General features: G+C 40.5%; 2 protein-coding genes across 2 annotated transcripts; both read left to right on the top strand.

The window, feature by feature from the left end:
• The first annotated feature begins 27,268 nt into the window (after positions 1-27,268).
• LOC138893757 (uncharacterized) lies at positions 27,269-49,188 on the top strand. The gene is made up of 4 exons (XM_070178416.1): positions 27,269-27,468; positions 47,978-48,314; positions 48,517-48,804; positions 48,889-49,188. Exons 1-4 carry the CDS (start codon positions 27,269-27,271, stop codon positions 49,186-49,188), a joined length of 1,125 nt encoding a protein of 374 aa, XP_070034517.1.
• A 2,247-nt stretch (positions 49,189-51,435) lies between these two features.
• LOC138893756 (uncharacterized) lies at positions 51,436-51,837 on the top strand. The gene has a single exon (XM_070178415.1). The coding sequence runs from the start codon at positions 51,436-51,438 to the stop codon at positions 51,835-51,837; it is 402 nt and encodes a 133-aa protein (XP_070034516.1).
• The last annotated feature ends 20,252 nt before the right edge of the window (positions 51,838-72,089 follow it).

Raw genomic sequence — 72,089 nt, 5'->3', positions numbered from 1 at the left:
TTTGAAAAGAAAATTCTAATTTCGGAAGCTTTAAGTTGGAAGAATTGACTAAGGTTTAACTTTTGAGTAATCGACCTTAGAATCAGGATTTGAAAGTTCCAAATAGGTTCGTATGATGATTTCGGACTTGGGCGTATGTTCGGATTGAGTATCGGATCACCCGGGAGCATTTCAGCATTTATTATAGAAAATTAACATTTTAAAAGTTTAAGGATTTTTTAAGTTTGGTTTGGAGTGGGCTTTGGTATTATCGATCTTCGTTTGGGGTTCCGAGCCTTGGAATGGGTTCATATCATGATTCATTACTTGTGCGCAAAGTTTGACATCATTCCGGAATGTTTTGGTATGGTTCGGACGCGTTCGTCGAAGTTTGAAAGTTTAAGAAGGATTTCGATCGTCGATTCGTAGTTTCGATATTTTTTGTCGTGATTTGAGGCCTCGACTTAGTTAGTAATATATTTTGGGACGCGTTGGTATATTTGGTCAAGGTCTTGGGGGCCTCGGGTAGATTCCGGATGGTTAACAGATCGGATTTTGGACTTAAGGAAAAGCTGGAGAATTCTGGTTTTTGGTGCAACTGCTTCTGCGGAAACTTCATCATATAAGTGGCATCACAAAAGCGAGGCAGTGGACCGCAGAATCGGCTAGAAGGGAGCTGGGAAGAGGCCGCAGGTGCGAAGAAATTTCCGCACCTGCGTGGCCGCAGAAGCATCCCAAGGGTCGCAGAAGCGGTAGGGAGTGAGGCAAGCTGGAGGTGCAAGTGCGAGGTTTGTGCCACACCAACGAGACCGCAGAAGCGGATCCTTTGTCGCAGGTGCCACTCCGCAGAAGTGGAGTCTTGTCCATAAATGCGAAGGTAGGGGCACTGAAGGAGGACCGCAGAAGTGGTATTTTGGTCGCACCTGCAGAGCCGCAGAAATGGCTAAAGGACCTCAGGTGCGAGAGGTCGTTGGGCAGTGTGTTCTTTAAAGAACGAGATTTGGCCCATTGTCTTCCATTTTCACTTAGTTGGGGAGATTTTGGAGAGCTTCAAGGGGAGATTTCATCAAGCAATACAAGGTAAGTGACTCCTACCTATTAAAAGTTAAATAGATGGTTTGTATATGGATTTAAAGATGAAAATTTGTAGAAACTTGGGATTTTGGTAGAAAATCTAGAATTTGGTATTTTTGAATTTTGACCACAAAATTGGATATGGAATTTGGGATAAGTTATATATTTTAGTTCGTGGTGTTATGGGTAAAGTTTATCTTCAAACATTTTCGGAATCCGAGCACGTGGGCCCGAGGGTTGTCATTGTTGGCTTTTGAGTGGAGTTGGGAATCATTTGAAATCGTTAGATTATACTTATTGGGGTATATTTTGATTTGTTTGCACGTGTTTTGCCTAGTTTTGAAGATACGGACATTTGGTTGAGGTGTTTAAGTGGCGTTGGAGCCAGTTATGGAACTTCGGAGCGAGGTAAGTCTCCTGTCTAACCTTGTTAGGGGGATACTACCCCTATGTGATATTTATTGTTACGTGCAACTAGTTGTGGGTGCTACGTACGCACGAGGTGATGAGAGTCTGTACGTAACTATAACAAGTTTATGTCCGGGTAGACTTAGGATCTTATCATGTAATATTTGAATTATTTGAACTCATTTTGCCGGCTTAATTAATAGAAGTTATAAATGAAATTGATTTAGAAATTAATACATGTATACTAGGCCAAGCCTTAACACATTGAGTTGTAGGCGAGTTATTTGAGAAACAGTAAAGATTATATCCATTTTGTACTCATGTACAGTATTGTAAACATGTGTATCGTAATTTGATAACTTCCTTCCTTTTCTTGTGGAGTGGGCCGAACGCCTCAACAGTATATAGATGCATCTATGGTTCGTGCCGCTCGACCCTTGACAGTGCACACATTATTCTGGATCGGGCCGAACGACCTCGGCAGAATCGTGTGTTATATCAGTAGTAGTCCGAATATTCACAAGCTAATCCCTCCACTGATGCCGGCATTTTATATGGCATTCCATATTTATTTGATAATGACACTTGATATTTTTCTGAGTTGTTAAGGTAGAATACAATATTTAGAAATTCATGCTTTGAAAGAAGAAATTGGAAGATTCTGTAACTTACAGATTTACCCCATCATTGTCATATGCCTTATATCTGCTTATGTTTTATTACATTGTTATATTGGACCTTTAGTAAGTGTTGATGTCGACCCCTCGTTACTACTTCTCCGGGGTTAGGCTAGATACTTACTGGGTACGCGTTGATTTACGTATTCATGCTGCACTTCTGTACTAAATGTGCAGGATCTGACAAGTTCATTTGATGATCACCTTGGCTCGTAGGTGCACCTGTTGAGGAAAATTTAGGTGAGTTGAATTCTAGGATACGCATCGCAGTCCACCGGATCTCCATTGTACTGTTTATTTTATTCTATCCTACTACATTCGGGACATGTGTCATATTATTATTGTACTCCGTAGAAAATATTCATGCACTTGCGACAGCGGGTTTTGGGGCCTCCTACTGGTTGTTCGTTATTGTAGTTCACGTAGTTATTATCTTTTTACCCTGTAAATTCCATTTTATACTATTTAAGTAATGGAGATTATGATCTCTAAAGTAATAAAATGAGTAAATAAATTGATAAATTAACGTTAGTTTGCCTGACAGCGGCATTAGGCGCCATCACGACCTATATTGGATTTTGGATCGTGACAAGAACCCTCATTGAAGCTCAAAGAAATTATGCCACAACTGAGAAGGAGCTACTGGCAGTTGTATTTGCATTTGACAAATTTCATTCATATTTGATAGGAATGAAGGTTAGAGTATTTACTGATCATGCTACTTTAAAGTACCTCTTAGCAAAGAAAGATGCTAGACCTAGATTACTAAAATGGATAATTCTTTTGCAAGAATTTGATCTTGAAATAAAAGATAGGAAAGGTTCAGAAAATCCGGTAGCTGACCATTTGTCACGATTAGAAAATTCTCCAACTGAGACAACATATATCAAGGAGGAATTCCCTGATGAGCATATTTATACAATTACCACAGTTACAAATCAGCCACCTTGGTTTGCTGACGTTGCCAACTACTTAGTTGGAGGATGTATGCCAAAAGATTTTTATTATGAATAAAGAAAAAACTCAAAAAAGAAATAAGATGTTATTTTTTGGAAGATCCTTACTTATTTAAATTTTGTGCAGAAGGCATGATCCGGAAATGTGTACCAGAAATATAAATAAACAACATCCTAAGCCACTATCATGATGGAGCTATAGGAGGACACTATGGAGGAAGAAAAACAGCCGCAAAAGTAGTTGAAACGGGTTTTTTCTGGCCCACTCTGTTCAAAGATGGGAAAAATTACGTCACCACTTGAGGTTTGTATTTTCTGCGGTTGGGAATTCAGTTGCGTATTGCAATGGTTTTTCTAAAATGATTTAAGTGAAAGGTTTCTAGCCAATGAAGTATTTATTCTACTAGTAGTTCAGGGTTTATAATGAATTCTTGTGCTCTCGTGTAGCGGCATGATAGGTGCAGTGAGCGGTATGGAAATTGGAGGTTGAGGATCAAGGTTGCGGTTCATCTTGATGAGAATGTCCCAAGCTCGAAGTTGCAGGGGAAAGGATCCAAAAGTTCAGAGTAAGCTGGCGTTATCTTAATGTCACCTGAGAACGGGAAGATGGTATAAGTGCAATATGTTAGTCACTTGATTGTTAAGTATTGAAAGCAAGTATGGAGATTCTGGTACTATCGCTAATGTGAGAGTTTAGTTGTGGACTGTAGGAGTTTGTTCATGATTGGACGGCTGCTCGTGTGTATCATGAATAGGGCCATTGTAGATCCTTGAAAGTTCGTTGGCCCAGTATGGGATGATCGGAATTGGCTTTGGGTCCGTTGGTGGGTCTAATGTGAATGTGTGCTCTACATCAGGTCGGATGTGTTTGTTAGGCATAGTAAAGCTTGCGGAGGAGTCTTCGAGCGTTGGATGTTATTCCCATCGTCAGCTATTCCGTGTAATACTTTATTGTGCCATGTGGGTTATGAGACGGCTTGATTATTCGCACATGCATTGTGATCCCGTGTAGCTTATGGTGTTATATGAGCAGGGTGGCTCTCAAGATGCAGGTCATTTATCGCACCTTAGTTGTGCTTGGGTTTTGTAGCGTATGGCGCTATCCGTCTCCCCAGAGTTTTATTTTTGCACTTGGCGTGCTTGTGGTCGATATTCGGTATTTCGTAGGTATAAGCATTTGGCTTGATGGGTATTTTTTTTATTTATTATCATGTGTGAATCGGGTGGCACGCCGCCACGGGTATGTTGTTTGGATCAGGTTGCACACCGCAGCGATATCATGTTTGGATCGGGTTGCATACCGCAACTGTATCATGTGTTGATCGGGTTGCACGCCGCAACAGTGAGATGATGAGTATGGTGCCCTATATCTATTCTTGTGTATTTTGTTTCTCATTCTCTAAGAAGGGCTCATAGCGTATGTTTGACTGTTCTTATCGTTAGGCGGGCTAGGTAGTTCTTTTCTAGAGTTCGTTCCTCCTTATGTGTCATATTCAAGTTGTGGCTTGTCGGTGCATTGATGGCGTCATATGAGATCTTGGTCAGTGTTTGAGGTGGCTTATTGCCTCAGCAGCTTGTAATGGGTGAGACGAGGTTGGGGGACCTAGGATCAGTGCGATCAGAGTATGTAGGGTGTATTAAAGAGCAAATATCGTTATTCAGTTTAGAATGGCGTTTACTTAAAAGTCAAACCTTAGTCAATTTTTCCAACTTAAAGCTTCCGAATTTAGAATTTTCTTTCCAAATCAATTCTGAACTTCCCAAAATTCAATTCTGCCCACACGTACAAGTCATAGAACATGAAGTGAAGCTACTCAAGGCCTCAAACCGCCGAACGACACGCTAGATCTCAAAACAACCGGTCGGGTCGTTACATTCTCCCCCACTTAAACATACGTTCGTCCTCGAACGTGCCAAGAACTACTCCGGAATTGTCCAAAATTACTATTAACACCCCGTGCACCTACCCGTGCCACTATAACTTAGTTGGGCATATTAGCTGGAGCCAGACTGAAAATCCTCCCTAAAACCTTAGCTAACAAGCTTTAGAACCAAATTCCAACATCCGGAATTTTCCACAAGACCGATTCTAACATACGAACACCGCATCGATTACCAGACATTGTACCCAGCATGACCATGCTCCTCCGCTGAAATCACACCATGCGCCACATAAATTAGCTTGATCAAAATAACATCCTCCGACCACAATAGCTGTAATTCCACGAATCTGGTGCCCACAATACACCTCATAACACATAAGCATGACCCAACTCTCACAATACTGCCACAACGGAAGAGATGTGTAAAAACTAATAACCACCTGCCGAATCAACAAATCATGGAGTCTCTCCTCCTGACAAGAACCTCGGAATCGGAATTTAAAGTTTCTAATAGTTTTGTATGATGATTTCGGACTTGGGCGTATGTTCGGGTTGAGTATCGGGTGGCTCGGGAGCATTTCGGCGCTTATTATGGAAAGTTAACATTTTGAAAGTTTAAGAATTTCTTAAGTTTAATTTGAAGTTGACTTTAGTGTTATCGATGTCTGTTTGAGGTTCCAAGCCTTGGAATAGGTTCTTATCGTGATTTGTGACTTGCACGCAAAGTTTGACGTCATTCCGGAATATTTAATTCTAATTCGGATGCGTTCGGCGAAGTTTGAAGGTTGAAAGTTGAAAGAAAGATTTTAGCCGTCGATTCGCAATTTTGATGTTGTTTGACGTGATTTGAGGCTTCGACTAAGTCCGTATCATGTTTTGGGATCTGTCGGTATGTTTGGACGGGGTCCTGGGGGCCTTGGGTGCGAATCAGATTGAAAACGGTTCGAGTTTGGACTTGGGAGAGGTGCTGAGGTAGCAGGGATCTAGTGCAATCGCACCTGCGTGGAAAGGGCCACAGGTGTGAGCCCGCAGGTGCGGCCTTGTGGCCGCAGAAGCGACATTTGGACTGAGCTGGGAGGGCTGCAGATGCGAGGATATTTCTGCATCTGCGAGCCCTCAGATGCGAAAGGTGCTCCGCGGAAGCAGAAAATGAGATGGGCAGCTAGGGTCATAGAAACGGAAGGTTTCCGAACATGCGGGAGCATAGGAGCATGGGGTGGACCGCAGAAATGATCGTGCAGGAGGGAAAATTGGTCCGCATAAGCGGGTTTGCCTGGCTTGGAGGGAACCACTTCTATGATGGATTTTTCCGTAGATGCGGCTGGTGGTCCGCAGGTGCGATGATCATTGGGTAGAGGGCTTGGTTTTATAAGGGATTTGGCCCATTTTCTTTCATTTTTACTTGGTTGGGGCGATTTTTGGAGATCTTCAAGGGGGATTTTCATCATCTATTGCAAGGTAAGTAATTCCCACGTATTGTAATTTAAATACACGGATTCTATAAGGATTTAATGTAACGACCCGATCGGTCGTTTTGAGCTCTAGCGTGTCGTTCAGTGGTTTGAGGCCTTGAGTAGTTTCTCTTCAGGTATTGCGACTTGTACGTGTGGTCGGAATTAAATTTCGGGAAGTTCAGGATTGATTTTGAAAGAAATTCTAATTTCGAAAGCTTTAAGTTTGAAGAATTGACTAAGGTTTGATTTGTGAGAAAACGACCTCGGAATCGGGATTTGAAGATTCCAACATTTTCGTATGATGAGTTTGGGCTTAGGAGCATATCCGGATACTGATTTGGAGGTCTGTAGCTTATTTCTGCAACTATTGGCGAAAGTTGGAAATTTGGATGATTTTGGGAAGTTTGGTCGGGAGTGGACTTTTGATATCGAGGTCGTATTCCGATTCCGAAAGTGGGAGTAGGTATGTAATGTCAATTATGACTTGTGTGCAAAATTCGAGGTCAATCGGACTTAATTGGATAGGTTTCAGCGTCGAATGTACAAGTTAGAAGTTCTAAAGTTTATTAAGCTTGAATTGTGGTGTGATTCGTGATTTTAGCGTTGTTTGATGTGATTTGAAGGCCTGACTAAGTTCGTATGATATTTTAGGACTTGTTGGTATATTTGGTCGAGGTCCCGGACGAGCTGGGCCAAGGGCCGCAGATGCGGAGTTGGGGCGCTGGACCGAAGGAGAGGTCAAGGCTCCGCAGAAGCGATACCACAAGAGTGGTGAGGGCGCCGTAGGAGTGGGTTTTTGTCAACAGAAGCGAACTTGGTTGGGCTGATGGAAAGCCGCACCTGTGATGGAAATGTCCGCAGGTGCGGAGCCGCGGAAGCGGCTAGTGGACCGCAGATGCGAAAAGTCGTCTGGGAAGAGGGTTCTTGTAAAAACGGGATTTGGCCCAGTTTCTCTCATTTTTACTTGGTTGGGGCGATTTTGGAGAGCTTCAAGGGGATATTTTAATCAAGCATCACAAGGTAAGTGATTCCCACATATTACAAGTTAAATACATCGTTTGTATAAGGATTTAAACATGGAAATTAGTAGAAATTGTGGGGGGGTTTAGTAGAAAACCTAAAATTTGATATTTTTGGAATTTGACCACGAAATTGGACATGGAATTTGGAATAAGTTATATATTTTAGTTTGTGATGTTATGGGTAAAGTTTATCTTCAAATAATTTTGGAATACGGGCACGTGGGCCCAAGGGTTGATGTTATGAACTTTTCGAGTAGAGTTGAGAATTGTTTAAATTGGTTAATTATGGGTATTAGAGTATCTTTTGAATGGTTTTCACATTTTATTAATAGTTTTGGATTGACGAGCTTTGGATTGAGGTGTTAGAGAGGCCTTGGAGTTGGTTTTGAAACTTCGGAGCGAGGTAAGTCTCATGTCTAACCTTGTGAGGGGGAAACCACCCCTAGGTATTATTGTTTGTTATGTGCAACTAGTTGTGGGTGCTACGTACGCACGAGGTGACGAGAGTCCGTACGTAGCTAAAGCATGTTGATGTCCGGGTAGACTTAGGATCTTATCCTATAATATATGAATTATTTGAACTCATGTTGCTGACATTAATTAAATCGAAGTTATAAATGAAATTTATTTAGAAATAACTATATGTATACTAGGCCAAGCCTTAACACTTGAGTTGTGGGCAAGTTATTTGAGGAAATGTAAAGATTATATCCATTGTGTACCCGTGTACAGTGTTGTAAACATGTGTCTCGTAACTCAGTAACTTCCTTCATTTTCTTGTGGATCGGGCCGAAAACCTCGGCAGTATATGGATGCATCTATGGTTCGTGCCGCTCGACCCTCGGCAATGTATATATTATTCCGGATCAGGCCGAACGACATCGGCAGAATCGTGCGTTATATCGCTTGTAGCCCGAATATTCATGAGTTAACCTCTTTACTGATGCCCGACATTTTTATATGTTACTCTGGGTTTATTTGATGATGACACTTGACAAATTTTAGAGATATTAAGGTAGAATACAAGATTGAGAACTTATACTTTAAAGGAAATAATTGGAAACCTTCTTTTGAGATTTACAGATTTACTTCACTGTCGTTGTGCACTTCATATATGTTATGGATTTTTATATTATCTGCTTGGACTTCTAGTAAGTGTCGATGTCGATCCCTCATCACTACTTTTTCGGGGTTAGTCTAGATACTTACTAGGTATGCGTTGATTTACGTACTCATGCTGCACTTATGCACTAAATGTGCAGGATCTGACAGGTTCATTGATGATCACCTTGGCGCATAGGCGCACCAGTTGAGGAGACTTTATGTGAGTTGCATTCCAAGCTACGCATCGCAGTGCACCGAGTATCCATTGTACTATTTATTTTATTCTATCTTATTACATTCAGGACAGATGTTGTATTATCATTATATTCCTTAGAAAATGCTCATGCACTTGTGACACTGGATTTTGGGGGGTTCCTACGGGTTGTTCGTCATTGTTGCTCGTGTGAATATTATTATCCTCCCTGTAAATTCTATTTTAGACTATTTAATTAATGGAAATTATGAATTCAAAATACTAAATTGAGTAACTAAGTGATCAATCACCGTTGGCTTTCCTGAAGGCGGTGTTAAGCACCATCACGTCCTTTAGTAGATTTTTGGGTCCTGACAGCTTGGTATCAGAGCATTAGGTTCACTTAGGTCTCCCGAGTCATGAGCAAGTCTAGTAGAGTCTTGCGGATCGGTACGGAGACGTCTGTACTTATCTTCGAGAGGCTATAAGGTTGTTAGGAGCACTTCCCTTCTTGATTTCCTCATCGTGCGGTTTGATTTCATTGAGGCTTGTGCCTTTATTTCCTTCCTACTCAATCTCATGTAGCACAAAGAGCTTGTTATCAATTGGGCGTCGAAGAGTTGTAGTGGTACTACAGACGTGGTGTCGAATGTTTCTCCTTGCGTGTTCGGACAGGCTATTATCGTCACCTTGTGGAGGGATGTTCTTATGTTCCAATTCAGTATCTGTATCTTCTATGGTTTTGAGACCGTTCACGGATTGCTACGATGTATATGCGTTGTTATCATACAATGTTGATGAAATGGTAGAGTGCTTATGTATGGAACGCAATAGTGAATGACTTGAAAGGAGGATTTCTCAGTGCATGATTTAGAGGTTTAGCATTTAATTTCAGCGAGGGAAAGGAAATCGGACTATAGATGTCCATGTTTGGTTAATGAAGTAACAAGACTTGATATTTTCGAGCGTGATGGGATTTTCAATGTGATGTGGTGCCGTTGTTCTTGTTTGAACGCATTATGGTTCGCTGGTGTTACGGTCTTCTTGGATTTTGCCTTCGGGGCAGGATGTTGCGAAATGGTGCCTGAGGGCCGGTTGCCAGAGATAGCTGTGTGCAGCAGTTCGGAATTGAATTGGTATTTCTAATGTCGATGAATCGAGGGAGATGATCTTCTAGAAGGCTTAGAGACGGTAATAATTTATTAGTTCAGGTGCTACAAAGATGGATTTTGATTTAATGCAACACTTGCCAGCAAAGTATGAGGGAGGACATGGCCGGAAGTATTTTGCAGTGGTTGAAGTACTGGCAGGTCAAGTATGAGAAGCAAAGGTTGAGAAGTTGCATAAAGGAGATGGTTTAACCGAAGTAAGAGTGGTTGATTAGCATATGGATTCTGTGGTAGGATAGTCTCCTGCCTTGGGAAAGTGTAGAACGGTTTGGGAATCGTGATGGAAAGTGATTTGGCCTACGGATTGTATTTGGACTGATAGTTACTGTACGAAGAAAGATCGAATATGGAAGAAAGGAGTTTGTTTGAAATGATGAGGGGTGTGAAGATTTGATTATCGTTCAGGTGCAGTATGACTTGAGTTCGGAAAGTATTGTTGAACTTTCAGTTGATGTCAATAGGGAAGGAACAGACTTATACAGCTGGTGGGTGAACATGAGCTCAGGAGAATTTACTGATTACGTGGTAGTTGTACCTAGTGCAGCATCATTGGAAGATGTCGGTAAGGAATTCCACAGGTGGGTTATCTCCTGTGAGCAGGTTAGCGGTGGTGTGATGTTGATGAAGCTTCTGTAAGGAATATTACTTTCTACCCGGTAAGAGGTCGAGTGTGTGACTGTGACTGATGATTCGGAATGTTCATGAAAATATTAACAAAAGACTTCGAGAAATTTGGCGGGTTAACAGTGCGGGATCATGGTAAATAAAAAAGAGGAATCATCGTGGGCTCCACATCATGCGATGGTAGCTTAAAGCTAAGTAGGAGAGCCCCATCATCTACGATTGGATCGCGTAGCTGTGGGCTTGTGCAACTTCTGGTTATCGGTGCATTGGTGGATTATTTGTAACCAAGAAAGGGAAACATCAAGGGTAATTCAAACAGAGAAATTGATAAATGTGTGCTATATTCCGCCCTATTGATTCATGTGCAGGTTTTGGGAAGACTCAGAGTGTATGCTTTGTGGATATGATATACAAAAAAAGAATTTAGTCAGTTACTCCTTTAATAGGATGTTTATGTGCTCGCAGAGCGTTAAAGTTGGTTAGATTCGGGATCAGGTCAGAGTGGGTGACTCTCAACAACGGTTCAAGTGAGTTTAAGAATTTAAGGTGCAGTGCCTAAGGATTTCGGGCTTGTTGCGTGGTTAAGGATCGAGTTTTCACAGTGGATTACGAATGGAACTTGGAATGTTCTACATTATCATCGGGTATACAGTGCAGTATTGGAGGAAGGGAATAGATAACTTTGAATTTGCAAAAGGCCTTGCAAAATGGGTGTACCAGTTGGAGATGCGATTGTGCGCTTGAAAGGGGTATGATATGATTCATGAGTATTGAGAAGATGTGGCCTCGCGATTCAGGTCACTCGAGATGAGTGCGGATTGAGTTCATTAAGTTGTGAATGGAGCTATTATTATTTCCAAGACAGGTCAAGAGTACATTGAAAGAAGTTGGGTCGGTTAGTAATGGTTGAATCGGCATGGCTGTGGCAATGATCAATTCCTTCAGTGTGTGACGTTATACATGTGGTTCGTGGTTGTACGTGCAGGCATGACAACCACCATGACCTGGTTGGTTTGGGAGGTATTTGATTCACATGGCTTTGTTGTGTAAATGGATTCCGGAAGAGTCATGACGGTTTAGATCACGACTTAAGGTTTGTGTTTTTTGCGGTTTGGGAATTCAGTTGCGCGTTGCATTGGTTCCTCTGGAATGCGTTAAGTGAAAGGTTTCTAGCCAACAAAGTGTTTATTTTACTGGTAGTTCAGGGGTTATGATGAATTCGCGTATTCTCGTGTAGCGGCATGATAGGTGCAGTGAGCAGCATGGGAATTGGAAGTCAAGGATCAAGGTTGCAGTTCAGTGTTAATAAGAATGTCACGAGCTCGGACGAGCAGGAAAGAATTCAGATGTTTAGAGTGAGCTGGCGTTGTCTTAGTGTCGCCTGAGAATGGTGTTCTGTGGAAGAGGCATTATGTATTGATTTGCGGATTGTGATTTGCCTTACAAAATTAGTATGGTCGGTGGTATGGATGCGCGGACTTTGCTACCTGAGCAGAAGGTCATGGGAGCGTACCCCACGGGAAGATTTGTATAAGTGTGGCATGTTAGCCACCTAATTGTTAAGGATTTAAACAATGTTTGGAGGTTATGGTAATATCGCAAATGCGAGAGTTTATGCCTGAGAGGCATCCTATTCCTTGGGTTGTGGACCGTGTAAGTTTGTTTCGGATTTGACGGCTTGATTATTCGCACACGTGTTGAGGTCCCATGTAGCTTGTGGTGTTATGTGAGCAAGATGGCTCTCAAGTTGCAGGTCATTTATTGCACCTTAGTGGTGCTTGGGTTTCGTAGCGTATGGCGCTACCTGTCTCCCCAGGATTGGTATTATGCACTTGGCGTGCTTGTGGTCGATATTCGGGCATTTCGTAAATATAAGCATTACGGCTTGAGGTCTGTGTTTTCTTCTTGATTGTTATATGCATATTAGGTGGCACATCGCCACGGGTACATCGTTTGGATCGGGTTGCATGCCGCAACAGCGAGATGTTGAGCATAGTTTCTTACCCTCATTTTGTGTGTCTTATTTTCATCCTTGAGGTAAGTTCATAGCATTTATTCGGCCGTTTTAATTGTTACGCGGACTGGGTAGTCCTTCTCCAGAGATCATTCTTCATTATGTATCACATTTGAGTTGTAGCTTGTTGGCGCGTTGTGGATGTCATATAAGATTTTTGGGCAGTGTCTGAGATGGCTTATTGCCTGAGCAGCTTGTACTAGGTGCGACGAGGTTAATGGACCTGAAATTTGTACAATCAGATTTATATAAGGTACCTTAGTGAGAAAATATCGTTATTCAGTTCAGAATGAGGTAATGCAACTAGTTGTGGGTGCTATGTACGCACGAGGTGAAGAGAGTCCGTATGTAGCTAAAGCATGTTGATGTCCGGATAGACTTAAGATCTTATCCTGTAATATATGAATTATTTGAACTCATGTTGTTGTCATTAATTAAATCGAAGTTATAAATGAAATTTATTTAAAAATAACTATATGTATACTAGGCCAAGCCTTAACACTTGAGTTGTGGGCAAGTTATTTGAGGAAAGGTAAAAATTATATCCATTGTGTACCCATGTGCGGTGTTGTAAACACGTATCTCGTAACTCGGTAACTTCCTTTCTTTTCTTGTGGATCGGGTCGAATACCTCGGCAGTATATGGATGCATATATGGTTCGTACCGCTGGACCCTCGACAGTGTACACATTATTCTGGATCGGGCCGAACGACCTCGGCAGAATCGTGCGTTATATCGCTTGTAGCCCTAATATTCACGAGTTAACCTCTCTACCGATGCCCGGTATTTTTATATGTTACTCTGGGTTTATTTGATGATGACACTTGACAAATTTTCAGAGATATTAAGGTAGAATACAAGATTGAGAACTTATAATTTAAAGGAAATAATTGGAAACCTTCTTTTGAGATTTACATATTTACTTCACTGTCGCTGTGCACTTCATATCTGTTATGGATTATTATATTATCTACTTGGACATCTAGTAAGTGTCGATTTCGACCTCTCGTCACTACCTTTCCGGGGTTAGGCTAGATACTTACTGAGTACGCATTGATTTACATACTCATGCTGCACTTCTGCACTAAATGTGCAGGATCTGACAGGTTCATTGATGATCACCTTGGCGCGTAGGCGCACCAGTTGAGGAGACATTATGTGAGCTATATTCCGGGCTACATATCGCAGTGCACCGAGTCTCCATTGTACTATTTATTTTATTCTGTCTTATTACATTCGGGACAGATGTTTTATTATCATTATATTCCTTAAAAAATGCTCATGCACTTGTGACACCGAGTTTTGGGAGGTTCCTATGGGTTGTTCGTCATTGTAGCTCGTGTGAATATTATTATGCTCCCTGTAAATTCTATTTCATGCTGTATAATTAATGTAAATTATGAATTCAAAATACTAAATTGAGTAACTAAGTGATCAATCATTGTTGACTTTCCTGACGGCGGTGTCAGGCGCTATCACGACCTTTTTGTGGATTTTTGAGTCGTGACATTTAACATGGAAATTTATGGAGAATTTGGGATTTTTGGTAGAAAACCTAGAATTTTGTATTCTTGGATTTTGACCATGAAATTGGACGTGAAACTTGGAATAAATTATACATTTGAGTTCGTGGTGTTATAGGTAAAGTTTATTTTCAAAACAATTTGGGATCCGGGCACGTGGGCCCGAGGGCTAGCTTTATTGACTTTTCGAGCGGAGTTAGGAATTATTATGAATTGATTTATTATGGGTATTAGAGTATATTTTGATTGGTTTGCACATTGTTTGAATAGTTTAGGAGTGATGGCCATCGGTTCGAGGTGTTAGAGAGACGTTAGAGCCAGTTATGGAGTTTCGGAGCGAGGTAAGTCTCCCGTCTAACCCTGTGAGGGGGGGAACTACCCCTAGGTGATGTATTTGATATGTGCTACTTGTTGCGGGAGCTACGTACACATGAGGTGACGAGAGTCCATATGTAGCTAGATTCATGTTATGTCCGTGTAGACTTAGGTTCCCGCCATGCTATAACTGTACTATTTGAGTTGTCCCTTGCCTGTTAAATTTTTTTATTTTACATTACGATCTGTGACTAGACTTGCTATAGTGGAGATTTGATGGGCTTCATGATTAGCCACGGAATAATTGTGCTCCTCTTATGAATTTCTCCCGCGCTATGCGTGTGGGTAAAGGTCCCGTTAAAGCTTCTTATTCTAATGGAATCGGGTCGTTCGCCTTGGCAGGATTATGTATCACACTCTCATGGGAGCGGGCTGTTCACCTCGACAGTATAATAGATACATCTATGGTTCATGTCATTCGACCCTCGGCAGCGCACACAGTATGATGGGATCGGGTCGTACGCATCGGCATTTCTATAAAATACTCTTATGGAATCGTGCGTAATATTTGACAAGAAACCATTGTATTTGCAAGTTTTCCGAATTTTGATTGTAATGACCTATCTGGTGAGGTCCATTATATATATATATATATGCTCCGGTTGAGGAGATAACTGCTAACTGAGAGCTTGGGTTTATTGTCGAGAGGAGGGTTGTACCACGTATTTATACTTATTTGTTTCGTTTATTTACTCTGCCTCACATCTGTTTACTTCTTACTGCACATGATTTATTGGACCACTAGTAAGTGTCGATGTCGACCCCTCGTCACTACTTCTCCGAGGTTAGGCTAGATACTTACTGAGTACGCGTTGATTTACGTACTCATACTCCACTTGCTGCACTTATTATGCATGTACATATATGTCTGGTGGTCTTTTGGGCGCAAAGGCGCGTCCATTGCGGGAACTTTACAGTGAGCTGCATTCCATGTTACGATCCGCAGCATGCAGAGTTTCCATCAGAGTCATTTATATTCTCCTGTCTAATTTGTATTCTAGACAGATGTTGTATTTTATTATATTTCCCAGTTGATGCTCATACACCTGTGACACCGGGTTTTGGCGACTTCTTCTGGATGTTTGCTATGGTAGTGCATGTAATTATTATCATTTTACCCTGTAAATTATATTTCATACTATATATAATTAATGAAAATTATGATTTTAAAATACTAAAATGAGTAATTAAGTTGATCAATCACTGTTGGCTTACCTGACAGCGGTGTTAGGCGCCATCACGACCTTTAGTGGTGTTTGGGCCGTGACAAAAATCATGCTCATGTTGTTTGATTTTCTCAAGAAAAATATTTTTTTCTCGATTTGGAACTCCGCGTGTTATCATAAGTGATCAGGGAACTTATTTTATAAACAAACAGTTTGCAAATTTGTTATCAAAATATGGAGTAACTCATAAAACAGGCACTCCATATCATGCTCAAACGAGCGGGCAAGTAGAAGTTTCCAACAGAAAATTAAAAAGAATTTTAGAAAAATATGTTGGATCTTCTCCAAAAGATTGGTCTTTAAAGTTAGATGATGCTTTATGGGCATACCGAACTCCTTTCAAAACTCCAATAGGCACATCCCTTATAGATTAGTTTTTGAAAAATTTTGTCATTTACCTATGGAATTAGAACATAAAGCATATTGGGCTATAAAATTGTTGAATCTAAATTTGTCAGATGCAGGTAAAAATCGTCTACGTCAGCTAGATGAATTAGAGGAATTCTGACTTGAAACATATGAAAATGCTAAATTGTACAAAGAAAAGACGAAAAGATGGCAAGATAACCTCATTCGCCATATATATATATATATATATATATATATATATATATATAATATATATATATATATATATATATATATATATATATATATATATATATATAAGTTGAGCTAACGACATTAAACTCGGAACTATCTCTTTTTTTATAAAATAAATAATAATAATTATATAAAATATTTGCTTTTCAGTAATCATATGCTCAAGTCATACGAATAATTAAAATATATATATGTGTGTGTGTGTGTGTTAATTTTTTTTTACTTAAAAGAAGTATTCCTCTCTAAGCTTTAATAAGCCAACTAAGGGGGAAAAAAATTTTAGTAGTGTGAATTTGTATGTTCTAACGACGTGGAGGCCTAAGAGCCTTTACTTCTTAAAAATAAAGTTATAGTTATGTATTGTATTCTATTTTATAATACGTATAATATGATGTGATATAGTAAGTTTAAATGATGAAATTTATAGTTATCATTAATAATATATTTTTATTAAATTGATAAGTTGCAAATATGGATATGTTTTAGACCTTTGGAGGATGAACCTGCAAATCTATTTATTTTTTAACAAGGCATTAACTATACCTTACGTCCATTTACAACATATTGCACTGCATGTTACCTATTTTATATAATTTTATATTACAGTATATATATATATATATATATATATATATAAGGAAAACTTTTGCTAGTAACTAAAAATAAACAATCTCTAACCTTTATTTCTGAAGCCCTAATCATTATGTTTCTGATCTTTAGGAATGAAAAGGAGGCTACACTTGAGAGACGGTGCTATAGCTTTGGAAGGAGATTATCATCCCAAAACATGTGTGCACGCCAGTTACACCATTTACATTGTTCAAGAAAAACCAAAACCCCTATAACTAATACTAGTATGTAATAGGTCATGGTAAAATCTTTTCACAACCAATTTGCTACAACAAAATAGAAGGTATGACAGAAGACGATTTATCTCTTTTGAAGCTGATGCATGGGAGAAAGCAGCAGTAAACCGTCATCTCATTGAAGAACGCGGACTTCATTTTACTGAAGCAGATGGAGAACATATCCTACCTATTCTTGCTTTGATTGAACCATTAGGATGGACCAAGCTTGTTCGAAATCCTGGAAAAGTAGTATTTGCGGGGGAAAACTACCCCTAGGTGATGTATTTGAAATGTGCTACTTGTTGCGGGAGCTACGTACACATGAGGTGACGAGAGTCCATACGTAGCTAGATTCAGATTATGTCCGCGTAGACTTAGGTTCCTGCCATACTATAATTGTACTATTTGAGTTATCCCTTGCCTGTTAAATTCCTTTATTTTACGTTACGATCTGTGACTAGACTTGCTATAGTAGAGATTTGACGGGCTTCATGATTAGCCACAGAATAATTGTGCTCCTCTTATGAATTTCTCCCGCGCTATGCGTGTTCAACACGTTATTCGTGAGCGGGGTAAAGGTCCCGTTAAAGCTTCTTATTCTAATGGAATCGGGACGTTCGCCTCGGTAGGATTATATATCACACTTTCATGGGAGCGGGTTGTTCGCCTCGGCAGTATAATAGATACATCTATGGTTCATGTCATTCGACCCTCGGCAGCGCACACAGTATAATGGAATCGGGTCGTACGCCTCGGCATTTCTATAAAATACTCTTACGGAATCGTGCGTAAAATTTGACAAGAAACCAGTGTATTTGCGAGTTTTTCGAATTTGGATTGTGACGACCTATCTAGTGAGGTCCATTATATATATATGCTCAGGTTGAAGAGGTAACTACTAACTGAGAGCTTGAGTTTATTGTCGAGAAGAGGGTTGTACTACGTATTTATACTTGTTTATTTCATTTATTTACTCTGCCTCACATCTGTTTACTTCTTACTGTACATGATTTATTGGACCACTAGTAAGTGTCGATGTCGACCCCTCGTCACTACTTCTCCGGAGTTAGGCTAGATACTTACTAGGTATGCGTTGATTTACGTACTCATACCCCACTTGCTGCACTTATTATGCATGTACATATATGTCTGGTGGTCTTTTGGGCGCAAAGGCGCGGACTTTACCGTGAGCTGCATTCCATGTTACGATCCGCAGCATGCAGAGTCTCCATCAGAGTCATTTATATTCTCCTATCTAATTTGTATTCTAGACAGCTGTTGTATTTTATTATATTTCCTAGTTGATGCTCATACACCTGTGACACCGGATTTTGGCGGCTTCTTCTGGATGTTTGGTATGGTAGTGCATGTAATTATTATCATTTTACCCTGTAAATTGTATTTCATACTATATAGAATTAATGAAAATTATGATTTCAAAATACTAAAATGAGTAATTAAGTCGATCAATCACCGTTGGCTTATCTGACGGCGGTGTTAGGCGCCATCACGACCTTTAGTGGTGTTTGGATCGTGACAAAAATCATGCTCATGTTGTTTGATTTTCTCAAGAAAAATATTTTTTTTTCTCGATTTGGAACTCCGCGTGTTATCATAAGTGATCAGGGAACTCATTTTATAAACAAACAGTTTGCAAATTTGTTATCAAAATATGGAGTAACTCATAAAACAGGCACTCCATATCATGCTCAAACGAGCGGGCAAGTAGAAGTTTCCAACAGAGAATTGAAAAGAATTTTAGAAAAATATATTGGATCTTCTCGAAAAGATTGGTCTTTAAAGTTAGATGATACTTTATGGGCATACCGAACTCCTTTCAAAACTCTAATAGGCACAACCCTTATAGATTAGTTTTTGAAAAAATTTGTCATTTACCTATGGAATTAAAACATAAAGCATATTGGGCTATAAAATTGTTGAATCTAAATTTGTCAGATGCAGGTAAAAATCGTCTACTTCAGCTAGATGAATTAGAGGAATTCAGACTTGAAACATATGAAAATGCTAAATTGTACAAAGAAAAGATAAAAAGATGGCATGATAACCTCATTCGCCAGATATATATATATATATGTGTGTGTGTTTGTTTTTTTTACTTAAAAGAAGTATTCCTCTCTAAGCTTTAATAAGCCAACTAAGGGGGAAAAAAATTTTAGTAGTGTGAATTTGTATGTTCTAACGACGTGGAGGCCTAAGAGCCTTTACTTCTTAAAAATAAAGTTATAGTTATGTATTGTATTCTATTTAATAATACGTATAATATGATGTGATATGGTAAGTTTAAATGATGAAATTTATAGTTATCATTAATAATATATTTTTATTAAATTGATAAGTTGCAAATATGGATATATTTTAGACCTTTGAAGGATGAACTGCAAATCTATTTTTTTTAACAAGGCATTAACTATACCTTACGTGCATTTACAACATATTGCACTACATGTTACCTATTTTATATACTTTTATATTACAGTATAATCTTACTATATATATATATATATATATATATATATATATATATATATATGAAAAAGGAAAACTTTTGCTAGTAACTAAAAATAAACAATCTCTTACCTTTATTTCTGAAGCCCTAATCATTATGTTTCTAATCTTTAGGAATGAAAAGGAGGCTACACTTGAGAGACGGTGCTATAGCTTTGGAAGGAGATTATCATCCCAAAACCTGCGTACACGCCAGTTACACCATTTACATTGTTCAAGAAAAAACCAAAACCCCTATAACTAATACTAGTATGTAATAGGTCATGGTAAAATCTTTTCACAACCAATTTGCTCGTCATTTTCTCCTATATAACAACATTCTTCACCCTCAGTTAAAAAGAAAACAGAGTCAGAACAGTTCATCTCTTTCACTCTATTCGCCTCACATTATTTTTTTCTCCTATGTTTTACTTCTGAAAAATGGCACAACAAAATAGAAGGTATGACAGAAGACGATTTATCTCTTTTGAAGCTGATGCATGGGAGAAAGCAGCAGTAAACCGTCATCTCATTCAGTAACGTGCACTTGATTTTACTGAAGCAGATGGAGAACATATCCTACATGTTCTTGCTTTGATTGAACCATTTGGATGAACCAAGCTTGTTCGAAATCCTGGGACAGTAGTTTAATTGCTTGTTCATCAATATGTTGTATGAAACTCCTGATTTGGAAGATGCACCTTTGCAAGCAATAATTCGCAACCCAATTATGAGTGAGATTGGTCCAGCACTCTGCCCTCTTGGAATCGAATGGCATGTTGATACTTATGGTCAGAGAGATTGGTTTCCAACTAGAAATCTCAGTACAACAGCAAAGGCATGGATGCTATTCTTGAGTTCTAGATTAGAACCAAATAAAAATACATATGAAATACGACGTTGCTTGGTTATATGCAATTATGCAACGTTATTCCATTAATATTGGCAGAGTCATATGTAAACTATGAAGTGTTGTCGAACAAAAAAAATCAGTGAGATCGTTGTATTTTGGTCACCCAGTTGATCAATATGTTTGGAAACCCACCAACTCCGGACTTTGGATTTATTCCAACATCCAACATTGGAATAGCGACACTACGTGCACTCGGCCCATGTGTTGGACCAATTGGTGCACCAGGAAGACGACAACAAGGGAGAGGTGAATTTGATGCATACTTCGACAGATTGGAGGAGAAAATTGATAGGCTCTACACCTATCAGCAACAATTTCGGGAAGAATTGGCTATGGTTCGAGCAGTGCAAATAGATCATCTCTTTTGTACTGCCACCATATTGAACTTTTGTGGATATGATACAAACAATGTAATAAAAGCACTGAATTTGGCTAACATCCCTACAATCCCTCCGTTTACTTTCCAGAACATGAATTTCAACTTCTCTGCAGGACATGAGAATGTACAACCACCACCATTGGGATATCAAGTTTTTAACGGAGAAGTCGCAGCTGAAATAGCACCATTACCAGGTGCTCATTAAGAATATGCAGTTGCACCTGGATTTGTTGATCCAGGATTTGCTGGTGGAGTGGATTTGGAAATGGCATTTGAGCAGCTTGTTTGGATGGTTGATACATGTCGTTTCATAATGTATCGTATTGCATTGTATTGTATTGTATTATATTGTATTGTATTGTTTAATGAATACAACGTTTGGATGGATTGTATTGTTTAATGAATACAATGTTTGGATGGATTGTATCGTTTACCATCGTTTCATGATGTCACGCACCAACAATATATAGAATAATTGCAACATTACCAAGAAAAAATAGGATACAAAGTAGAATTATTGTATAAAAATCAGGATAAAGAATAAAATATGATTATTTAATAATAAGAAAGGGCAAGATAAGAGAAAAACATAAGATAACGACGTCACCACACCAAATCCGTCGTTTCATAAAGTGACACTTTTGTGAAATTCGTTTGGCAAACCCCTTATCTCTCAAAGTCTTCTCCTCCTTCTTCATCTATCAAACACCATTGAAGAGCACAACAGATATACATGAACTCTTTTTCTATCATTAAAACCCAAGTTTTAAAACATTAAAACCTATTTTCTTACATATTGAAGGAAGATTTGGATTTTACCTTCCAAAATCAAGATGGGTTGAGCTTAATTTGGAAACCCTAGGTTTTAGATTTTGTGGAGAACTCTCTCTAACTTGTAGTAAGTTTCTTACTCTATCTATATGTGAATTAGTATATCTTTTGCATCATGAATTTTAGTCATTTAAAATCAAAAAATTAATCTCGTTTTTGAATTGGACAGCAGTTATTATTTTGGGCATAACGTTTTCTCTAATTATTGGATTGGGGTGATTCAAAAGGTTGTAAAAAGATAAGAGATATATCTACAATTGTTATAAAGACTAAGATGCCTAGTTCTGTGGTTTACTCCCTCAAAAATCTACTGCAATACAGGACAGAGCTGCTGCCCAGATTTTCTCCTTAAGAATTGTGAATTGTGGAGACCAATTTAGATCCCAATTTTGTTTATATTCATCATTATTTAGTTTATATATTCCTAAACTCCAGATCTTAAGTAGATATTTGATTATATATTTAAGGTACAAGGACATTCGTATAAGCTAAGGAGGTTGACATAATGGCTTGACTTTCTTTGAGGATGTATATTTTCTTAATATTTGGTTGAGCTTTAGAAACTTGAATTATTCATTCGATTTATTTTGTCTGAGTACTTTGCATGGCTTAATATTAGAATTGGTATTGATTGAAGTGTTTGTAAAACTCATTAGCTCGCCCGCATATACGAATTGCTTGAACATTATTGCATTCTTGTTGGGACTTTGTCCTTCTTGTGATAGTGACTTTGTCACTAATATTAGCATTGCCTCTTAATATTATTCGGATCTTGCCCCATCTTGACTTTGGATTCACATTTCATCTTACTATGGATCTTTTTCCATTTTAAGTATGAGTCAGAAAGTCACTTTCAACATGGTTCTTGATTCTCTTGATTATTAGGTTTTGACCCTACTTGATTCGGGACCTCGGTCCTTCTAGTTATTTTTTCATGCTTGATGTGATTGCAAGATGTATATATTGGACGAAATTGATTAACTAACTAATTGATCGATTTATGGAATTAATTTGAGAAGCTTTTTTGATACTTGGGGATATGAATGATAGTATTTTGACTACTTGGTTAAATATTTATTCTCTACAAATACTGTATCCTCATTATGAAGATTTGATGAACTTTTATCTATGAATTTCTTTGTTGTACTTTTATTGATACATAATTGACTTGTTAACATGTAGAATTAACTTAATTTATATTTCTTGATTCCATATAATCTATATATTTTATTATAGGAATCGGAGAATTTAATGGCTCCAAGCCTAAAGTTTATGTACCACTAAGTTCTATGGTAAGCGATAGTTTGTGTAATGACCTAGCTGGTCGTTTTGAGAGTTTTAGCTCTGTTCCCTTCCTTCCCCCTCCTTTACTGCTCATTTTGTACTTTATAACTGCTATGTGACTTGTCGAGGCAGTTGGTTCGGGTCCGGAAAGATCTCAGAATGAGTTGAGACACTTAGTCTCAAGGTTGGAAGCTTAGGTCAAAAAGGTTGACCGGATATTGGCTTGTGTGTAAACGACTCCGGAATGGAGTTTTGATGGCTCTGTTAGCTCCGTTGGGTGATTTTGGAATTAAGAGCGTGACCGGATTATGATTTGGGGGTCTATAGTTGAATTAGTCTTGAAATGGCGAAAGTTAGAAATTTGGGAGTTTGACCGAGGGTAAACTTTGTGGTTACCGGGTTCGGATTGGATTTCTGGGAGTTGGAGTAGGTTCGTGGCATCATTTATGACTTGTGTGCAAACTTTGAGGTCAATCGGACGTGATTTAGTAGGTTTCGGCGTCGTTTGTAGAAGTTGGAATTTCCTTAGTTTCAATAGGCTTGAATTGGGGTGCGATTCATATTTTTGACGTTGTTTGATGTGATTTGAGGTCTCGACTAAGTTCGTATCATGTTTTAGCACTTGTTGGTAAGTTGGATTGAGGTCTCAGGGGCCTCGGGTGAGTTTCGGATGGTTAACGATAAAAGTTGGAGTTTGAAAGGTTGTTGTAGCTGAAGCCTTCTGGTGCAATCGCACCTGCGAAACTTTGGTCGCGGGTGCGAGCTAGGAAGCGCAGAAGCGAAGTTCGGAGTGAGGGGTTGTGGAGAGCGGATGCAGACAAATTTCTGCAGGTGCGGACTCGCACCTGCGCGTGGTGGATCGCAGAAGCGAAAAGGGATTTGGAGTTACTGGTCCGCAGAAGCGGATGGTTTCGCGTAAGTGCGCACCCGCAGAAGCGGGATTTGTGACCGCAGAAGCGGTTGGTCGGCCCTTAAGTGGCCTCCGTAGATGCGAATTTGTGACTGCAAAAGCGGTACCGCAGAAGCGGATCTTTGGGCCGCAGAAGTGAGATGGCCTGGGCAGAATATTAAATCGAGGGTTCCGTGGATTTTCTTCATTCTTGAACATTCCAACTCGGTCTAAGGCGATTTTTGAGAGGATGTTCGAGGGGTTTCTTGAGGTAAGTCACTTGTGGTTTAATTTTTTCAATAATTATATTTCTCCATTGATATTTCCACCTAGATTGTGTGATTTTGAGGTGTAATTTTGGGAGTTGAAGCTAGGGATTTAGAGAATTTAATTTTGGATTTGGGTGACGATTTGGTGTCGGATTTTGGTAAATTTGGTATGGTTGGACTCGTGGGTGGATGAGCTTTCGGGTTTTGTGACTTTAATCATATCTCGAGACGTGGGCCCGGGGGGCGACTTTTGAGTCAACTTTTGACTTTTGATTAATAACTTGATTCTTTTAGCCCGTGTTAATTGTGTTGAACTGTTTGTGGCTAGATTCGAGGCATTTAAGGGTCGATTCGTGAGGCAAGGGCATGTTGAAGTAGAGATTTACATGGTTTGAGGTAAGTAATACTTCTAAGCTTGGTTCTGAGGGTGTGAAACCCCGAATTTTGTAATATGTGATTGGTGTTGAGGTGACACATGTGCTAAGTGACGGGCATGTAGGCATGTACCGTAAGAATTGTGACATGGTCGATTCCATGGAACTGAATAGGTTTTAAATCTTGATGTTACCCGTATTTTCACCATGAGTAGATCTGTTGAGCTGTCAGTCATGTTAGAAACCCTGCTTAGGCTATATGATGGTACTATTGGGACCCACATTGGTCGATCTTTGTTGTAGAACTAATTGCTTAATCTATCAATTTGTACTCAGTCGCAGTTACTACTTGCATATTATGTCTCAGTATTTGTTGTCCTTACATGTTATATCATATCATCATTGTGGGTTGATTATCATGATTCTGGTGAGCCCGAGAGACTGGAGAGGTTATTGACTGAGTGGGGCAGAGGGCCTATTATGAATGATATTTATGGGATCGGGTTGCACACCACAGCAGGCTTATTGACTGATGCCAGAATTTATCTTATTATAGCGCTTGGGCTGGATCGGCCCCTCCGGAGTCTGCACACCCACAGTGGGTGCAATGCCAGCAGTTATGACATTTGGGCTGGATCTGCCTTGTTTACTTTCATTTGGGCTGGATCTGTCCTGTTTACTTATATATGGGTTGGATCTGCCCTGTTTACTTGTATTTGGGATGGATCTGCCCTGTTTACTTGCATTTGGGATGGATCTGCCCTGTTATGTGTTAAATGTTGTTGTGAAATCTGAAAGCATGTCTAAAGTTCTTGTTGAAAGCATGTCTAAATTTCTTGTACCTTCACTTATAGAATACAAATATCTGAGATACCATTGTTATGTTTTCTGTAAATTTCCGTACTGTTAATGTTGAAAGTGGACCGTAATAATTGTACTTGTCACTACTTTCAATCCAAAGTTTAGATTTATTACTTATTGAGTTAGTTGTACTCACGTTACACCCTACACCTCGTGTGTAGATCCAAGTGCTTCCGATATCGGCGGTTGTTGATTTGCAGAGGCCAGACCTTCGGAGATCAGTGAGTTAGTTGCTTGCCGTTCGCAGACCTTGACTCTCCTCCTTTATCTTTTAGTTTATTTATTTCATTTTTACTTCCAGACAGAGTATTAGACCTTGTTAATTTGTAGATGCCTATATACTCAGTGACACCCCGATTTTGGGAAGAATTATGTAATAAATTTTGACTTCATATTGTGTTTTAAGAGATTTTCCTTTATTTAAACTGTTTTATTACCTTTCAAATATTTAAAGTATTGGAAATATCTTAATAGTCAACTTTCCTAGTACCATGATAGGTGCCACCACGACGGGTTGATTTAGGGTCGTGACAAGTTGGTATCAGAGCCTAGGTTACATAGGTCTCACGAGTCATGAGCAGGTTTAGTAGAGTCTTGCGGATTGGTACAGAGATGTCTGTACATTTCTTCGAGAGGCTGCCGAACCCTTAGGAAACTTCACATTCTTATATTCTTGTCGTGTTGACTTGTTGATTCCGGTCACTAAATTTTTGTTGTTCTATTCTCTCACATATGGTGAGGACACATGCTACCGAACAGGACGGAAAGCCACCAGTACCACCAGCTAGGGCTACGAGAGGCCGAGGTCGCAGTAGGGGTCGTGGCGGGGGCATAGGTGCAGCTCATACAGCAACTAGAGCAGCACCTGCAGATCCACCAGTTGCTCCAGCTTAGGAGCAAGTTCCAGATGTGGTTAAGCTAGTGGGGCCAACTCAAGCACCAGTTGTACCCATTGTGATTCCAGGCCTTCAGGAGCCTTTGGCTCAGATTTTGACTGTGTGTACTAGCCTTGTTCAGGCAGTTTCTATTCAGAACGTGCCAGCCACTTCTCAGGCCGGGGAAGGTACTCAGACACCCACCGCCCGTACTCCAGAGCAGGTGATTCAGGGACTTCAGATGCCGGGGGTATTTCCAGCCCAGCCAGTTGCAGCTGCTCAAGCCTAGTTAGGTCTCGTTATGCCTGATGATGAGCAGAGGAGACTTGAGTGGTTTGGGAGACTCCAGGCTCCATCATTCAGTAGGGCTGAGTCTGAGGATGCCCAGGACTTATTGGATAGGTGCCAACGGATTCTTCGCATGGCAGGTATTTTGGAGACCAATGGGGTCTCATTCACTACTTTCTAGTTTATTGGGGCTGCCTTCATATGGTGGGAGGCCTATGAGAGGAGCAGGCCAGTCGGTGCTACACCACTATCATGGCGTGAGTTCTTCATTCTCTTCTTCGAGAAGTTTGTACCACCGACCCGTAGGGAAGAGCTGCGCAGGTAGTTCGAGCAGCTATGCTAGGACGGCATGTCTGTCACCCAGTATGAGATGATATTTTCAGAGTTGGCTCGTTACGCAGTTTGGTTGGTTCCCACCAAGAAGGAGAGGATTAGGAGGTTCATTGATGGCCTCACCTATCAGTTACATTTTGCTATGACTCGGGAGAGTGTATCTGGTGTTCAGTTCGATGAGGTGGTTGATATTGTTCGGTGATTAGAGATGGTCCGTAGTTAGGAGCATGAGGAGAGGGAGGCTAAGAGGCCTCATGGATCGGTTGGTTTCGGCGATGTTCCTTCTGGAGGAAAGTTCTACCATAGTAGGGGTCGTCCTTATAGACCCGCTCAAATGACTCATCCAGTTCACCATGGTGCATCATCCAACCATGGTTCATATAGTGCTCGTCATAGTCAGTCATCTCTCAGTGCCCTTCTAGCTCAGAGTTCATCCTGTGCTCCTTCAGTTCAGGGTTCATCCGCACCAGGTGCTTCCAACTGGTATTCTGGTTCTCGGGGTCCGCCTCAGTACTTACCGCCATTTTCAGAGAGGTTTGTTTTGAGTGTGGAGATTTAGGTCACATAAAGAGATATTGCCCCCGCCTTTCGGGAGGTCCATCTCATCAAAGGAGTCAGACTATGACTTCAGCACCAGTTACTTCACCACCCGCCCAACCAGCTCGGGGTGGGGCTCAGTCAGCTAGGGGTCGCCCAAGAGGGGGAGGCCGATCAGGTGGCGGTCAGGCCCTATTCTATGCTATTCCTACCAGGCCATACATTGTTAATTCAGATGCAGTGATCACAGGTATTGTCTCAGTATGCCACAGGGATGCTTCTGTATTATTTGACCCTACTTCCACTTATTCGTATGTATCATCGTATTTTTCTCATTATCAGGATATGCTCTGTGATTCCTTAGTCTTATCTGTTTATGTATCTATGCAGTGGGCAATACTATTGTTGTGGACCGTGTATATCGATCATGTGTAGTAACTATTGGGGGATTAGAGACTAGAGTTGATCTCTTATTGCTTAGTATGGTTTATTTTGATGTGATCTTGGGTATGGATTGGTTGTCTCCATGTCATGTTATGTTGTATTATCACGCTAAGACTGTGACGTTGGTGATGTCGGGGTTGCCAAGTATTGAGTGGAGAGGTTCTCTAGACTATGTTCCCAGCAGAGTGATTTTATATTTGAAGGCCTATCGGATGGTTGGGAAGGGTTGTTTATCTTATTTGGCCTTTGTGAGGGATGTTGGTGCTGATACTCGTACTATTGATTCTGTTCTAGTTATGCGAGACTTTCCGGGTGTGTTTCCTACAGACTTGTCGGGCATGCCGCCCGACAGGGATATTGACTTTAGTATTGACTTGGTTTCGGGCACTCAGCCTATTTCTATTCCTCCGTATCGTATGGCACCAACTGAGTTGAAGGAATTAAAAGAATAGCTTCAGAAACTTCTTGATAAGGGGTTAATTAAGCCTAGTGTGTCGCCTTGGGGTGCACCGGTTCTGTTTGTGAAGAAGAAGGATGGTACTATGCGGATGTACATCGACTATAGGTAGTTGAACAAAGTTACAATCAAGAACAAGTATCATTTGCCGCGCATTGATGATCTATTTGGCCAGCTTCAGGGAGCGAGGGTGTTCTCTAAGATTGACTTGAGGTATGGGTATCATCAGTTAAAGATTCGGGACTCGGATATTCTAAAAATAGCATTCAGTACCCGTTATGGTCATTATGAGTTCCTTGTGATGTCTTTTGGGCTGACCAACGCCCCAGCAGCATTCATGCATCTGATGAACAATGTATTTCATCCCTATCTCGACTCGTTTGTCATAGTATTCATTGATGATATCCTGGTGTACTCTCGTAGCCAGGAGGAGCATACACAGTATTTGAGGATTGTGTTGTAGCGGTTAAGGGAGGAGAAGCTTTATGCCAAGCTCTCCAAATGTTAGTTTTGGCTTAGTTCAGTGGCGTTCTTAGGGCACGTTGTATCAAATGAGGGGATTCAGGTGGATCCAAAGAAGATAGAGGCGGTTCAAAGTTGGCCAAGACCGTCCTCAGCCACTGACATTCGGAGCTTTCTCGGCTTGGCCAATTATTATCATCGTGTCGTTGAGGGTTTATCGTCTATTGAATTTCCTTTGACCAAATTGACCCAAAAGGGTGCTACTTTCAGGTTGTCGGATGAGTGTGAGGAGAGATTTCAGAAGCTCAAGACTGGCTTGACTACAGCTCCAGTTCTAGTTTTGCCTTTAGCTTCATTCTCTTATACAATGTATTGTAATGCTTCTCGGATCGGTATTGGGTGTGGCTTGATACAGGGAGTTAAAGTGATTGCTTATGCTTCGCGTCAGTTGAAGCCCCATGAGAAGAACTACCATGTTCATGATTTGAAGTTGGCTGCCATCGTTCATGCATTGAAGATTTGGATGAATTATCTTTACGGTGTGTCTTGTGAGGTATTTATGGATCACCGGAGTCTCCAAAAATTGTTCAAACAAAAGGATCTATATTTGAGGCAGAAGAGATGGTTGGAGCTGCTAAAGGACTATGATATCATTATTCTGTATCATCCCGGGAAGGCCAATGTGGTGGCCAATGCCTTAAGTAGAAAGGTGGTGAGTATGGGTAGCCTTGTATTCATTCCTATTGGTGAGAGACCGCTTGCAGTTGATGTTCGGGCCTTGGCCAACCAGTTCATGAGATTAGATATTTCGGAGCCCAGTCAGGTTCTAGCTTGTATAGTTTCTCGATCTTCCTTATATGATCGCATCAGAGAGCGCTAGTATGATGATCCGCATTTACTTATCCTTAAGGACACAGTTCAGCATGGTGATGCCAGAGATGTTACTATTGGGGATGATGGGGTGTTGAGGATGCAGGGTCGGATTTGTGTGCCTTATATAGATGGGCTACGTGAGTTGATTCTTGAAAAAGCCCACAGTTCGCGGTATTCCATTCATCCAGGTGCCGTGAAGATGTACCGGGACTTTAGGCAGCACTATTAGTGGAGAAGAATGAAGAAGAATATAGTGGGGTTTGTAGCTCGGTGCCTTAACTGTCAGCAGGTAAAGTATGAGCATCAGAGACCGGGTAGATTGCTTCAGAGGCTTGAGATTCCAGAGTGGAAATGGGAGCGGATCACCATGGATTTTGTAGTTGGGCTCCCACAGACTTCGAGGAATTTCGATGCTATTTGGGTGATTGTGGATCGGCTGACCAAGTCCCCTCACTTCTTTCCAATCGGGACAACTTATTCTTCAGAGCGGTTGGCTGAGATTTACATCCGCGAGATTGTTCGCCTTCATCGTGTGCCAGTATCCATCATTTCATATTGGGGCACACAATTTACATTGCAATTTTGGAGAGTTGGGCACCCAGGTTGAGTTGAGTACTGCAATACACCCCCAGACGGACGGGCATTCCGAGCTCACTATTCAGATATTGGAGGATATGCTACGCGCTTGTGTCATTGATTTCAAGGGTTCTTGGGATCAGTTTATGCCACTCGTGGAGTTTGCGTACAACAACAGCTACCAATCGAGCATTCAGATGGCTCCGTATGAAGCTTTGTACGGGATACGGTGTCGATCTCTGGTGGGTTGGTTTGAGCCTGGAAGGGCTAGGCTATTGGGTACTGACTTGGTTCAGGATTCTTTGGATAAGGTTAAATTAATTCAGGATCGGCTACGCACAGCACAGTCCATACAGAAGAGTTACGCCGATAGAAAGGTTCGTGGTGTGGCTTTCATGGTTGGGGAGAAGGTATTGCTCAAGGTTTCACAATTGAAGGGTGTTATGAGGTTCGGGAAGAAGGGCAAGTTGAGCCCTCGGTATATTAGATTGTTTGAGGTACTTTAGAGGATTGGAGAGGTGGCTTACAAGCTTGCCTTGCTACCTAGTTTGTCGAGTGTGCATCTAGTGTTTCATATTTTTATGCTCCGAAAGTATGTCGGCGATCCGTCTCATGTTTTGGATTTCAGCACGGTTCAGTTGGAAGGTGATTTGACTTACGATGTGGAGCCGGTGGTCATTTTGGATCGGCAGGTTCGAAAGTTGAGGTCAAAGGACATAGCTTCAGTGAAGGTGCAGTGGAGAGGTCAGCCAGTTGAGGAGTCTACTTAGGAGACCGAGCGGAAAATGCCTAGCAGATATCCATGCCTATTTGAGACTCCAAGTACGATTCTAGACCCGTTCGAGGACGAACGTTTGTTTAATAGAGGGGAGGATGTAACGACCCGACCGGTCGTTTTGAGAATTTTAGCCTCGTTCCCCCTATTTACTGCTCATTTTGTACTTTATAACTTCTATGTGACTTGCTGGGGTAGTTGGTTCGGGTCCGGAAAGGTCTCAGAATGAGTTGAAATACTTAGTCTCAAGGTTGGAAGTTTAGGTCGAAAAGGTTGACCGGATGTTGGCTTGTATGTAAAAGACTCCGGAATGGAGTTTTGATGGATGTGTTAGCTCCGCTGGGTGATTTTAGACTTGGGAGCGTGTCCGGATTATGATTTGGGAATCTATAGTTGAATTAGGCTTGAAATGGCGAAAGTTAGAAATTAGGGGGGTTGACCGAAGGTGGACTTTGTGGTTACCGGGCTCAGATTAGAGTTCCAGGAATTGGAGTAGGTCTGTGGCATCATTTGTGACTTATTTGCAAAATTTGAGGTCAATTGGACATGATTTGGTAGGTTTCAGCGTCGTTTGTAAAAGTTGGAATTTCCTTAGTTTCAATAGGCTTAAATTGGGGTGCGATTCGTATTTTTGACGTTATTTGATGTGATTTGAGGGCTCGACTAAGTTCGTATCATGTTGTAGGACTTATTGGTATGTTGGGTTGAGGTCTCGGAGGCCTCAGGTGAGTTTCGGATGGTTAAAGGATCAAAGTTGGAGTTGAAAGGTTATTGTAGTTGAAGCCTTCTGGTGCAATCACACATGCGGAACTTTGGTCGCAGGTGCAAGCTAGGAAGTGCAGAAGCAGAGTTTGGATTGGGGCACTGTGGAGCGCGGATGCGGACAAATTTCTGCAGGTGCGGACTCGCACCTACGCATGGTGGATCGCAGAAGCGAAAAAGGATTTGGAGTTAGTGGTCCGCAGGAGCGGATGGTTTTGCGCAGGTACGTACCCGCAGAAGCGGGATTTGTGACCGCAGAAGCGGTTGGTCAGCCCTTAAGTGGTCTCCGCAGATGCAAATTTGTGACCGCAAAAGCGGTACCGCAGAAGCAGATCTTTGGGCCACATAAGCAAGAAGGCCTGGGCAGAATATTAAATCGAGGGTTCCGTGGGTTTTCTTCATTCTTGAACATTCCAGCTCGGTCTAAGGCGATGTTTTAGAGGATTTTCGAGAGGTTTCTTGAGATAAGTCACTTGTGGTTTAATTTATTCAATAATTATGTTTCCCCATTGATTTTTCCACCTAGATTGTGTGGTTTTGAGGTGTAATTTTGGGAGTTGAGGCTAGGGATTTGGAGAATTTGATTTGGGATTTGGGTAACAATTTGGTGTCGGAATTTGATAAATTTTGTATGGTTGGACTCGTGGTTGGATGGGCTTTCGGGTTTTGTAACTTTTATCGGATTACGAGATGTGGGCCCGGGGGCCGACTTTTGAGTTGACTTTTGACTTTTGATTAATAACTTAGTATTTTCTAATGAAATTGATTCCTTTAGCCCATGTTAATTGTATCGAACTGTTTGTGGCTAGATTTGAGGCATTTGGGGGTCAATTCGCGAGGCAAGGGCATGTTAGAGTAGATATTTGCATAGTTTGAGGTAAGTCACACTTCTAAGCTTGGTTTTGAGGGTGTGAAACCCTCAATTCGTATTATGTGATTAGTGTTAAGGTGACGCATGTGCTAATTGACGAGCATATAGGCGTGTACCGTAAGAATTGTGACTTGGTCGATTCCACGGAACTGAATAGTTGTTAAATCTTGTTGTTACCCGTATATTTACCATGTACTAGATCTATTGAGCTGTCAGTCATGTTATAAAGTCTGCTTAGGCTATATGATGGTACTATTGGGACCCACATTGGTCGTTCTTTGCTGTAGAACTAATTGCTTAATCTGTCAATTTGTACTCAGTCACAGTTATATCTTGCATATTATGTCTCAGTCTCTGTTGTCCCTACATGTTATATCATATCATCATTGTGGGCTGATTATCATGATTCTGGTGAGCCCGAGAGACTGGAGAGGTTATTGACTGAGTGGGGCTGAGGGCCTATTATGAGTGATATTTATGGGATCGGGTCGCACGCCGCAAAAGGCTTTATTGATTGATGCCATGATTTGGATTATTAAAGCGCTTGGGCTGGATCTTCCCCTCTAGAGTATGCACACCCATAGTGGGCACAAGGCTAGCAGTTATGACATTTGTGCTGGATCTGCCCTGTTTACTTCCATTTGGGCTGGATTTGTCCTGTTTACTTGCATTTGGGCTGGATCTGCCCTGTTTACTTTCATTTGGGCTGATTTTCCCTGTTTACTTGCATTTGGGCTGGATCTGCCCTTTTATGTGTTAAATTTTATTGTGAAATCTGAAAGCATGTCTAAGTTCTTGTTGAAAGCATGTCTAAATTTCTTGTACCTTCACTTGTATAATACAAATATCTGAGATATCATTGTTATGTTTTCTGTAACTTTTTGTTGTTAAATGTTGAAAGTGGACTGTAATAATTGGACTTGTCACTACTTTCAGTCCAAAGGTTGGATTTGTTACTTATTGAGTTGTTTGTACTCACGCTACACCATGCACCTCGTGTGCAGATCCAGGTGCTTCCAGTTTCGGCGGTTGTTGATTTGCAGAGGCCAGACCTTCGGAGATCATCGAGGTAGTTGCTTGGCGTTCGCAGACCTTGACTCTCCTCCCTTATCTTTTAGTTTATTTATTTCATTTTTACTTCGAGAAAGTGTACTAGACCTTTTAAATTCGTAGATGCTCATGTACTTAGTGACACCCCGATTTTGGGAAGAATTATGTATTGAATTGTGATTTTCTATCCTGTTTTAAGAGATTTTCCTTCATTTAAACTGTTCTAGTACCTTTCAAAGATTTAAAGTGTTGGAAATATCTAAATAGTTGGCTTACCTAGTACCATGATAAGCGCCATCACGACGGGTTGGTTTAGGGTCGTGATAATTTGTTACTACCGTAGGAGATGTACCTAAAGAGACTTGAGGATGGTCATACAAGTAGACTCTTTGGAAGCTTAGACGAAGATCACATTTGCATAAGCATATATATATATATATATATATATATATATATATATATATATATATATATATATATATATATATATATGCAAATGTGATGGAAGCGTGTCTTATGCAAATGTGATCTTCGTCTAAGCTTCCAAAGAGTCTACTTGTATGACCATCCTCAAGTCTCTTTAGGTACATCACTATTTAGATTTTTGAAGAGTTATACATGACGCATAAGACACGCTTAGATATGTACTGTACTTTTGAATGAATATGGGGTTATGCTTCTATTATTTTTGATAACTTAATTTGTGAATGATTTGACTATATCGGCATTATCTTTGCCCAAATCTTGTGATATGTTTAATTTGGTACTTTCATTGCACTTGGGAGACAGAACTTGTTTGTATTTGAGATTAAGAGTTAAATTTCATGCTTAGAATGAGTCTTGAATATTGTAGTATTAACAATATTACTCTACTAGTTATCAATATTGTTAAAGGCTCATTTAAGGCACGCTTAAGATACGAAGCTCAAGACAGCTCCGGAAGGGAGCTTTACCTCGCTTAAGATGCACTACGAGGTGTGTCCTATTGGCCATGAGTTCTATCTTGAATTGAGGGTACTAAACGATAAATATAATTTGCAAACAAGTGTATTAGCTAGTGAGGAAAACACTATAAATGAACTTGTTTCTTTTTTTTGAACTACAGATAATTATTTTACCTTTTTCCTTCATTGCACCTTTTCACTAAAGCCCACACTTTAGCTTCGCTTTGTGCTTAAAGTGCTAATAGACCTGGAGCGCTTTTTAGAACTTTTCGCTTCTGACAACACTGTTAGTTATTTGATACAGCCTAAGGTATTGATTTAATTCAAATAGGTGTTGCTCACTCCTTTTAAAAGTAGTATTCTCGTACTTTTAAGAATTGTATGAGATTTTACTACGTTGAAATGTCATATTTTGAACCCCCTGGGGAGGTTGCCACTTATTCAAAAAACTAAGGTAAGCTACTACCAATTATTATTTGAAACTAATTTAAACATATTATTATCATAATCTATTAGCAGAAATAGGCCCACATGAACGAGGTTCAAAATATGACATTTCAGCTATTTTGGGTGATCTTCTTTTAAGTGATTGCAAAATTGTTGTTTAAAGTGTCACGAACAAATTTCCCTTATAGGCTGTGATGGCGCCCAACGTCGCCGCTAGGCAAGCCAACGGTGAACTAGTCATATATTTGTTCTTTTTAATAATTTCAAAGTAGTTGATTTTATTTATTAAGAGAATGATTAGTAGGAATTTATAGTAAGGTAAAGCATAAACAAACGAAAGAGTAAATACAGTGAATTTAATACTCAAAACCATAAGGTATCTACTAGAATATTCTCAAAACCCGGTGTCACAAGTGTATGAGCAACTAGTAGAATATACAAAATCACCTATACTACTATCTGGAATAAGATAGACAGAAAATAAATACAAAAGAGAGACTGTGGGTGCTGCAGAATGGACACGGAAAGCAGCTCACCACTATGCCATGGGGTAACAAGGGTATGCGCCTGAATGATCGCCAGATGCACCTGCCTCAGATCCTGCTCGATTAGTACAGAAGTGTAGCGTGAATACATAAATAACATGTACTCAGTAAGTATCTAGTCTAACCTAGAAGAAGTAGTGATGAGGGGTCGACATCGACACTTACTGTAATGACCCGACCGGTTGGTTTGCTTTCTAGATTTTCGTTCCTCTAATTAAGACCCTGTATGTGCTTTTACTATTTTATGACTTGCGGGGATGGTTAATAAGTAAGATTCGGCGTGTTCGGAGCAAGTTGAAAACTTGAAGTTCATAATTTGATTCAATTTGGTTTTAGGGTGCGATTCTTAGTTTTGATGTTCTTTTACATGTTTTGAGAGTTCGAGCAGGTCTGTATTATGGTTATGGACTTGTTGGTGCATTTGGACGGGGTCTCGGGTGGCTCAGGTGAGTTTCGGACCGCCCAGAGCTAAGTTCCAAAAATCTAGTGTGCTGGTTCTGGTTTCCTTCTTCATGATCGTAGGGGTTGTGTCGCGTTCGCGGAGAAGGAAAATGTGAGGGGATGAGATTTGATCTACACGTTCACGACCCCTTGCCTGCGTTCGCGAAGGTTTGGGACCTGTGGCCTTCGCGTTCGCGTGAAGGTGCCCACATTCAAATAGGGAGAAATGTCGGGGTTTGAGCTCATTCCTCTTCGCGTTTACGAGCTGGACCCCGAGTTCGCAAAGCTATGGCTTGTCCGCCTTCGCGTTCACGTTTGGGTCCTAGCGTTCGTGATGACCCTTTTTCCTGGGCCTGGGGCAGCTTGCCTTAGCGATTGCGAAGAAGAAATGTCTGGGCAGTGTGTTTTAAAAATCGGGACTTTGGCTCATTTTCTTCATTTCTCTCACTTGTTGGTCGAATTTAGAGCTCTTTGAAGAGGGGTTTTCACCTAGCACTTTGAGGTAAGTAATTTCTATACAGTATGAGTTTAAATCACGCTTTATGGGTAGACTTTAACATAGAAATTGTGAAAATTTTAAAAAATTATTGGAAAACCTAAAAAAATTTAAAAAATTATTGGAAAACCTAGGTTTTGATAAAACTGGGATTAAACCACGAAAATAATTATGGAATTGGAATAAATTATATATTTGAGTTCGAGAGGTCATGGGTAACTTTTATATTTAAAAATTTCCGAAATCAGGGCACGTGGGCCCGGGGGTGAATTTTAGGAATCTTACAATTTGGGTTGGGTAATTACTCTAATAGCTAAATTATGAACTTGTGAGTGTATATTGATTAATTTATATAATATTTGGCTAGCTTCGGATTGTACGGCACCAAGTTGAGCCTTTAGAGTGAATTTATGGGCCAGAGAGTAAGCTTTGGACGAGGTAAGTCTCTTGCATAACTTTGCAAGAGGGAATTTACCCCATAGGTGTTTTAAATTACTATTTGCTTCTAATTGTGGGTGATATGTACGCACGAAGTGATGAGATTCCGTGCGTAGCTACAAATTCATGCTTATGTATGGGTAGTTTTAGGACCCTATAATTAAAGTACTCGTATTGTTTGCACTCTACTTGTTAATTTAAGTGCTTAAATTATATTGAGACTTCATAAAAGATTCGTAAAGACCGGACTTCATTTACTTTTTAAGTTTTGGCGAGTTACTTGACCGTTGATAGAAATTGTGCCTCTTGTGTGCATTAGTCTTGTGATAACCGTGGAGCGGGCCGAATACCCCGGCAGTATAATAGATGCATTTATGGTTCGTGTCGGTCGACCCTCGGCAGTGTACACATTATTCTAGATCGGGCCGTATGAACTCGGCATAAATCGTGCGTGATAATGCTCGGAGTCCGATTATACTTGATATTATTTTTATGACTTGAGAAATTATAATTTACTTGATGGCCCACAATTGTTGGAGTTGGTATGTGTCAATGGAAAATTTAAGTTGACTTTTAGTTAAAGAATCACTTACTTACTGTTTGTTATTGTATTATTATTATTATTGATGTATTTCATGCCTATTTAGAATTTTCGTATTTTATTTATTGGCCCATAGTAAGTGTCGATGTCGACCCCTTGTCACTACTTCTTCGAGGTTAGACTGGATAATTACTGGGTACATGTTATTTATGTACTCACGCTACGCTTCTGTACTAATCATGCAGGATCTGAGGCAGGTGCATCTGGCAGTCATTTAGGCGCGCACCCCCGTTACCCCGAGGCATAGTGGTGAGCTGCTCTTTGAGTCCATACTGCAGCACCTGCAGTCTCTCTTTTCTTATTTACTTTCTGTCCATCTTATTTCAGATAGTAGCATAGGTGTTTTGTATATTCTATTAGTTGCTCATACACTTGTGACACCGGATTTTGGGAATATTCTAGTAGATACTTTATGGTTTTGAGTATTTATTTCATGGTATTTGCTCTTTCATTAGTTTATGCTTTACTTTACTATAATTTCCCACATCTAATCTACTTAATAAATAAAAATCAACTACTTTGAATTTTTTTTTAAAAGAACAAATATATGTCTAGTTCCTCGTTGGCTTGCCTATCAGCGACGTTGGGTGCCATCACGGCCTATAGGGGAATTTGGGTCGTGACAACTTAGTATCAGAGTACTAGGTTCACGTAGGTCTCATAAGTCATGAGCAGGCCCAGTAGAGTCTTGCGGATCGGTACAGAGACGTCCGTACTTATATTCGAGTGGCTATAGGGCGTTAGAAAACTACTCTTTCTTCATCTCCTACCGTACAGTTAATGTTGTGCTAAGTATCTTTCTCTTATTCTCTCACGGAGGGTGAGAACGCGTGCGACAGATGTACCCGACCGTGGAGGAGTTGCTCCCCCTATTGCTAAAGGCCAAGCGAGGGCTCCAGCGCGTGTTAGAAGATGAGGGCTTCCTAGAGTTGCTCCAGTTGTGCCACTGTCACGACCCAAACCGATAGGCCGCAACGGGCACCCGGTACCTTACTCAACCGATTACCAACGTAATGTATCTTTCTTATTACATCATCATAGGTAAGTGGGAAAGAAGGGGCGTCATGAGGTAACCAGAGTAAAGATGAGGGAATACCCGACATAGAACAACCCAACCTGATATAGAAACTCATACCTATGACATACGTGCCTAAAAGTCCAATGTGATCCATTATATACTTAAAATATAGGCCGACAATGCCATACAAGTATTTGTATACATGACATATGTCTAGAAGCCTCTAAGAGTACATACTTATCATAAAGGTCGAGATAGGACCCCGCCATACCAAACAATACACGTCTAAATCATACTAACCAAACAAGCAACTTCGGAGCAAATAGAGCACATCGACATCTTTCGCTGAGCTGATAGCCTACTTGGAGGACTTTCGACCTGTCTATCGAGACCTGCAGGCATGAAACGCAGCATCTCCGGACAAAAGGGACGTCAGTATAAATAATGTACCGAGTATGTAAGGAATGAAAATCAGTATATAATAGATATGAGAGAAACATGGAGTAAAAGACTAAACATGTAAGTCTGAACGACTCTGTGAATCATTATTATTTACAATGTCATGCATATGCGTATAAATATCATACCATGCTTAGGTATATGCGTTCAAAACATCATCAAGCCTATCAGGGCATCCTATCATATCATCTCGGCCACTGTGGGCAAATCATCAACGTATACCAGCTGATCAGGTGGTGGTGCGTATATAACATCGTAACCTTTTTTCATATCCCATATACATATATATATATATATATATATATATACACATATATATATATATATGTATATAACTCCATCTGGTCATGGGTCAATGTACATGTATAAATGAATGCAATGCATGAGAAGTACATCAATAAAATCTTTCAGAATATCATAAGACCATTACGCCTTTGATTAATATCATGAAGTAAACGTTTTCAACTTACATATTTTTCTGAGACCCATGAACAGAAGATGTAATAATAAGACACATGGGAATTTAAGAACATAGGTACCTCTAATACTTCTATGAATAGAGTCATTTATGGAAGTTGTGCATTTGCTCATTTTTTCTGTGTCGTACAGATCATGCCAAAAGGGAAAAAGGGATAGCCTTAACATACCTGAGCCGATTCTCTTGACAATCCCTCTAATACACGTCCCGAATCAAAAGTTTATATGCTTCATCATGTAACCCTTTCATGCGAAGCTGCAGCACTTTTGCAGCTAACGTATTTGAAGTCAAAGCTGGTTTGATGGTTGTTGCATCTTCACTTGCATTCTTGGACACTGGTGGATTTGGTTTTGATTGCAAGATTCCTTCTAACTTTGACTTGGAAGAATCATTAACATTGCTGGAGTCCTTTTGATGCATAAATTCACGCATCAAACTTCCATCATTGGAAAATGTATTTATTCACAATATTTGGTCCAGCAGCGATAAGCCCAATATCCATGCTTGATTTATTTTGTGCCACCACCTCCTTAGGCAAAAGATTAGTTGGCAATTTGCTGCCACACTTTCATACCCCCCACGTGGATAGTTTTCCCCCTTAATAATTATCCAAATATCACTTAAATAATTATCCACAACTTCTAATTAATTTGTTAACTTTCCATTCAAATCAATAATTACCCAATTATCCACATAATCAAGAATTATATCAAGTTACTCAAAATACTACTCACTTTTAACACACTTTATATACCTTACTATCATGGTCATGTGGTACCTTGTATGGCATTAGTCCATAAATACGGGGTACTATAGCTTGGACCGTATTTTACCTCAAAATGTCAAACTTCAACGAAATTCATTTTCTTCGATTTGCTTACCCTCTCACCTTCACGAATTTACTCATCACTTGTTTGAAATAGCATAATTCTTATAATCTCAAAATAATCTCATTTTCGAACTTACGTCGATTAACTTAAGACGAAACTTTAACATATGAAAATGCAGGATGTAACATCTCATTTTTGAGCTTTCATCAACTTACTTATGGCGTACTTTCACGTACGAAAATATGGGGTGTAATATCATTCCCCCCTTTGGAACATTCGTCCTTGAATATTTACTGATGCACTTATCATTCTCATAATCCATAGCTATTGCGAATACTTTAATACTTTCCTTGCCATTAGACAACTGTTCTGTGAATAAATCCAAAGGCCAAGGCATTCCCCCATTTAGGCCTCTTTCTCATACCACGACTTGTGGTCAGAATCCTTCCAATCTTGTAACTGTTTCCACCTTCTATCATGCAGCCTGTACGACTCTGACCTTGTAAGTGCGCCTATGTGACTCTTCTTTCCTTTTTCCTCCGATTTTTAGCCATTACTGAAGTTCTTCGCTCGGAACTTTGTCTAACTTACGAGTATTTCTATATCTTATTTCATAGACCTGGTTATCCATTCGCATGATTTTACTGCATCTAGGTAGGTCATATTGTACCATAACTCTTACTTTGATTTATCATTACTGAGGTCTGCTACCAAACTCCAGGTTACTCTCATTGCTTATCCTATATGTATAAGTCTAAGTCCTTTAATGCTCTCACATTACTGTTCATCTTAAGAATGATGGCCTACTCTCATCTCATACTTGGTAACTTTTATCCATCCATTGTTGATTCATCTTAATGTTGATCTTAATTTACCATTGATAACTTGACCTCTTATGTAATACTGCCGCTAGGGCTCACGTCTCATCGGAGAACATCTAGAGTAATTTCCATAATCGTACTTTATAGTATCCCAATGTGATTCACCTTATGGGGGGTATTTTAATCCTGTACCATCCGTGAAATCTTTTCTTCTTCTCGTTTTTTTTCTTCAAATCATTATTCAATCGAAGGCCCAAGCGTCATCATTTATCTGTCACAATTATACCCTCATTTTATTACCAAGGGCAGCATTCCATCTCTTCTAAATGCTACTAGTCTTAAACTCCTTTGAGTTCATTCAGGCTATACTGAGCTTTATATAACTTTGAGAAACCATCAGCTCTCTCATTTTTCGTGGGCTTAATCCCGAGGACTTATCGATTCTCATCACCTTATCACTTCGCCCTTTCTTATCCTTATTCCTATCTTCCTAAAACCTTGTCGCTCACCATACTTTAGCTTGCGACCTACACATATCTATTTATACTACTCACAACCTTCCTTCAACTTCCTTGCACCATAGATTTTCTTATGTTATTCTGGAACATCAAGCGAGACATCACATCATCTCCAACTCTTCTTTGCTCTCTTGACTAGATCTCTCGATACCTAGAAACCATAGGTTGGAAGATATTCCACTGACGATGCCGCTACCATTCCTGGATACTGAATCCCAGTGCTTCTAACCTTCTATCTATATTATAGATTATTCACAACCTTCTTCATTTGAGTATCTCATACGTTGTTCACCTTTACCTTACTTACCTTAAAATTTTGCATCACATCTTCTATCTCTTTCATGACCTCGCTTTAACACAGGTATAATTCACATCCACAACTTGAAGCTCTATTATAATACTTGCACCTCTGGTGCATACACAATCCGGTGGGAGCTTCATATTGACTTCTTATAAGGCTAGTACTATTCTAACTGGCTTTATCGTTGAGCCGTTATAGAATATGGTTGTTGTACTATCTCTCTTGTACCTCTGATATTAAGAGTGATCCTGCAATGTCCTCAATCACGATTTCTACAATTTTCTAGGTCAAATAATCAGACTCCTGATTTACTTTTCCTCTTCCTTCTGATCAGCCTTCTTGTAGGCTTAAGCTATCTTTCGATCTGCGGCTCCTAGTATTAGTTATTACTTTAGCCTTTCATGGGCGCTATGGAATATCCATGATACAATCTTTTAACAATTCAATCCTTTGTCTATCACCTAGACTCAATTCCTTCTTTTAACTTATACCGGAGTCTTCTATGGCTGTATGATTGTCAACATATATGCTGCATGGATAATACTCCGAAATCTTGAGTGCATTCATAACGTACTAACTCTGGATCATTGATCGAATAATTCCTTTCGTTCCATCTCAGCTTTCTTTAAACGTATGCAATTACTTTCCTAGTTTTTTCGCCCCCTTGTAGCCTGCATACTTAGCTTATCTTAGTTCCCCCGCATGCCGGAGCTTTCATGCAACTCATATGATCTCGAATATTACTTTTGATTTTACTTCCCGTTTACTAACCACGGTAGGTGCCACTTTCTTATGGAGTGCATACAATGTTGTAGTGAGAGTATTTTTACATGACCATTTCTTCTTCAAGTTACTATAATGTCATAACAGCGAGGCTGAATTTACTATATTGGGTTTGCATGATCTATTGATTTGTTTGCAACCTCTTGTCTAGCTATAACTAGGCTCTTCCTGAATCAACTACTAACTACTCGTTGGCCCATTCTCATATCAATATTCTGCGTAATCTTTCTTGGGTTATTTCCTTTGACTTAACTTGCCTCTGGCACTGGCTCCTTATTTATCCATAACATCCCGGGCAGGAACCCTTACTTCCTTTCCTTGACGTCGTGATTGCATAATGTTCTGGAATCGTAGCATATCTATAGGATTTGAATAAGTGCAATCCCATCCCTTTCTCACTTTTATTGCATTCTTCCTTTACCTTTTCTATAGTTACTAGAACCACTTAATTCTAACTTAATGCCACATCACTCCATATTCCCCCCTTTAGGGGAGTACTAAGATTTAGTGCTACGATGATCTATGTATAGATGTTTTACCTCTTCATCTTTGGCGTCTTTCCACATCATCGATGATCTTTACTCGCCTCGCGGTAATCCTTCTGTACCAAGGATAACGAAATTCCTTACTTGCGAGGGTGACACTTAGTGTAACTGGCACATACAGTCCCTTAAGCTTAACTTTGCTCACCTTGCTTGCTTTAGAGAAGCGTCTTCCTAAATGACCTTTAAAGGGTATTCTTCTGTCGTCCATTCTATTATCGCCGGAACGAAGTCTGAAATTCTCATGATGTCGACCATTATCAAATCACTCAGTCCCAAATTCATGTTTAGTTTATCTTGTTCACCAATCCATACTGATTTCTATTACTATGGGGTGTAACTTTTCCTTCTGGTAATCGCGTTAGAGTCACGAAATTATTTCTCGAAATGAGGATATAACTTTATGGCCTATACTCTTTTGTTGTCTCAAGTCCTGTCACCTCTCGTCTTTTCCTTCACTTGACTATATACTCTATAATACCGTCATCTTTTTGATCTACCGTTGTCATCCATGTATCACATCTTACTCATAATACTTCATAACTCCCTTCTTATTTCCCGCTAATATTTATGTTTATCACTTTATTCTGAAAACTTCATCAAGATATTTTTTTGCTTTTAGCTCCCCTTGCTCCATCCACTGGTTCTTTGGGTTGCCTAACATTCTCTCTCTACTAGGGATGGGAGCCACACTAAGATAATATTTATTCCCTCCAGGCTTCTAGTGCCTATCTTTGTAGTACTCATATCTAGTTGTACTATTTTAGAGTGCACTATCTGGGTGTCTCACAAGGAGATCTATTTGCACGTTTGCAATATCCTTTGAAAATGTCAACTAACGCAAACAATCCATCCATTATTTTGGGTTTCTCTAACCCCAGCTAGATCCTGATATCCTGCCTTCTATTATACTACTTATGTTAGCCCCAGTAGGGCATAAATGAGATGGGTGTGGCCAATTGTACATACCTCTGTTATTATTGAAGGTAACTCAAAAGGCTTATATTCCTTTGCATGAATTTTAAATACTGATAATCTTCATTAGCTGGGTACCTCGTACCCTTCTTCATCTTGCTTCTTTTAATTGTTGAAATTTGTATCTATCTTCTGATTTTCTCGTTGTCTTTCACCATAGGGGTGGATAGATATTATTGCCTTAAGGCTCCTTATCAAGAAGTTTACACGTCTTAGAACACACATGTTCTACAGAAGACCTCACACTTATCCATCATAGGAATGATGCAAACTCGAGTTCCTCTAACTCAACACTTCCACAGCTATATCTTTTACCAGCCGTCCTTCTGGATGTAGGTATCGTTGTATTACGAATATAATAGAATTTAGGAATTTGAATTTCTACGACTGACCTCTAGCACACGATCTAGAGTAAGAAGAAAGAGTGACAATCCAAAATGCCTTGTAGCCTCCTACTTATAAGTGTGGTGCACAACACACCCATAAACAAGACTCTACTAGACACGGCTTGTAGACTCCCTAGTACAGAACTGCTCTGATACCACTTTTGTCACGACCCAAACCGATAGGCCTACGGGCACCCGGCACCTTACTCAACCGAGTACCAACGTAACATATCTTTCTTATTACATCATCATAGGTAAGTGGGCCAGAAGAGATATCATGAGGTAACCAGAGTAAACATGAGGGAATACCTGACATAGAACGACCCAAACCGATATAGAAACTCATACATGTGACATACGGGCCTATAAGGCCAATGTGATCAATTATATACTTAAAATATAGGCCGACAAGGCCATACAAGTATCCGTATACATGACATCTGTCTACAAGCATCTAAGAGTACATACTTATCATAAAGGTCGGGATAGGTCCCCGCCATACCAAACAATACACGTCTAAATCATATTGACCAAACAAGCAACTCCGGAGCAAATGGAGCGCACCAACATCTTCCGCTGAGCTGATAGACTACTTAGAGGACTCTCGACCTGTCTATCGGGACCTGCGGGCATGAAATGCAATGTCCCCATTCAAAAGGGATATCAGTACAAATAATGTACCGAGTATGTAAGGAATGAAAATCAGTAAATAAAAGATATGAGAGAAACATGGAGTAAAAGACTCAACATGCAATTCTTAACAACTCTGTGAATCAGTAATATTTACAATGTCATGCATATGCATATAAATGTCATACCATGCTTAGGTATATGCGTTCATAACATCATCAAGCCTCTGAGGGCATCACATCATATCATCTCGGCCACTGTGGGCAAATCATCAACGTATACCAACTGATCAGGTGGTGATGTGTATATAACGCCGTAACCTTTTTCCATATCCCCTATACATATATATATATATATATATATATATATATATATATATATATATATATATATATATATATATATATATATATACGTATATAACTCCATCTGGTCATGGGTCAATGTACATATATAAATGAATGCAATGCATGAGAAATACGTCAATAAAATCTTTCGGAATGTCATAAGACCATTACGCCTTTGATTAATATCATGAAGTAAACTTTTTCAACTTATGTATTTTTCTGAGACCCATGAATAAAAGATGTAATAATAAGACACATGGGAATTCAAGAATATAGGCACCTCTAATACTTCTATGAATAGAGTCATTTATGAAAGTTGTGCATTTGCTCGTTTCGTCTGTGTCGTACAAATCATGCCAAAAGGGAAGAAGGGATAGCCTTAATATACCTGAGCCGATTCTCTTGACAATCCCTCTAATACACGTCCCGAATCAAAAGTTTGTATGCTTCGTCATGCAACCCTTTCATGCAAAGCTGCAGCACTTTTGCAGCTAACTTAGTTGAAGTCAAAGCTGGTTTGATGGTTGTTGCATCTTCACTTGCATTCTTGGACACTGGTGGATTTGGTTTTGATTGCAAGATTCCTTCTAACTTTGACTTGGAAGAATCACTAACATTGCTGGAGTCCTTTTGATGCATAAATTCACACATCAAACTTCCGTCATTGGAAAATATATTTATTTACAATATTTGGTCCAGCAATGATGAGCCCAATATCCATGCTTGATTTATTTTGTGCCACCACCTCCTTAGGCATAAGATTAGTTGGCAATTTGCTTCCACACTTTCATACCCCCCACGTGGATAGTTTCCCCCCTAGTAATTATCCAAATATCACTTAAATAATTATCCACAACTTTTAATTAATTTTTTAACTTCCCATTCAAATCAATAATTACCCAATTATCCAAATAATCAAGAATTATCTCAAATTACTTAAAATACTACTCACTTTTAACACACTATATATACCTTACTATCATGGTCATGTGGTACCTTGTATGGCACTAGTCCATAAATACGGGGTACTATAGCTTGGACCGTATTTTACCTCAAAATGTCAAACTTCGACAAAATTTATTTTCTTCGATTTGCTTACCCTCTCACCTTCACGAATTTACTCATCACTTGTTTGAAATAGCATAATGCTTTTAATCTCAAAATAATCTCATTCCCGAACTTGCGTCAATTAACTTACGACGAAACTTTAACATATGAAAATACGGGATGTAACATCTCATTTTCGAGCTTTCATCAACTTACTTATGGCGTACTTTCACGTACAAAAATATGGGGTGTAGCAGCCACCAGTGGATCCAGTGGAGGATCCTATTATTGAGGAGCACGGCGAGGTACCTGCAGCGGAGCCAGCCCTAGCGGATTTCCTATCCGCGCCAGGATTCCAGGAGGTCGTGGGTCATATGTTGCGGTTCATGGATTCTATGATGCATGCTGGTTTATTTTTAGTAGACCCATCCATATTTCAGGAGGGAGGGGGAGTGCAGACCCCTACCGCTCAAGCTCCAGGGCATGCAGCTACCGTATATCAGACCCGGTCATACTAGCCATGGGCGGAGCTCAACTAGTTGCAGCAGCTATACCAGAGCCCAGACCAGCCGCGGCCGGTGAGCTGAAGAAGCTATCGGATAGATGGACCAGGCTATATCCCCCAGCCTTCGGCGGTGAGCGACATGAGGACCCCCAAGACTTTATTGATCGTTGCAAGTACATACTGCACAACATAGGGATATTAGAGTCCCACGTGGTGGACTTTACCACCTTTCAGCTGGAGGGCAGGGCCCGTAGATAGTGGCAGTCCTATCTTCTCAGCAGACCAACAGGTTCTCCTCCCTTGACTTGGGACCAGTTCACACATCTCTTTCTAGAGAGAGATATCCCTGCCTCTTAGAGGGAAGACTTACGGGGTCAGTTTGAGTGGCTCCAACAGGGTCAGATGTCTGTGACCAACTATGAGGCGAGATTCTCTGAGTTGTCTCACCATACACTTATGATACTCCTCATTGATGCAAAGAGAGTGCGGAGGTTTATTGCGGGTTTGCACTATGGTATCCAGGTCACTATGGCCCGAGGGGTTGAGATGGGGACTCTTTACGAGCAGGTCATAGAAATAGCTCGAAGGATCGAGGGTATTCGTCAGCAAGGGCAAGATCAGGCACCGAGGGACAAGCAGTTTTAATATTCTGGAGAGGTTTAGTGGTGCTCCGTCTGGGGGCAGAGGTCAGTTTGTGAGGTGTCAGTCTAGCAGGCCCACATATCCAGCACCGACGCCTTCTCAGGGAACTCTAGTGTGGCCCTATTTTAGCGCCATTCCAGAGAGCTCCTACCGTCCACCGACTATTCAGGGTTCCTCCAGTGGGAGTTCAGGTCCCCCGAGTCAGATTCAAGGTCAGTCATCTTCCACACCGAGAGGTTATTTTGAGTGCGGGGATCTTGGTCATGTGAAGAGATTCTACCCCAGACTTCAGGGCAAGGCAGTACAACAGGGTCATCAGCCTATGATTATTGCACCAGCTACTGCACCAGTCGTTCGGACGCCCAGAGATGGAGGGCAGGTGGGTAGGGGACGTCCTAGAGGTGGAGGCCAGTCAGGTGGTGCTCCAACTAGGTTCTATGCCTTTCCAGCTAGACCAGATGCAATAGCCTCAGATGCCGTGATCACAGGTATTATTTTTGTTTGCGGTAGGGATGCTCTGGTACTATTTGATCCAGGGTCTACGTATTCATATGTTTCATCTCTGTTTGCTCATTTTCTAGGTTTCCTCGTGGGTCCTTGGGCACTCTTGTATAAATGTGTCCACGCCAGTGGGCGATTCTGTTGTTGTGGATCGGATTTACCGATCTTGTATCATGACTTTATGTGGTTATGAGATTAGAGCGGATCTTCTATTGCTCGATATGACCTACTTTGAGGTCATCCTGGGCATGGATTGGGTGTCTCTGTACCATGTCGTCCTTGATTGCCATGCCAAGACTATTAACTTGGTGATACCAGAGTTGCCTAGATTAGAATGTAAGGGTCCATCTGTCAATGCATCTAGTCGGGTTATCTCTTTCCTGAAGGTTCGACACATGGTCCAGAAGGGTTGTTTGGCTTATCTAGCTTATGTTCGGGATACTTCTACGTAGACTCCAGCGAGTGATTCAGTGCATGTGGTCCAGGAGTTCTCCGATGTGTTTCCTTCTGATCTACCAGGCATTCCACCAGAACGTGATATCGATTTCTACATTGATTTGGCTCCAGGTACCCAGCCTATCTCTATTCCACCGTACCGCATGGCTCCGAAAGAGTTGAAGGAGTTGAAAGAACAGCTTGAGGAGTTGCCGGCAAAAGGGTTCGTCAGACCAAGAGTGTCTCCTTGGGATGCACCGGTGTTGTTCGTGAAGAAAAAGGATAGGACTATGCGTATATGCATTGATTACCGCTAGTTGAACAAAGTTACCATTAAGAAAAAGTACTCGTTGCCGTGTATTGATGATTTGTTTGACCAGTTGCAGTGTGAAAGGGTGTTCTCTAAGATCGACTTGATATCGGAGTATCATCAATTGAAGATTCATGATTCGGATGTTCCGAAGATGGCTTTCCGGACTAGATATGGAACCTATAAGTTTCTAGTGATGTCCTTCGACTTGACCAACCCTCCGGTGGCATTTATGGATTTGATGAACCGGGTGTTCAGGCCATATATTGACTCGTTTGTCATTATCTTCATTGATGAAATATTGAGAGTGGTGCTTCATACCGTGCGGGGACATAAGTTATATGCTAAGTTTTCTAAGTGCGAGTTCTGGTTAGATTTTGTGGCATTCTTGGGGCATGTTGTATCAGGCGAGGGTATTAAGGTAGATCCCAAGAAGATCGAGGCAGTTCAGAGTTGGCCTCGTCCTACCACAGCGACCGAGATCAGGAGCTTTTTGGGGTTAGCATGTTATTATCGTTGGTTTGTGGAGGGATTCTCATCTATTGCAGCTCCTTTGACTAGATTGACCTAGAAGGGTGCTCCATTCCGATGGTCCGATGATTGCGAGGCGAGCTTTCAAATGCTCAAGACCGCATTGACTATAACACCGGTGTTAGTGTTCCTTTCCGGTTCAGGGATGTATACTGTGTATTGTGACGCTTCACACGTTGGCCTGGGTTTTGTATTGATGCTGGAGGGGCGAGTTATTGTATATGCTTCACGTCAGCTAAAGCCCCACGAGAAAAATTACCCCATACATGATATGGAGTTGGTCATGATAGTTCATGCTCTCAAGATCTGGAGGCATTATCTTTATGGGGTGTCCTGTAAGGTTTACACCGATCATCGTAGATTGCAGAATTTTTCAAGCAAAGGGATCTCAATTTGAGGCAGCGCAGGTGGCTCGAGTTACTAAAGAACTCTGATATTACCATCCTTTATCATCCGGCCAAGGAGAATGTGGTTGCGGACGCCTTGAGCCGAAAGGCTGAGAATAAGGGTAGTTTGGCATTCATTTCAGCGGAGGAGAGGCCATTGGCTTTGGACATTCAGTCCTTGGATAAAAGAATTATGAGGTTGGATATTTCAGAGCCCAGCTGAGTTCTTGCATGCATCGTCACTCAGTATTCATTATTCGAGCATATCAAGGCTCGACAGTTCGATGATCCGCACTTGCTAGTTCTTAGGAAGATGGTACTATAGGGTGGTGCAAGGCGGTTACTATCAGTGAGTATGATGTTCTACGACTCCAGGTCGTCTATGTGTTCCTAATATTGATGGATTGAGGGAGAAGATTCTAGATGGGGCACACAGTTCTCGGTATTCTATTCATCTAGGTGCTACGAAGATGTATCGCGACCTGAGGCAGCATTATTGGTGGCGGCGAATAAAGAAGGACATAGTTGAGTATGTAGAGAGGTGCCTAAATAGCCAGCAGGTAAAGTATGAGCACCAGAGGCCAGGTGTCCTACACCAACAGATGGTTATACCTGAATAGAAATGGAAGTGCATCACTATAGACTTTGTAGTTGGGTTGCCGCGGACCTTGAGGAAGTTTGATGTAGTTTGGGTCATTGTCAATAGATTGACCAAGTCATCACACTTTATTCCGGTTGTGACTACGTATTCTTCAGAGAGATTGGCCCGGATTTACATTTAGGAGATTGTTCGGTTGCGTGGTGTGCTTGTTTCCATCATTTCAGATAAAGGCCCTCAGTTCACTTCGCACTTATGGAGAGCAGTACAGAGTGAGTTGGGCACCCGAGTAGAGCTCAGCACAGCCTTTAATCCGCAGATCGACGGGCAGTCAGAGCGGACAGTTCAGATCTTGGAGGATATGCTTAGAACATGTGTGATTGACTTCGGAGGGCAGTGGGATTGATTCTTGCCTTTGGACGAGTTTGCTTATAACAACAGTTATCAGTCTAGCATTGAGATGGCTCCATTTAAGGCTTTGTATGGTCGGCGATGTCGTTCGCCTATCGGATGGTTTAAGCCCAACGAGGCTAGGTTATATGGTACTAATTTAGTGAAGGATGCCTAGGAGAAAGTGAAGTTTATTCAGGAGCGACTTCGCACAGCACAGTCCACACAGAAGAGTTACGCGGATCGGAAGGCACGTGATTTATCATTTATGGTGGGCGAGATGGTTCTCTTGAAAGTCTCGCCGACGAAGGGAATCATGAGGTTCGGGAAGAAGGAAAAGTTGAGCCCAATGTTTATAGGTCCATTTGAGGTGTTGAGGCGAGTTGGGGAGGTTGCTTATGAGCTTGCTTTGCCTCCTAGTATATTGGGAGTTCATCGGGTTTTCCACGTGTCTATGCTCCGGAAGTATCATGCCGACAAGTTGCATGTATTAGACTACATCACGTTTCAGCTAGATGAGAGCATGGGTTATGAGGAGGAGCCAGTTGCCATTGTTGACAAACAGGTTTGCCAATTGAGGTCCAAGAAGATTTCTGCGGTAAAGGTTCAGTGGAGGGGTCAACCAGTCGAGGAGGCAACTTGGGAGACCGAGGAGGACATGCGGAGTAGATATCCACACCTATTTGGCATTACAGGTATGATTCTCGACCCGTTCGAGGAAGAACATTTGTTTAAGAGGTGGAGAATGTAATGAACAGACTGGTCATTTTGCTTTCTAGATCCCCATTCCCCTAATTAAGACTCCCCGTATGTGCTTTTACTGTTTTATGACTTGCGGAGATGGTTAATTCGGGTTTGGAAGGGTTCGGGTTGAAATCGGAATACTTAGTTCCTTAATAGTGGCTTAAAATGGTAAATTTGACTTAAGTCAACATTTTGAGTAAATGATATCGTAACTGGGATTTGACGGTCCAAATAGGTTTGTATGATGAATTTGGATTTGAGCGTATGTTCAAATCGGGTTTCGGATGATCCGGGAGCGTTTCGATGCTTAATATTGAAAGTTGGCGCATTTATGCTTTTCAAGTTCTTTAAGTTTGGTTTGGAGTAGGTTTTGGTGTTATCAAGGTATGTTTGGGATTCCGAGCCTGGTAATAGTTTCGTATGGTGATTTAAGATTTGCACGCAAAATTTGGTGTCATTCCGAGTAGTCTAAGTATGATTCGGCGCGTTCGGAGCAAGTTGAAAACTTAAAGTTCATAATTTGATTCAATTTGGTTTTGGGGTGCGATTCTTAGTTTTGATGTTATTTTACATATTTTGAGAGTCCGAGCAGGTCCGTATTATGGTTATAGACTTGTTGGTGCATTTAGACGAGGTCCCGGGTGGCTCGGGTGAGTTTCGGACCGCCCGGAGCTAAATCCCAAAAATTTGGTATGCTGGTTCTGGTTTCTTTCTTCGTGATCACGAGGGCTGTGTCGCGTTCGCGAAGAAGGAAAATGTGAGGGGCTGAGATTTTCTGTACGCGTTCGCGACCCCTTGCCCGCATTCGCGAAGGTTCGGGACATGTGGCCTTCGCATTCGCGTGAAGGAGCTCGCGTTCGCGTAGGGAGAAAGGCCTGGGGGTGTGAGCTTATTCCTCTTCGCGTTCGCATCTGGATCCTCGCGTTCGCAATGAGACTTTTTCCTAGGCCTGGTCTTGCCTTCGTGATCGCGATGGCCTTTCCGCGATCGCTAAGAAGAAATGCCTAGGCAGTGTGTTTTAAAAATTTGGACTTAGGCTTATTTTCTTCATTTCTCTCACTTGTTGGTCGAATTTAGAGCTCTTTGAAGAGGGGTTTTCACCTAGCACTTTGAGGTAAGTAATTTCTATACAATATGAGTTTAAATCACGCTTTATGGGTAGACTTTAACATAGAAATTGTGGAAATTTTAGAAAATTATTGAAAAACCTAGGTTTTGATAAAACTGGGATTAAACACGAAAATAATTATGGAATTGGAATAAATTATATATTTGAGTTCGGGAGGTCATGGGTAACTTTTATATTTAAAAATTTCCGAAATCCGGGTACGTGGGCCCGGGGGTGAATTTTAGGAATCTTCCAATTTGGGTTGGGTAATTACTCTAATAGCTAAATTATGTAATTTATATAATATTTGGCTAGCTTCAGATTGTTCGGCACCAAGTGGAGGCTTTAGAGTGAATTTGTGGGCCGAAAAGTTAGCTTTGGGATAAGGTAAGTCTCTTATATAGCCTTGTAAGAGAGAATTTACCCCATAGATATTTTAAATTACTATTTGCTTCTAATTATGGGTGATACGTACGCACGAAGTGACGAGAGTCCATACTTATGTCCGGGTAGTTTTAGGACCCTATCATGAAATTACTTGTATTGTTTACACTCTACTTGTTAATTTAAGTGCTTAAATTCTATTGAGACTTGATAAAGAATTCGTAAAGACCGAACTTCATTTACTTTAAGTTTTGGCGAGTTACTTGACCGTTGATAGAAATTGTGCCTCTTGTGTGTATTAGTCTTGTGATAACCGTTAAATTGAATGTTCGTATAGTATTCTCTCTTCTTGTGGAGTGGGTCGAATGCCTCAGAAGTATAATAGATGCATTTATGGTTCGTGCCGGTCGACCCTCGGCAGTATACACATTTTTCTGGATCGGGCCATACGACCTTGGCATAAATCGTGCGTGATAATGCTTGGAGTCCGATTACACTTGATATTATTTTTATGACTTGAGAAATTATAATCTACTTGATGGCCCGCAATTACTGAAGTTAGTATGTGTCATTGGAGATTTTAAATTGACTTTTGGTTAAAGAATCACTTATTTATTGTTAGTTATTGTGTTATTATTATTATTATTGATGTATTCCATACCTATTTAGAATTTTTGTATTTTATTTATTGGCCCATAGTAAGTGTCGATGTCGACCCCTCGTCACTACTTTTTCGAGATTAGACTGGATACTTAATGGGTACATATTGTTTATGTATTCACACTACACTTCTGCACTAATCATGCAGGATCTGAGGCAGGTGCATTTGGCAGTCATTCAGACGCGTACCCCCGTTACCCCGAGGCATAGTGGTGAGCTGCTCTCTGAGTCCGTTCTGCAGCACTCGCAATCTCTCTTTTGTATTTACTTTCTGTCTATCTTATTTCAGACAGTAACATAGGTGTTTTGTATATTATACTAGTTACTTATACACTTGTGACATCAGGGTTTGAGAATATTCTAGTAGACACTTTATGGTTTTGAGTATTTATTTCACTGTATTTGCTCTTTCATTAGTTTATGCTTCACTTTACTATAATTTCCCACTTCTCATCTACTTAATAAATAAAAATCAATTACTTTGAATTTTTTTTTTAAAAGAACAAATACATGTCAAGTTCAATGTTGGCTTGCCTAGTGGCGATGTTGGGCGCCATCATTGCCTATAGGGAAATTTGGGTCGTGACACTTTCTATGGGCAATTAAATGAAGTACATAAATTCTAAATAGGCATGGAATACCTCAATAATAATAACGCAATAATGAACAGTAAATAAGTGATTCTTTAACTAGAAGTTAATTTAAAATCTCCAATTATCACATACTAACTTCAACAAATATGGGCTATCAAGTAAATTATAATTTCTCAAGTCATGAAAGTAACATCAAGTATAATCGGACTCCGACCATTATCACGCATGATTTATTCCGAGGTCATAAGGCTCGATCCATAATAATGTTTACATTGCCGAGGGTCGACCGGTGCAAACCATAGATGCATTTATTATACTGCTGAGGTGCTCAGCCCGCTCCACAAGAAGAGAGAATACTCTACGAACTCCGATTTAACGACCACTACAAGACTAATACACAAGGAGGCATAATTTCTACTAACGGTCAAGTAATCCGCTAAAACTCAAAGTAAATAAAACTCGTTCTTCACGAATCCTTTATCAAGTTTCAATATAATTTAGGCACTTAAATTAATAAGTAGAGTACAGTTAATACAAGTATTACATGATAGAGTCCTAAAACTACCTGGACATAAGCATGATTTATAGCTACGCATGGACTCTCGTCACTTCGTGCGTACGTAGAACCCACAATTAGTTGCAAATAGTAATTTAAAATACCTATGGGGTAAATTTCCTCTTACAAAATTAGGCAAGACACTTACCTCGTTCCAAAGTTTACTTATCGGTCCCCAAATCACTCTAAAAGCCTCAAGTTGCTGCCGAACAATCCGAAACTAGCCAAAAAATTTTAAATTAGTTAATTTTTATTTATTAAGTAGATGAGAAGTGGGAAATTATAGTAAAGTAAAGCATAAACTAATGAAAGAGCAAATATAGTGAAATAAATACTCAAAACCATAAAGTATCTACTAGAATATTCCAAAAACCCCGTGTCACAAGTGTATGAGCAACTAGTAGACTATAAAACACATATGCTACTCTCTGAAATAAGATAGACAGAAAGTAAATACAAAAGAGAAACTGTGGGTGCTGCAGAATAGACTCAGAGAGCAGCTCACCACTATGCCTCGGGGTAATGAGGGTGCGCGCCTGAATGACTGTCAAATGCACCTGCCTCAGATCCTGCACGATTAGTGCAGAAGTGTAGCATGAGTACATAAATAATATATACCCAGTAAGTATCCAGTCTAACCTCGAACAAGTAGTGAATAGGGGTTGACATCAACACTTACTATTGGCCAATAAATAAAATACGAAAATTCTAAATAGACATGGAATACATCAATAATAATAATAACACAATAACAAACAGTAAATACGTGATTCTTTAACTAAAAGTCAATTTAAAATATCCACTAACACATACTACCTTCAACAATTGTGGGTCATCAAGTAAATTATAATTTCTCAAGTCATAAAAATAATATCAAGTGTAATCGGACTCCAAGCATTATCACGCACGATTTATGCTGAGGTCGTACGGCCCGATCCAGAATAATATATACATTGTCGAGGGTCGACCGGCATGAATCATAAATGCATCTATTATACTGCCTAGGCGTTCGGCATGCTCCACAAGAAGAGAGAATACTCTACGAATATTCGATTTAACGGTTATCACAATACTAGTACACACAAGAGGCACAATTTCTATCAACGGTCAAGTAACTCGCCAAAACTTAAAGTAAATGAAGTTCGGTCTTTACGAATCCTTTATCAAGTTTCAATATAATTTAAGTACTTAAATTAACAAGTAGAGGGCAAACAATACAAGTAATTTCATGATAGGGTCCTAAAACTACCCAGCATGAATTTGTAGCTACGCACGGACTATCTTCACTTCGTGCATACGTATCACTCACAATTAGAAGCAAATAGTAATTTAAAATACCTATGGGGTAAATTTCCTCTTACAAGGTTATGCAAGAGACTTACCTCATCCCAAAGCTCACTTTCCGGCCCACAAATTCACTCTAAAGCCTCAACTTTGTGCCGAACAATCCGAAGCTAGCGCAATATTATATAAATTAATCAATATACACTCACAAGTTCATAATTTAGCTATTAGAGTAATTACCCAACTCAAATTGAAAGATTCCTAAAATTCACCCCGGGCCGACGTGCCCGGATTTCGAAAACTTTTGAATATAAAAGTTACCCATGACCTCCCGAACTCAAATCTTTAATTTATTCTAATTTCCACTACCAAAACCATGATCAAATCCCAATTTTACCTATAGCCTAGTTTCTTCATAAAATCCCAATAATTTCATATTTTTTCAATGTTTAATCTACCTATAATTTGCGTATTTAACTAAAGAATTGATAGGGATTACTTACCTCTTGATGTTGATGAAATTCTCCCACAAAAGGCTCTCAAAATCGCCTAAGACCAAGTGAAAAATGAGATAAATGAAGCTAAGTCCTGTAATAAATAGCCCTTGACTAGTCGCAGATGTCGCATTTGAAATGCGACATCTTGTTCGCAAATGCGATGGTCGAAAATGCGACAAAAGCATCGCAAATGCGAAGATTGTCCATCTCTGTGAAGGTCGCAATTGCGACCAAAAACTTTGCAAATGCGAAGATGACCAGCTCGCAGAAGCGAAAAACGTTCTCAAATGCGAACCCCTCAGTGTTTTTCCCAATCTCGCAAATGTGAATCCCTCCTCGCAAATGCGAACAAAACCTTGTATTTGCGAGACCTGCAGCACCAGACCAGAAACAAGAAAATTGAAGTTCCTCCAATACTCTGGACGAGCTCGAAACTCACCCGAGCCCCCACGGCTCCACACCAAACATCCACACAAATCTAAAAACTTTATACGAACTCGCTCGCGCGATCAAAATACCGAAATAACATCTAAAATCATAAATCGGATGCCAAATCGCATGAATTCAATCATGAAACTCAAGAACTTCTAAAAACACTTTTGCGTATCTGATTCCTATCAAATCAACTCGGAATGACGCCAAATTTTGCGTACAAGTCATACATGACTTAACAGACATATTCCTACTTCTGGAATTAAAATTCGACCCTGATAACATCAAAGTCTACTCCAAACCAAACTTAAAGAACTTGAAAAAATCTCCAATGCGCCAACTTTCAACATTAAGCGCAGAAACGCTCCTGGTTCATCCGAAACCCGATACGAACACACGCCCAAGTCCAAAATCATCGTACTAACCTATTGGGACCGTTAAATTCCGGTTCTAAGGTCATTTACTTAAAATGTTGACTCAAGTCAAATTTGGCCATTATGGGCCACTATTAAGGAACTAAGTGTTCCGATTTCAAACCGAACCCTTCCAAACCCGAACCAACCATCCCCACAAGTCATAAAACAGTAAAGGAACGTACGAGGAGTCTTAATTAGAGGACTGGAGATCTAAAAAATAAAATAATCGATCGGATCGTTACATAAAGGCTCTTACTGAGTAAAATATTTTCTTGCTAGGTGCAAACTGTTATAAGTTTATCAATGATTAAGAACATAATTGAGATTAAATCTTCTGCTAAAGTATTCTTCGTCTTATTTGTGAAATTTTTCCTCATTAAATGATTCTAGTAATATTTAAAATAATGTCAAGGTATATTTAGTTTAGACATGCCCTGCAATATTATTTCTGGTACATTTCTTTTTATGATAAAAATAACATTCAATTGATGGTATACCTTGGGCGAAATTGTTCATTTTGAATCTCATTATGGGTTGAACTAATAGAGAAAGATAACATGATACCATGAGGTCAATAAATTCATGTTTAAAGTCTTGAAAATGATGGAATTAAAATTCTCTTTGACGTGTCTATCTTTAATTATTGCTGGTGTAAAATTGTTTACACTCATGATTGTTTGGATTTATTTTATTTGCTAGAATCATCAAAACACTATCATATAGTTCTTAAGTTGATAACTTTTGACCAATGCACCATAAAGGAAAAATCTGATAACTTTTTATTTTCAAAACAGTCAAGACACAGCTGAGGCAGAAAGAATTTTTTTTTAAAAAAAAAGAGAAGCAAAGAATGAAAATATCACTTGTTGTCTTAAAATCTTTTCTGGAATAGCTCATTTACTATCGAATTTTGACCCTATTATCCTTGTGTAAAGTTCAGCTATAAAGTACTAAAGTTTCTGATTTCAATTAGTTTAATTTAATCATTTGAAGTGTTGAAAATTACTAGAACTTGCCATGTTTTGTTTATTGAGATGAAATTCTAAATTGCATTGATCTAGAAAATGAATTAGGCCTTCTTCAAATCTCATGTAACTAAACACTTGAGTCACTAAAATATATAAATTCCTAGTGTCCTCATTTGAGCCTGAACAAATTCTTTGAAACAAATCTTTTTCTGCACGATTATATTGACATAACTCTACTTATGTATTGCACAAATTTATATTAAAAAATGATAAGTGTGTACGAGTATATTATGAATTACATGCTCAGTTTGCTCAATTTTCGCCGAGGAAAGGCTATTGAAATACAAATGCAATACAGCCAAGAAAAGAAAAAAAAAAGGGGGTTTATAATATATATTTCGAATAAACAGATATGAAATGGATTCCATCTACTTGTATGAGTAAGAGTTGGAAATGGAAAGGAGCACAAAACAATTTGTACATGATTCCAATTGCTAAGAAAAGCAAATCAGTCACTACAAAAATATACCCATTATCCTACCAAAGCACTTATCCTACATTACAAGCCAATAAAAATCCTAAAAGATTCTATAATCAGTAATAGTTTACATTAGTGGAGATTTACAAACATGGCAAACCTATGGTCATTCAATATACACTAATTTATGATTATCGTAAACAAAGTTGATTGATGAATATTTTTTGTATGTAAAAGTTGATCTTATGCAGGATGATAAACACATGACCAAGAGGGAGAAATTAATTCTAGAAAATTTATTAAAATAGCATGTGATATTAATTTTTTTGTAAAAATCTTTTAAAAAAAATCTACTAACAGGTAGCTTGGTTTGTTTTCTTGAAAAAAGAAGAATTCAGAAATTTCCTCGAGGACGAAGGGGGAGTTTGATAAGATAAAAACACCATGCATAATATGAGTTGTTATTGAATTCTTAATATTAATATTGTTAATTTTTGTAGGTAATATCAAAATATAAACAATAAAATAAATAAGAAAGAAGAAGAAAGTTGAAAATGGAAAAAATTGGAAAGAAGCTAGCAGAAGCATCAGCAAATTGGAGAAAAAGTCATGTGTACTGTCATGGGCGGCTTTCCAACCATGCCCCATGACCCCTTGGACGCGCCCCGTGGTGTCCTGGCCAGCCTTCCAACGCCCGTCGCCATGGTCGGCCCCGTGGTCTCGGCAGCTCCAAGTGACAAGCGCGCATGTGCCTCTGTCGCCCCACCGATAGCCATCGCCAGCGCCCAGCCACAGGCAGATGCCAACAGCGCCACGCGCATAGACAATGCCGCGCGCGCAGACCCTGATGCCAAAGACAAAGTTGCTGCCAACGGACTTGTTGCTGCTTTGTAGAAGACTAAGTCCTTTTCATTGTAAATATAGAGTAGTTTTGCTGCATTTTCTTTAAGTATTATTTTCCAGCTTTCATAGATCTAGTCATGTAACTTTGGTTTATTTTTTTTAAGCATTATTAAGGGGGACCAAGCAATCAAAACTTTCAAGCAAGGGAACAATTCTCTGTACTGGTGTCTCCCCCCCGATACCGTCTTGTTTTCTGTAATAGCTTTCATTCAATGCAATCAAGCTTTCTTTCATTCTCAATTCTCTTTTCTGCTCTCTTTCAATTACTCACGACATTGGTTTTCCCGTACGGTACTGACAATCTAGTCTAGCGTACGGAGGGAACCTCAGTTGGCGGACAGCAACCGTACTGACATCGGTTGCTTAGCCTTACGTCGCCCTTCCAAGGAACTTCAGGAAGGCGCCACGTAACAGTTGGTATCAAAGCCTAGGCTCGACATCGGACGAGGGATTACATTGCAATTACCACCATTTCTGACCATGGTGAATTATGGGGATCACATCGCGACCCTTGAGGGAACAATTGACGCATTACGGCCCATTGTGGAAATGGTGCCCGATCTAAAGACCAGCCTAGTGCAAAGGTTGGACGACCTGGACCGCAGACTCATCCAGGCCGAAGTTGACATAGAAAACATCAGTCGCGACTCTGAAGGAGACCGGCAAACAGCAGCCACAGAGGCAGCTGAAATTTTTGGTAAATTTCAGGTCCTCCAGCAGGAGCGTGCCGAGGATTTAGCCAACAGGGAACAAGAGGCAGACATGGTGACTGCCATGCAACAAACTATAGACAACTTGACAGGCCAGCTCAATGTTGTCAATGCTGCTTTACAAGGCCTACTTCGAGGTGGCGGAAACCAATTTGGGGGTGGTGTGAACCTCGCCCCTATGGCCCAAAAGCTGAAAATTCCTGAGCCAAAGCCATACAGTGGAGCTCGGAATGCCAAAGAAGTGGAAAATTTCATTTTTGACATCGAGCAATACTTCGATGCCGTGGGAGGCCTAGAAGAAGCTAAGAAGGTAGCAACTGCTGCCATGTATCTTCAGGGTGATGCCAAACTCTGGTGGCGGGTGAAGTACGAAGCCATCAAGGCTGGTGAAGATGCCCTCGAGACATGGGCGGAACTGAAGGCAGCCATACGCCTACAGTTCTTCCCCGAAAATGTTGAGTACAATGCCAGGAGAAAGTTGCGGGAGCTCCGCCAGACCAAATCAGTGCGAGATTACGTGCGAAAATTCTCCGTGCTCATGCTGAACATCCGTGACATGGGGGACAAAGACAAACTCTTCACCTTCCTGGAAGGGTTGAAACCTTATGCCCGGATGGAGTTACAGAGACAAAGGGTAGACACGTTGCCTAAGGCAATCCAAGCAGCAGAGTGCCTTGGGGATTACCAAGTGGAAGCCCGGAAGGATAGGCCTCAACAGCCTGTCCGAGGAGGATACAAAGGGGGCCAACCAAACACTGGTGGCCCTAGCAGAAGTGGAGGAGACCGGAGTGCACCCAAATCCAAGGCTCCCTCTTCCGGCAGTACTAGTGCTGCATCTAACAACAATGATCGGGGGAGGAAGCCCCCCTCAAGATGTCGTCATTGCGGCGGACCACATTGGAATAATGAATTCCCACATGCACAGATGAACGCCCATCAAGCTTTTGAGGATGGGATGGATGACGACGCCGATGATGCGGACCAGACCGAGCCAGTAGGTGCATTCAATGCAATTGTTGGCTCCATTTCTGAGCCCTAGGCAGAAACCAGTGCCGGTATCCGCAAGAAGAAGGACCCCTGTCCAATTGTTAGGAAAGGAAATAAGAAGGCGAATTTGAGGACTCCTCCTCATCAAGAGAGGACCTTAATGTTCGTTGACATGAAGGTAAATGGCAGGCCCATTCGGGCAATGATAGACACGGGTGCCACCCACAACTACTTAGCCTCGACTCAGGTGGAGCGTCTTGGACTAGTTGTAGGAAAGGGCAAAGGTCGTGTGAAGGCTATCAACTCACCACCTCAACCAGTGGGTGGAATAGCCAAAGAAGTACCAGTGAAGCTTGGCCCTTATGAAGGAAAGTTCAACCTGCGCGTAGTGATCATAGATGACTTTGAGTTAATAGTGGGGTAGGAATTCCTAAGACAGACCAATACCATGCCCGCACCGTACGCAGACATGCTACTGATGATGGGGGCAAATGGGGCCAAGCCCTGCATTATTCCGTGCATTCCCATGAAGATGGCAGCCGAGAACATCTCGGCCTTGCAGTTGAAGAAGGGGGTAAAAAGACATGAACCCACGTTCCTGGCTACCCTCTGCATGGAAGATATAGAACGCTCCTCGGGTCCCATTCCTGCACCCGTGAAGGAGTTGCTTCTGGAATTTGAAGACATCATGCCACAAGACATGCCAAAGCGCCTTCCGCCTAGGCGAACTGTGGACCATGAGATTGAGTTGGTGCCGGGTGCGAAGCCACCTGCCCGGGCGCCGTACAGAATGTCACAACCCGAACTCTCCGAGCTTCGGAGACAATTGACGAAAATGCTAGACACAGGGATCATTGTGCCTTCCAAGTCCCCATATGGGTCCCCTGTGCTATTCCAAAAGAAACATGATGGTAGTTTACGACTCTGTGTGGATTACCGGGCTCTAAACAAAATCACCGTGAAAAACAAGTATCCTATTCCGCTAATGGCAGACTTGTTTGATAGACTGGGTGGTGCGACGGTATTCACCAAAATAGACCTGAGGACAGGTTATTGGCAAGTTCGGATTGCAGATGGTGATGAGCACAAGATGACCTGTGTGACAAGATATGGGTCGTACGACTTCCTGGTTATGCCCTTTGGCTTGACTAACGCGCCAGCCATATTTTGCACCTTGATGAACCAAGTCTTCCGAGAATACATTGATGAATTCGTCGTGGTTTATTTGGATGACATTGTGGTATATAGCCAGACACTGGAAGAACACCTGGAGCATTTGCGGAAGGTCCTAGCCCAATTGCGGGAGCACGAATTATATGCGAAGCTTTCCAAGTGCTCCTTTGCTCAGAAATAAATTGACTTCCTCGGACATGTCATCGAGGAAGGGAGGATCAAGATGGACCGGCAGAAGATTCAGGCCATTACAGAATGGCCGCCTCCTAAGGATATACATGCCTTGAGGTCGTTCCTTGGTCTATGCAACTTCTATCGGCGTTTTGTGAAAAGTTACTCCCTCATTGCAGTGCCGCTGACAGAACTTCTCAAGAAGGCCACCCCATGGGATTGGGGCCCCAAGCGGGCAGAGGCCTTCGACGCATTGAAGATGGCTATGTCTAGTAGCCCAGTCTTGGCCCTCCCTGACTTGGCCAAGCCATTCGAAGTGCAAACGGATGCCTCCGACTATGCACTTGGTGGAGTATTGCTACAAGAAGGGCATCCCGTAGCGTACGAGAGCCGGAAACTGAAGGATGCAGAGCGGCGCTATGCCGCTCATGAGAAAGAATTATTGGCTGTCGTTCATTGCTTACGCCTTTGGAGGCATTATCTACTGGGAGCCCCATTTGTGGTCAAGATAGACAACACAGCCGTTAGCCATTTCATGACCCAGCCAAAGCTGAATGGTCGACAGGCTAGGTGGCAGGAACTCCTAGCGGAATTTCACTTCAACCTGGAGTACCGAAGTAGAAAGACCAATCATGTTGCTGATGCACTCAGTCGGAGGGCTGATCTAGCATCGATGTGTGTACTCGCCACCCTAAAGGGAAGCGAAGTAACCACCACCATAAAAGACCAGATACAGGATCTACTCATCAAGGATCCTGCTGCACAATATTTGGTTGATTTGGTAGGACAGGGCAAGACTCGCCAGTTCTACACCGAAGATGATTTCCTGAAGGTGAAAGGGAACCGACTTTATGTTCCTAAAGGAGGAGATCTGCAACGAGCTCTTCTTGCAGAATGCCATGATACTTTGTGGGCCGGTCATCCCGGCGAGGAACGCACCATGGCATTACTTCGCCGTGTATATTATTGGCCTCAAATGGTTGATGACGTCGCTTAGTATGTGAAGACTTGTCTAGTATGCCAGAAAAACAAGTCAGACCGCTTGACGCAGGCAGGGCTCTTGGAACCACTAGCTGTCCCAAAAAGACCTTGGGAAAGCGTTTCCCTGGACTTCATCACCGGATTGCCCAAGGTTGGAGATCTCACAACTATCTTGGTTGTGGTGGATCGGTTTTCCAAGTATGCTACCTTTATAGCAGCCCCACAATATATATCAGCAGAAGATACAGCTCGACTATTCTTCTCTCATGTCGTCAAATATTGGGGCTTACCTAAAGACATTGTTAGTGATCGCGACTCACGCTTCACTAGCAATTTTTGGACCCAACTCTTTAAGTGCCTCGGGTCAAAATTGAGTCATAGCTCAAGTTTTCATCCGCAATCTGATGGCCAGACGGAGCGATTCAATGGCATGCTAGAGGAATATCTCCGGCACTTTGTGACCGGATCGCAGAAGAATTGGGTGAAGCTTCTGGATGCTGCTCAACTGTGTTTCAATTCACAAAAGAGCTCAAGTACCAACAAAAGCGCTTTTGAAATTGTTACCGGACAGCAACCGCTACTCCCACACACAGTGAACGCACCAAACATGTCAAAATCTCCTCGGGCTGCCAGCTTCTCAAAAGAATGGAAGCAAAATTTGGAGATAGTGCGGAGCTATCTTGTCAAAGCCCAAAAGCGGATGAAGAGGCATGCTGATCAGAATCGCCGCTTTGTGGAATACCAGGTGGGAGACAAAGTGATGGTCAAAATCCCAAAGCGGTACTTGTTTGCAGGGGTCCATGACCCTCGCCTATTGCAAAAATATATTGGACCCTTGTCCATTGAAAGGCGCATTGGGAAAGTTGCATACCGGGTGGATACCCCAGCTTGGTGGAAAATCCATCCTGTTTTCCATGTCAGTCTCCTGAAACCTTTTCGGGAAGATGTGGAGGATCCTTCACGAAGCCAACTCACAATACCAAGTATTCGAGGCCCCAATTCAACCGGAAAAAGGCGTGCTGAAGCTATTCTTGATGATCGAGTGATTCACGCCTCAAGAAAAGATCACCAGGAGTTCTTGGTGAAATGGCAGGGATGTGATGCAGAGGAGAATACTTGGGAGAGGGGAACAAACCTCAAAGCCTACAAGAGCCTGATTGATGATTACCTTGCAAGGAAGGCGCCGAGGACGTCGCCAACTCAGGTGGGGGAGAATGTCATGGGCGGCTTTCCAGCCATGCCCCATGATCCCTTGGACGCGCCCCGTGGCGTCCTGGCCAGCCTCCCAACGCCCGTCGCCACGGTCGGCCCCGTGGTCTCGGCAGCTCCAAGTGACAAGCGCGCATGTGCCTCTGTCGCCCCACCGATAGCCATCGCCAGCGCCCAGCCACAGGCAGATGCCAATAGCACCACGCGCATAGACAATGCCGCGCGCGTAGACCCTGATGCCAAAGACAAAGTTGCTGCCAACGGACTTGTTGCTGCTTTGTAGAAGACTAAGTCCTTTTCATGTAAATATAGAGTAGTTTTGCTGCATTTTCTTTAAGTGTGATTTTTCAGCTTTCATAGATCTAGTCATGTAACTTTGGTTTATTTTTTTTAAGCATTATTAAGGGGGACCAAGCAATGAAAACTTTCAAGCAAGCAAACAATTCTCTGTACTAGTGTCTCTCCCCCCCTGACACCGTCTTGTTTTCTGTACTAGCTTTCATTCAATGCAATCAAGCTTTCTTTCATTCTCAATTCTCTTTTCTGCTCTCTTTCAATTGCTCACGATATTGGTTTTCCCGTACGGCACTGACAATCTAGTCTAGCGTACGGAGGGAACCTCAGTTGGCGGACAGCAACCGTACTGACATCGGTTGCTTAGCCTTACGTCGCCCTTCCAAGGAACTTCAGGAAGGCGCCACGTAACAGTACGCGTGATGTACACTATTTCTTATCAATGGTCATTTACACCTAATGTATATAATAAAAAATCTAGATAACATTTGAGGTTATCTACATAAAAATTATTGCAAATAAAAATTAACGGTGTTTAACATTTTTTAGTAAAATATATATTTTACGTATAGTAAATAGATAAATAGTAAATAAATTCTATGTATATTTACTATTTGTTATCTAGATAAATCTGTCATCTTTATTTCTTTCGGTAAACAAGAAAATAAAGGGAACATATATTTTGTCAGATCTTAGATTTCTGTTAAAAATTAAAATGTGTTTAGTGTTATGACTAAAAGTGTACCACTTTGTTAAAGTAAATGGACTATTAATGCTCCATGTGGAAGAATATGTATGACTTTGAGTCTAAAACCAAAGATAATGTATGTTTTTGGACTTTTTTCAGTGTTATGACTAAAAGTGCACCACTTTGTTAAAGTAAATATACTATTAGTGCTCCATGTGAAAGAATATGTATGACTTTGAGTCTAAAGCCAAAGATCATGTATGGATTTTGGCTTTTCCTCGAAAGAAAATCTATAAATATAGTCATTTTTAAGTTGTTGGATACGGACTTTGAGGGAGGAAGAAAGCAAATAAGTAGTTTCTATTTTTAGAAGTTTTCAGTTATCAATATTGGAAACTATTTGGTTCCTCCTTTCAATTAAATAGCGGGAAATATTCTTCTTGAGTATTTCTTTCTATTTTATTATTTAATAGATAAGAATATTTTCATTAGTAGTACTAACTCTAGTATGGAGTAACTTTCTTTTGTGTTGAGAAAATGACGGATCTTAATATTTCTATATAATTAGTAGATATTATTCCTCAATTTCACATGCTTGAGCTGAAGCTTTTTATTTAAATTTTATCTGCTTTTATAGTTAGGTGTTATTTAATTTGTTAACATCTATCTATTTCGTACTACATATTAACTTCTTACTAATTTTGTAATTGAGAGAGGCGGAAGAAGTAATTTAGTTAATTTTGGTATTGATAGGTGATAACTTTTATTTAGTGGCATCTAGCTTTTATATGTTAAAATTGATTCTACACTTATTTGTAATCGAAAGAGGCCAATATTGTAGTAGTCACTAATAACAAGTAGGGTAACCAAAAAGGACTTACCAAAAGAGTATGTTTTAGTTCAAGTATATATTCCTGGTTCTTTAATATTACCAATGTGTCAATTAATTTGTATAACCGAGAGAAGTGCAATTAATTATTCAACTATAGTAATAACATATAAATATAATCGTGAGAGGTATTTATACATTTATGAGAAATAGAAATTGAAGAATAAATATATCTACTATATAATAAAATTATTAAGTGAAATCAGGATCCCAACACTTTTTTATTATATGTAACGATCCGACCGATCATTTTGAGTATCTTAGCCCTGATCCCCTAATTTATGCTTCCTCTATATTATATTGTGGTTACGTGACTCGCCAGGGTATTTGGTTTTGATTTCAGGTGAGTTTCGAAGTGAAATGGGACACATAGTCCCTAAGTTGGAAGCTTAAGACGTAGGAGTTGATTGTAGTTTGACTTGTGTGAAGATAACTCCGAAATAGAATTTTGATGGTTCTAATATCTCCGTATGGTGATTTTGGTCTTAGAAGCGTGTTCGGATGTTGATTTGAAGGTGCGTAGGTCGTTTCGACGTGATTTGGCGAAAGTTGAAAATTGGCAAAATTTGAGAAGTTTGACCGGGAGTGAACTTTCTAGATATCGGGGTTAGATCCCGATTTCGGAAGTTGGAATAGTTCTGTAAAGTCAATTATGACTTGTGTGAAATATTTGGGGTCAATCGGAGTTGTTTTGGTATCAATCGGTGTTGGTTTCAAAATTCGGAAGTTCATACATTTTTAGGCTTGAATCGATGCGCGATTCATGATTCTAGTATTGTTTGATGTGATTTGACGCTTCGAGCGTTTTCGTATGATGTTTTAGGACTTGTTAGCATGCTTGATTGAGGTCCCGGGGGCCTCAGGTGTGATTCGGACCATGTTCAGCGCATTTCGGATCATTGAGGAATTGCTTCAGTTCTGGTTCTCTTCAGTTCTGGTTTCCTTTTACGTGATCGCGAATAATGGGCCCCGATCGCGAAGCTTTGAGACTAGTAGGCATGGATTTCTTCTATGCGATCGCGTGAAGGCATACGCGATCGCGAAGCTTGAGAGATCAGTGAATCGCGAACGCGTGGTAGTTGTCGCGTTCACAGTGAAGGAAGGGAGGACCTAGGCAGATAGATGCTTTGCTCTATGCGGTCATGAAGGTGTGCACGCGATCGCGTAGCTTTGGAAAAGTTCTCACCGCATTCGTGGCCAGTCTCCCGCGTTCGCGTATAATGTTTTTGAGCTGATGGAAATTTTGTTCTTCGCGATCGCGATTGTAAATAACTAGGCAGCAAAACTTAAGTTTGAAATCGAGGGTTTATTTCATATTTCACAATTTGGACTTAGAGAGCTCGGTTTGAGGCGATATTTCGAGGAATTTTTAGAGGGATTGTTAGGGTAAGAGTTATTAACTCGATTTTGATTAAATTTCACTAATCTATCATTGATTTTATCATGTAATTAGGGATTTGAGTTGGAAAATTTAGAAAAAAGTGATAGAACTTCTTATGCTAAATTTTTTAGTTTTGAAAGGTGAAATAAGACGGATATGAATAATTCTTGTATGGTTGGACTCTATATCTAATGGGTGTTCGGTTTTTGTAATTTTAGTCGAGTTCCGAGGCGCGGGCCCGATTGACTTTTTGGGATGACTTTTCAATTCTTTGCTAAGATCATAATTTCATTATTTAAATTAGTTTTCTATAGTTATATTTATAGTATGAAATGGTTTTGGCTAGATTCGAGCCGTTTGGAGTTGGAAAATCGAGGGAAAGACCTTCTAATTGATTGATTTATCGTGATTTGAGGTAAGTGACTTATCTAATCTTGTGGGGGAGGGGAGAAATTCCCCTTAGCATTTGGTGTTATTGTGATATGTGGAGGCCATGTATGCAAGGTGACGAGTACGTACACGGGCTAAATGTTGAGATTCCGATTTTAGCTACGTAGTTTCCTTTTCATGATTTAATTGAGTTACTTCAGCACATTATAGTCACCATGTTTAGTCTAATTTCACATGTCTACTTGTCTTATCTCTTATTTGCAACTTGTCCTATATGTTTAGTTGAATTACTTACTTTCTTTAATTCCGTATTCATTATTTAACTGTGGGATTCTGTACTTGAAATTTGCTATCCTTGGATTATCTTGATGTTGAGTTTGGTATTGAGTTATAAAGGCCGTGGTTTCTATTGAGGCAAAGTGTAAGTTGGATGTTTGCACGAGATTTCTGTCGTGTTGTTGTTACTATTGATACGCATGTGGTGGTATTTGGTCTAGGTGTTGAAACGCATGCGATGAGATAATGTGGGCTTGATATGTGTGGCTAGTAGGTGAACTACTAGAAGCCATGCGGTGTGATAAGGTGGGCTAAAATGCGGGGTGCTATTTCGGAAAAATAATTTTCAAAACTAAATGTAAAGGCTCCCGCATTGATATAAGGAAAGACTGTGAGTTACTTTTATGATTTGGGACTACGAGGCGGTACCTCGGTAGTGGCCCTTGTTGATCTTTCTTTATTTGTTTTGGTTTTTATTTCCTTAACATTTAAATCCTTGTTTCCTTCCGTGCTGTATTAACTATCTTGATTCTGTGTTGTTAACTTTCCGTAAATTCTTTATTGTTTCACTTCCTTGCCAATATCATTATATCGTTACATTTTCTATCACTTGTTTCTTATTATCTCGAGTAGGGCCTTGACATGACCTCATCACTACTCTACCGAGATTAGGCTTGGTACTTACTGGATACCGTTGTGGTGTACTCATACTACGCTTATGCACATGTTTTTGTGCAGATCCAGGTACACCTTATCATTCCCAGCACTAGTGCACTGAGTTGCTTTTGGAGACTTCAAGGTACACCTGCTCGCGTCCGCAGGCCTCGGAGTCCCCTTCTATCCTGTTCTTCCTTATTCCATTACACTTTTATAGACAACGATGTATAGGATTGTTCAGCACTGTATTTAGAGCTTGTGGCTTATATTTCACCAGGTTTTGGGAGTTTTAGATCTTGAGATACAGAATTTATTTATGCAGTTGTTGTAGTTTTGAGATTTTAAGTTGTTATTTCAATTATTCCACATGTTGATAAGCTTACCTAATTTTAGAGACTAGGTACCGTCACGACTTCCTATGGAGGGAATTGGTGTCGTGACATTATATTTGTGAAAAACAAAATATTTTCTATTCCTCTATTCATGCATTTTTAGTTAGATATTTCACAACTCAACTCTTATTGATTTTCTCAAATAGTAATTAAAATAAGAAATGTCTATAGAATAGATAAATCAATCTCTATGGGTTCGACATCTTTCAATACTATTATTTGACAGAGTACAAATTAAAAATTTTACACACACCAGACGCTCGTCAGGTTCCGGGCATAAACTCTTCCAGAACCAGCCCTTTACTATGAGGGTTTCATAAGAGAGGGCCCTCTTATGTTTACAGTGCTCTTGAAGAGGACGTCTCTTGTTCATTCGGGCACTAGCAGTTGAAGTTTTTAGTTAACTTTCAAATGATAAAATCAATTCATTGTTTGGAAAAGAAACAAGATAAAAATAAAAGGACTTTATTTTATTCCTTCGATTTTCAAAAGTACACAAGCATTCATTTGCTGAAAAAAGAAATTGCCAATACATGTGGCTAACTTATACAACTTGTTTCTACGGGGTTGGCCGTGCAGTCCTCGGTCCCGATGAGACATTATTGTTCTCGGGTCTCGTAGTCTCGATTTTATGGCAATTATGTTGTCGTATTCTCATACTAATCCCCCTAGTATTTGAATGTGAATTATACGTATTGGAACACGAGAAGTCTTGATCCTTTGAGGAAAAACACTTGTGAATGGTTGAAAAATCTTTGGTTCGATGGAAAGCTTTGTTTATCGTTAGGAACTTTGCCATCAAGCCAAAGATTATCTAACTATCCCGTAGTGGCTTGTTGTTTCCGGGCCTTGTCATTTTAAGGTCTTAACTTTGCTGATGACATTTCCTTCATAGTATGCTTTCCGTTGTTGTCTCGTTAAAAACCTTGCCAGAAAAACCCTTTTGGGACAAAAACTGGTCGAAGAGAAAAAGAGTGCAGCACATCTTTCAGTATAGGAAGGATCCATCAGCAATAGTACCTTTTGAGGTGAGTCACGTTCCAGTTGCTAGGCAATTTGACTCTATCTTGATTCTCCAGCTCGTATGATCCTTTACCGGTGACAACTGAAATCCGGTAGGGGCCTTCCCACGTAGGACCCGAAATTCCCGACGTTGATTTCTCCAGTGTTCTGAGTCATTTTTCTCAAGACCAAGTCTCCTACTTTAAAGTAGCGGAGATTGGCCCTCTGATTATAGTACATTTCCATCCTCTGCTTCTGAGCCATCATTCTTATATTTGCCAAGTCCCTGCGTTCATAGAGTAATTCCAGCTTTACTAGCAATGCCTCATTATTTGCTTCTTCGTCTGTTCGGAAGAACCGTAAGGTTGGTTCTCCTACTTCCACCGGGATCAGGGCTTGTGCACCGTATACGAGAGAGAGTTGTCTCTCCCATGCTTGATTTTGTCGTCGTCTAGTACGCCCATAGCACGCCCGCTAACTTTTTGGGCCACTTGCCTTTAGTCGCTTCTAACTCTTTTTGAGGTTTTTAATGATCACCTTATTGGTCGATTCTGCCTGCCCATTAGCGCTCGGATGGTATGGTGAGGATGTAATCCTTTTGATTTTCGGGTCTTCAAGAAACTTTGTGACTTTGGAGCCTATGAATTGTGGCCCGTTATCACAAGCAATCTCCTTTAGTATTCCGAACCGGCAAATTATGTTTTCCCACAAGAAGTCGACCACTTCGCGCTCACCTATCTTCTAGTAAGGACCTGCTTCAACCCAGTTAGTAAAGTAATT

Source organism: Nicotiana tomentosiformis, chromosome 6 (genome assembly GCF_000390325.3).
Source record: "Nicotiana tomentosiformis chromosome 6, ASM39032v3, whole genome shotgun sequence".
NCBI classification, from domain to species: Eukaryota; Viridiplantae; Streptophyta; class Magnoliopsida; order Solanales; family Solanaceae; genus Nicotiana; species Nicotiana tomentosiformis.
The sequence above is the reverse complement of the archived record's forward strand: the minus strand, read 5'-3'. Positions and strand labels throughout refer to the sequence as shown.

What these genes read in the sequence shown, in the direction of transcription:
- LOC138893757 (XM_070178416.1), top strand. Translation starts at nt 27,269, where the DNA reads ATGACTCATCCAGTTCACCATGGTGCATCATCCAACCATGGTTCATAT. An exon ending in CGCCCAGAGATGGAGGGCAG is followed by an intron (nt 48,315 to 48,516) that starts GTGGGTAGGGGA and finishes CTCATTTTCTAG; the next exon opens with GTTTCCTCGTGGGTCCTTGG. An exon ending in CTGTCAATGCATCTAGTCGG is followed by an intron (nt 48,805 to 48,888) that starts GTTATCTCTTTC and finishes ACTTCTACGTAG; the next exon opens with ACTCCAGCGAGTGATTCAGT.
- LOC138893756 (XM_070178415.1), top strand. Translation starts at nt 51,436, where the DNA reads ATGTTTATAGGTCCATTTGAGGTGTTGAGGCGAGTTGGGGAGGTTGCT.